At 36.3% G+C, this 60,948-nt stretch overlaps 1 protein-coding gene across 1 annotated transcript; it reads right to left on the bottom strand.

Moving 5' to 3' along the window:
* Positions 1 to 5,892: 5,892 nt before the first annotated feature.
* Positions 5,893 to 45,292, bottom strand: LOC133526907 (organic cation transporter protein-like). Its single transcript, XM_061863764.1, has 6 exons — positions 44,878 to 45,292; positions 20,986 to 21,190; positions 10,271 to 10,526; positions 9,127 to 9,756; positions 7,134 to 7,315; positions 5,893 to 6,220 (listed from the first exon to the last, which is right to left on the bottom strand). The coding sequence occupies exons 1-6, from the start codon at positions 45,036 to 45,038 to the stop codon at positions 6,059 to 6,061; spliced, it is 1,596 nt and encodes a 531-aa protein (XP_061719748.1). The 5' UTR covers positions 45,039 to 45,292; the 3' UTR covers positions 5,893 to 6,058.
* Positions 45,293 to 60,948: the final 15,656 nt, after the last annotated feature.

Below are 60,948 nucleotides of genomic sequence, written 5' to 3'. Positions count from 1 at the left end.
TACGTTGATCTCTGATCGTTTATTGACCACGCGTGAGCGTAGGTCTCCATTTCATCCTGGTCAAAAATGCTTTCGTACGTCGGGATGTTCAATTCTACAGGTCGCAATTCCCAACCAATTTTTATTGTACCTATACTTAGAAAATAATACTTGCAGACATTAAATAATAATGTTAAACGCCTATTTAACTTATGTGCCTAATTTTCTTTAAAGAAATTGTTTTATGTACCAACCTAATTTTGACATGTAAATGATGTAAAATACTATGTTTTATGAATAAAAAAAAAAAAAAAAACTTGTGAAATTTTGTGAGCAGGATCGATGATTGAATAAGAACTTTTTGTCTATTCAATTTTTTAATGGCGGAAGCGTTTATTGAATCTTAAGCAATACGTGAGGTCTACAACTCTACGGCTCACAGAGCCACTAGTAGGTCTAGTGCTTAACTATGGACGGGTTGAAAACTTGGTTGTATGAAGCTGAAAATTTAATAATTATATAGCTATATAAACCAGTTTCGGTCGCATAACTAAGCTACTTTTTCGTATAAATTCACCACGCAACTTTGTTTTATAATCCACTTGGGATAGTTTGTAAAATTATTTTACTATTAGTTCGATCATCGACGATGACGCGCAGATTTATCAAATCTAACCTTTAATAACATGGCACTACGAGTCAATGCTCGCGTTGTAATGAATGACACGATCTAACCTTTCTACCATCTGTCTGCGACTTCATCCGCGTAGAATGATGATTTTCGTGATAAATCTATGGTGTGCTCTTTCACTCGAAAGTATTTTTATATTCAATTTCATCTAAATCGATTCACAGGTTTGGTTTAGGGAAGAGTATTGCGGCTAAAACGAAGAGAGAGAGACAGAAACTTTCGCATTTATAATATTGGTAACTTAGTCAATTTGTGTTATGATGTCCTATTATATCTATTTATTTAAGTATTAACTAACTATAGGGCTAGAATGAAGTATCTTTTAATATCTATAATAGTTCATTTATATCCGATACTACCTACGTTAAATTGGATCCACTTTTTGGTTGGCTTGGTTTAAAATAATTTCTGCAACACAACATTCCAATGACATCGACTCAGGCTCGAAACATCATCTTAGGGAGATTGATAGATACGCAAAGCACAGGGGTATGGATGGAGTGTAGAACAAGGAGCAAAATCTCTATGTATGAAAAGTGTACATCAAAAAACATTAAATAGGTGGCGCCAAAATACACCGAAACGAAACGTGATTATTGGAGATTAGATATTAATAAAAAAATATAAATTATTATCCTTTGAAAATGTTAGTTCCTAAGTGGCCCTATAGGGACCGTGCGCGTTGGAGGGTCTGCCATCTTGTGGCCTGAATCAGAACCATAAGCATGTACATTTACACGTCACGTGTTTTCTTGTGCATAGTAGGTTCTGCCATCTTGTGGGCTACATCGGAACAACAAACATCACATTTACGCTTCCCGGCAAAAATCTGATGGCTCCTGTGCTGCCTCCTACAGTTCATGCACGCTCCCTATAGCAGGCAGCATACGATTAGTGCAATAGAGAAAAATAGCGCTGCGTTTCGTTTCGTTTCTTGCCGAACGATTGGCTAGGTCCCTTGGTAATGGGGGCCTTAAAAATGGGTTCTATTTTGACAGGCAACTTTTCTTTACCAACGCATATAGGTTTTACCTATATCCTTTTATGACTGCTTCCCTAAACATGCCCAAATCAATTGACTGACTCTCTTGACTGTGACGTGTGAAGTGCTTAATTGCTTTAACGTTTAGGATTTAACATTTTATTGCTCTATCTTGTCTTTCAACCCAATTTCAGCAAAATAAAGCTGTAGTTAAGTAATTGCCGTGATTTGAAGGCAAATTGTGCCAGCAACTTGGCCTTTTTTTCATTTTCAAAGTTTGTCCAGCAATTAGTTCATAGCGTTTGCCTCAGCAGTCTTCGCACTAGTTCAAAGAGAAAATTTAAGACGCCTGCAAAAAATCGATTAGCAATTCCTTTGAGATGGATGTTTGCTTTAATTTTGTACGTAAAGGAAATTAGAAGAATAATTAAGTAATTAGATTCCTGTTATCTTATTATCAGGGATCTCATAGTTATTGAAGTGTGAAAAAATGCTGCTAAATTTGAGAAAACCTTTTTTATTTCGGTTCTAGCTCGAGTCAAGATGGTATCTTATGCGTAAAAGAGAGAATGATTTGGTCCGCGTGGGGAGACCAGCAGAAAACGTTATTTATTTTTGTGATTACGATAAATATTTTATTCTTTATTTGTAGATAAACCTCATGGTTTATAATATAATACTAGTGACCCGCCCCGGGTTAACAAAATTATACATCTAAACCTTTCTCTAACTTTATTGATAGGTGAAAACAGCATAATTTCGTTCAGTAGTTTTTGAGTTTATCGCGAACATACAAGCAGAAAGACGCGGCGGGGGACTTTGTTTTATAAAGTGTAGTGATAATTGCTACCACATTGGCTGTGTCTTTTTTAAATACCAGGGTTCTAAACCTATGAAGAAATTGATGTCTGTAATTTATAACTGTTAAGAGGAAAGAATAGCTTTGCGATCCTAGTTCCATTTCGGGAGAAAACGTTTTCCTCGAACTAAATCACAAATCACTTTGATTTTGATGTCGATGACTTCAGCATAGTATATTCTAGGTTTATAGGTATCGCTTTTTGTTTTAAAAAAATATTGCAAATTTTGAATAAATAACCGGCCAAGAGCATGTCGGGCCACGCTCAGTGTAGGGTTCCGTAGTTACTCTTCCGTCACAATAAGCTAAACTGGAGCTTAAAGTATAGTAGATTAAAGATTATTAACGTCGATAGTACGTCTTTTTACTATGAAGGGAAAACTTTTTGCGATAACTCAAAAACAGCTAAACTGATCATGTCCGCTATAGTTTTCATTTAATGTCTTTCTTAAGCTCTACTTCCACGATTTTTTTCATATTTTTTGGACCTATGGTTCAAAAGTTAGAGGGGGGGGACACATTTTTTTTTCTTTCGGAGCGATTATCTCCGAATATATTCACTTTATCAAAAAATGTTTCCTGAAAACCCCTATTAGTTTTGAAAGACCTTTCCAACGATACCCCACACTCTAGGGTTGAAGCGAAAAAAAAATTTCACCCCCACTTTACGTGTAGGGGAGGTACCCTAAAAAAAATTAAATTTTTAGATTTTATTGTACGACTTTGTCGGCTTTATTGATTTATATATCCATGCCAAATTTCAGCTTTCTAGCACTAACGACCACGGAGCAAAGCCTCGGACAGACAGACAGACAGACAGACAGACGGACATGGCGAAACTATAAGGGTTCCTAGTTGACTACGGAACCCTAAAAAGGAAAACCTATAAACCTAGTTTTTCATTATGTCAATAAAGTAGTATGGACGATCACGGTGGTATACTTTCCTCTTAAAAAGCTGACAGGACGCTGCAATAATTATTATTTTTTTACGTAGTATTACTTTCCTCACTAGAACTAGTACACTCGCGGGCAAATAATACGGGTCAGTGACAAAAACCCTTATATTTTGCAAATTAATAGCGGTATGTGCAGGACTACTAACTGTGTATTATGTATTTGCCTAGGTATTTAACTCTTTATAGGCAGGCAGCGGTCTCAAAAAAGACCATCCTCATCGTTTCATCATCATATTTGTGGCATTATCTATGAAAAGGGACCTTATTGTCGATGGCGCTTACGCCGTACTGCGTCGCGCAGCGTTGTATTTATATCGGAGCATCGTTTATGACGGCGGAAGCGCCATCGACAATAAGGTCCCTTTTCATAGATAACATCACATTTTTGTATTTTTTACTTTACAGGATTTTTAAGAGTATAGATTGGCGATGAGGGTTGAATTGAAGATTTTTTAGAGCCATAACCTCCTCTTTTTTGATTCTACTGTCTCATACATAAGGTCGATATTTTAACGATAGATACAATAACAGCTTCGACAGGAAAATATGACTAAGTATGTAATAATAGTATTAAGCAAACGAGGATCGGATCGCGCGATCTCACCATCTATTGCATAAACCCTTGAGGTTTTCAATAGTGGCTTATTGTGTTAAACCTTGTTTTAAATATTAATAGTGAATAAATAAACTATTTTTTAAAGTATAATCAATTATTTGCTGTTGTATCGGTATAGTACATATAATCGTCTACGGTAACATCTCTCGACACAGCTTTTCGTATGTTCCAGTCCTCTAACCTTACGTTTTGTTAGATACCTCTTTCATCGAGGCTCAAACGTGGTCACGTTTTTTTACGGCGTAACGAAAAAAAAAGTTCCATTGGCGATGGCGTAACAGCCACTAAATCGTAAACTATCCATTTATGCCAAACTTTGAATATGGCAGTTGATAGAAATGAATAAGTTATATGTTATATCCGAATGATAAGTATTTTCGTTCATAAATACAGAAGTTATGATTTTTTTTCTCAAAATCGATTTTTTTTTTGGCTCTGGTGTAAAGTTTGCATTTTGGCTGTTACAGCAGTTCCACTTTTTGCCATCGATATAACAACAATGTTATGATTAGGTATATTATAATTTTTTTTAACAAAGACCTGAAAAGAATTTCAGTTACATTCATAATACACGTGTTTGACGACCGATCGGTTTGGCCTAGTGGGTAGTGACCCTGCCAAGGGCATTCATTCGTGTGATGAGCATGGATATTATTTGTTCCTGAGTCATGGGTGTTTTCTATGTATTTAAGTATTTATAAATATTTATATATTATATATATCGTTGTCTAAGTACCCTCAACACAAGCCTTATTGAGCTTACTGTGGGACTTAGTCAATTTGTGTAATAATGTCCTATGATATTTATTTATTTATTATTTATTATTATACACAATTACATGTTTTAAATCACTTTACAATAAAATTAAGCAGTATTTGGCACCCGGTCGTTTATTATAATTTTAAGATTAGAATATTTCATAACAATGAATTAAAGCATACATTATTCTACGTTAATCAATATGTATTTAACCTAATTATGAAATTATGTCTAATTATGAAAAAAAATTATGAACGTCAATAATTATTAATTTATAATTTGTCAATTACAATTATAATGTCAACAATGATAATCAAAGCGTTCAATAATATTGGTATAGTCACCTGCAATAATATGTTACTCTTCGAAGGCCGCAAAAATATGTGACGTTCTTATGGCTCTATAAATAAGATCGTGTCAGATATTTTTGCGGCCTTCGACGTCTTACCTAATTCTGATTTTTTAAATAAGAATCCTTAAAAATACCATAAAAAAAACCAACCCAACTATAGTCCAGTAGATACGTAGGTAGGTAGGTGGGTGATTAGGTAGGTAGGTAAGTAAATATTATTTATTCCTTCAATATCAACATATTTTACATGTAAAATTACAATGACGGACTATGCGTCAAAATAGTCCAAAAACCAACAAAGTTGAGAATTTGGTCATTAGATAGGTATTCCTATGTTGTTAGTATCTATATCAGTTAACTGAAGAGGTTGGCAAATGATTAATTATTACGAATATATTAATTGGAATCATACTTTATGTAGTGAGACGTAATTTTTCCGTCAATGGCATGACATGTACGGGCCCTGTATATAACATATCAATATCACTCATATCAGTCTGGGTACAGCCACGTCTGAAAATAATTAGTTGAAAGAATTAGTTACAGTATGAAATTTAAAGGCGCATGGCACACTTAATCTAATTCGCACGTCGCTTCGATATGTTTGAGCGAGACAACCCTATGCGCGTTTTATAGGGATATCCGAATGCGAATGAAGTTTCGGTTCAGTTAAAAAAAAAAAACAACTCTACCCCTACATTATTATAGGTTAAAACTTCAGTAGAAAATTTTGTATTTTACGTTTGTACGACTAGGCATTAAGAGGCTATGGTAATGTTTTATTATTATTATTATGCCCTACTATACTAATCATAAAACACTGTATCCCAGCACAGCCATTTTCACAGTGTAGCAAATCATTTACTGCCCACTGACAGTTTTCGGCCTCGCCAGCCGTTCGGCCTCCTCAATGGTGTCTGGTAGCGGCACGTTGAGGGTTTCCGGCAGAATGAGAACCATGGCGCTGGCTGTCAGCGCAAGACTGCCGAAGAAGATGGATGGCAGGTTGTCGTAGTACAGGGCCTGGAAAATGGAATTAGTTAATACATTCATCGCTGAGATACGGTCGAAGTCAATAACATGGATTTCCCGGTATGTAGCGGAAATGCTTCATAGAGGCAAAAATATACGTGTCGCGATTAGCGCTGAATGGGTTTTAAGACACACTTTTATATGGTAGCGGTGGTAAACAACAGCATTACCTGATAAGCTAATGCCTGCGGCTGTGTTGATTTATTTTGATGCAGATAAGTAGACTAAATATTTACTATGCGGGTCCGGTGACCCAAAGAGTTCCTTACGTTTATTTAGTAATAGACTGACATTATCAACACAGAAATATTTTCTGTAAAGATCATCAGTCGAATCGCTTACCGCTAAGACGATGACTGTCTCTCATTTGACGGAGACTATACATTTCGTACACATATACGGACCAGTAGATCTTGATACCAATCGTACCTGCAGAGGTGTGAGTGGAGCCAACTTAGAACCGACACGGCCCAGCGAGGAACATATGCCCAGTAGAGACTTCCGGACGCTCATCGAGAACTCTGACACGGAGATGCACAGTTACAGTAGGTCTTGACACTTACCAGGAGAGTGTGACGTGTGACTGGAGCCAACGTGGAACCTACATGACCCAGCGAGGAACATATCGCTAGTAGACACTGTCAGACGCTCGTCAAGAACTCTGACACTTGCTAGCAGAGATGTGAGTGGAGCCAACGCGGAACCGACACGGCCCAGCGAGGAACATATCGCTAGTAGAGATTGTTGGACACTCGTCGAGAACTTTGACATGTAGATGTACAATAGGCCTTGTCACTTACTAGCAGAGGTGTAAACGGAGCCAACGTAGAACCGACACGACCCAGTTGTTGGACGCTCGTCGAGAGCCTTGACACGTAGATGTACAGTAGACCTTGACACTTACTAGAAGGGGTGTAAGTGGTGCCAACGTGGAACCGATACGACCCAGTGAGGAACATATCGCCAGTAGAGACTGTCGGACGCTCGTCGGGAACACCTCGGACACGTAGATGTACACGGAGCTGTATGCCACCGTGATCGAGAATTTTCCAGAGAGATATACGATGAGAGACAGGAGTTTTAAGTCTGTGAACAAAATTTAATTAAGAATGTTTTCGATTTACGATATTTGCTATGTCATGCTATGCTATGAAAATGCAAAGATTAGTGACGTTAATTTAGTACCAACAGGCTTAAGGTTATCTTTCTCCGAGAACGTTAAAATAATCGTACAATGAAGAACAACAGCATAAGTAGTAATAATTATGTGCTTTAAAACCGCGAACACTAAAGTAAGTAAGTAAGTAAGTGTTTTATTTGTAAAAGTAAGAAAACATTTCATATTCAAATGATAAGTTTACGTCATAGCGCCAACTATTATTAAAGGTGCTATTTGGCGACCGATCTGGCCTAGTGGGTAGTGGGTAGTGGACCCTGCCTATGAAGCTGATGGTCCTGGGTTTGAATCTGGGTTTGTATGATGAGCACAGATATTTGTTCTTAAGTAATGGGTGTTTTATATGTAGTTAAGTATTTGTATACGATATATATGTCTGGGTACCCACAACACAAGCCTTCTTGAGCTTAGCGTGGGACTAAGTCAATCTGTGTAAGAATGTCATATAATATTTATTTATATATCTTATGCTTCTGATTTCCGATACAAGATATTGCACGTGAACGCATTCCTCACAACTCTCCACTCAATACCATCGAATCTCCAATAAACTCGATCCCCAAGCCCCTTCATTCATTTATTCATCCAATGTTTATTAAACAAGCTTTACTTCTATATACCAAGTTTGAAAAGCCACTTAAATTATTTATGTGTTATCTATTTCTCGTCCGAGCCACATCTAAACAGCCGTGGTACCGAAATCGGCTTAACTTGAATATTCCATTAATTCAGGCTCTTGAGCACACAGGGATCGCAGTGTAAACAGAGGGGAAAATTCTAAGTCAAAGGAAACTGTTTTGGAATAGACGAGATATGGCGACACCAACTATGGATGTTTGAATAAAGAACTATCGGTATTAACCTCTGGTGTGCCCCGACTATTTTATTTTTAATAGTTTCCTTTTACGTGGATCCGCGTTCCAGCATAAAATAACCGTTTAGTTGAATGAGTGATGTTCATCGCATTACTGCCGCGATTAGAGCGTTCAATCCGTAACTCATTCGTTCATTCTTTCAAAATCATGGCTTCAGTCCAATGGGACTTTTTCGCCAGTATCAAGGAATTAGGAGCTTTAAATACGACTAGATTTGTACGCCTAGTACAAGACAGTTTACGGTGATTTTATTAACTCTTGTAAAGCGATAGCTGGACTTTACAAGTAGTATGTGGACTACAGGCTGTTGACTCCAAAATTACACGCATTTCAAGATTAATTTCTCCGTTCACTGCACACTACCACATTAGTTTACTGTAAGCTATCGATATTACACTTTAAACAATATTAATGAGCAAAAAACAAAGTAATTAATCACGAGGCGTGACTATGAAGATGGCGCTCTAACCGGAAGACAAAATCCGTCAATCATTTTATCAAGGAAATTGACAGTGACAGTACGAGCATCAACGCCATAGAAGTAATGATATAACAGTAATGCAGTTGAAGTTGCCAACTAAATGTCCTTTTGAGGTTCGATTAATACTTTGGACCACTTACTATTGAATTGGTAGAAAACATTTGATTGAATTTTAATTTTACTATCAATTTGTTTTTCACAATCTCTATATATCTAATCATCATGCTTGATCAACCCGAATGTTACTTTTGATTACCTATTGTACTGCGCAAATATTATCAAGATCAAATGTAATGAATACCTAGTCAGCAATCATAAAACCTATTTAAACTCAGTTGAGTTTACAAAAGCTAAATAAACTCACCTTTTGGAATAAATGATAGACCGATGCAAAGGCACGCACTCAAAATGTACATTATTATCAAAATCTTCTTCCTCCCAAACCTGTCCAATACTAATAAACACGCAAAATTCGCTGGGATCTCCACAAACCCAACCAACATAAAGTTCACATACTTGTTACCCCCTAACCCCACTGAATTGATAGAAAGTCCGTAATACACAAAAGTACAGGTCATCCACAAAAATGAACACACGATCACTCTTGTCCTTATAATCCTAGATTTGAGCACTTTTGCAAAAGTAGACTTTCCATCGTTTTCTCCGTCTACTTTTTTAATATCTTCAGGTACTTTCATTTCGAATATTGGATTGAGTTCTTCGGAGATATCTACATTGTTCATTTTGGCAGCTTTTCTGAGGATTTCTACAGCTTCCTCATTACGTCCTTTGCTCAGCAACCATCGCACACTTTCATTCAGCAAATAGATATATGACAGAACCAACATGGCTGGGGCGTACATGATTCTTAGAAGCTGTCTCCAGTCTTGGAGACACCACGACAGGCCAGATAGAGACATCAAGCCTAATGTAAATATGAAGTTAATTAAAGTGTTGCCAAATACTCGGCCTTTAGGTCCTACTAGCTCCATTGCTGAAACAGAAAATAATTTAATGATTATATATACACACGAAGTAATAACAGCCTCTAATGCTTATTCTAGAGTCAGTATTAAGGACATTATTTCATCAATATTAGTAAGTAATGAATAAGAACAATAATTATTAATTTGTGTTGTAAATAGCAATAACAGTACAACAATAACAAAATGTTGGTAGCATAGTGGCGTAAGGGCGTGCGAATTTCAATTCGGAGGTCGCTGGTTCAAACTGTGGCTCGTAGCAATGATTTTTTTTAAACTTAAACACGAAATATTATTTGATAGCTACCAGTCTGTTCGGTGAAGGAAAACAATGTGTATACACCGGAATAATTTCAATAAGACTTGGTTTCGCCGTAATTATTGGGATTCGTAGCCAAGCGGACGCCTTCCCATGAGCTGTCAAAATGCCAGGACAACAGCTCGGAAAATGAAGAGATGATTGTAAAATACGAGTATATGTAAAAATATTTCATTAATCCTAACTAAATTTTTCCTTAAAATTACCTAAAACAAATGCAGTAGTATATGCTCCTGCTCCCAGCGCTGCTTCCAAAAACTCAAAGACGACTAACATAACATAATTGACAGAAAAAGATCTGGCGAATCCAAATATTCCATTCATGAGGGATGCGACGGCTAAAGCTTTTTTCCTTCCGAATCTGTCAGACATTATTCCCGTGAGTGGTAGGGACACAAATAGCCCTGAGTTGTGGATGGTCCCGATTAATGTTCTCTTCCAGTTTTGGCATCCTAGGTCAAACTGTAACAAAACTTCTTGGTAAATATAAATCGCACTTTGCCTACCTTAATGCAAGTTCGTTTGTCATAATTAAGTACGATTCCCACCGAACGGGCATAGTCGAAGTGCATTTCCGCAAGCCAGTCAGCCCCTCGCGGATGCGGACGGCTCCGGGCGGACTCCATCGTTTCTGCCATACATAATCTATAGGCACATTGAAAATGCGTTCCGCTCCAGCGCGGCCCGACTCCAGTCGGTCGGTAGGAATCGTACGTTAGCGTATTTGGTCAGCATCAATTACATAGTAACAGGCCAATTCAGCTTTCTGTAAGTGGAACGCATAAAATGTGAAATCCTCAATGTTAAATTTAAGAACGCCCATAGTATACGTCACAGAGGAATTTATTGCTAGTTAAGGCCACGTTATGCTACCTATCTGTTAAAGGCAAATTAAGTGTTTTTGCTAACCATTAATTTCAATGAACTGTACACGGTACGATTCATCTTTACAATCCGTCGTTACAGACCGATCAAAACGACGGATCGGTAGTGTATGTTAATATCGTTATCGATTTACTTAATCGAAGACGATATCGGAAATCACAACAAAAACCTGTGCAATCATGAATATTTCAACGATGAATCGTCAGCTCTTTGCGATAAACAATTTTATTTGTGTCTCATTCTTGACGCAAGTGCCGCAGGCGCTGCATCCCTCGATCGCGCACCGATCGTAACGACCAATTGCCCCGTGTATGGTTGCCAATTTCGAAGCGACTGATCGTGCACGATCCTCGTCAGATTGATCGAAGCGATTAATAGTACCGTGAGTGAACCCCCTAACATTGATAACACGGTTTGATAATCAACAAATAGCAACAAGGTAATTTACCTAATGACATTAGAATGTGTGTTAATGATAAACTTGTATGTAAATAATTGTCGACTCGAACTAAGCCGCGTTAATATTTATGTGTGACTAGACCTAGTTGACCTTTTCAGAAACAAACTTATGTATTTACTTTAATGTAATAGGCTTAGATAGCCATTAGATTATTTTATTTATAATTGATAAAGGATGACCAACACCTGCCATTTAGGACATGTCCTCACATCGGATTCTAGGCAAAATTTAATGTCAGGCATCTAAGGAGTTTTCTATACCGAAATTAAATGAGTTATCGATACCGTAATATTAGTGATCGTCCCCAGCTTCGTTTTTAAATGATTATTATTACTAAGTATTATCTACAGTCATAATGTGTGCCAAACCCGCTAGAGCGAATACTCGTCATTTGTCATACATATTCGCTAGTAGTTTGTCAATGATTTTATTGCATTTATAAAAAAGTATGTGTGAGCAGTAGGGCTAAGATGGTCGGCTCTATATCATTTGTCACCATGCCTGTCACGTTCTAAGTATGTAAGTGCGAAAGTGACGGACATAGTGAGAAGCGATAAAAATGGAACCATGCTGCCACTGCTGTGTGCCAAATGTGCATAATACTGTTGTATACAATCGCGATATATGCAGAGCTTTTCAGTCGAGTACCGTGTTTATGCAACGAAGCATGCTGAGTTAAGCTGATTGAAAATCTTGATCACAATTAAATAAATAAATAATAATAAATAAATACCGTAAAACCACCCAACTATAGTCCAAAGCTTCCAACTATGGTCCACAAATAAACTCAATTTTTCTCGTTCAGGTGTGTATCTTACTATATTTTTGTAGTTCTAAGGCAAAGTATGTTTATAAATGGAAGGTAAAACTATGAGTAAACCACAAGGAACATTGGTATAGATACGTATTTTCCTTTTGAACTTGTGGACCATAATTGCAGTATTGGACTATAGTTGGGTGGTTTTACGGTATTATAGGACATTATTACTAATGGGCGGCTGACGGATGCAAATTACGTCAAAATAATGTTGAACGATATACGTAATATGAATACGACTACAATCGATTTAAATAAAGACAACATAATTTCAAAAAAGTTATAGTGTTTTATTCTTGAAATAATTAATCATAATTTTTCTTTATTCGATTTTCAGTCCATTCCTTTTATAGTTCACTATACACTTATACAGGGGAAATGACCTCTCTACATCTACAGATGTAAGAGGTGCGTATTCGTAAAGTGATGTTGTTGTTGTTGTCCTAAAGCACCCCAGAGTAAAAGATAAGAGTAGAGTAAAGTGATACTTCATCATTATTTGGAACTTACTGATATAATAACAAAAAATGCATATATTTTATATAAGTCTTATCCATCTTATGCTTTCGTCACCATATTGCATCCATCGGCCGCCCTTTGATTATTACACAAATTGAGTAAGTCCCACAGTAAGCACAATAAGGCTTGTGTTCAAGGTACTTAGACAACGACATCTCTTCTCTTCTTCTTCCTCGCGTTGTCCCGGCATTTTGCCACGGCTCATGGGAGCCTGGGGTCCGCTTGACAACTAATCCCAAGATTTGGCGTAGGCACTAGTTTTTACGAAAGCGACTGCCATCTGACCTTCCAACCCAGAGGGTAAACTAGGCCTTGTTAGGATTAGTCCGGTTTCCTCAAGATGTTTTCCTTCACCGAAAAGCGAGTGGTAAATATCAAATGATATTTCGTACATAAGTTCTGAAAACTTAGACAACGACATATATAATGTATAAATATTTATGAATACTTAAATACATAGAAAACATCCATGAGTCAGGAAAAAATATCCATGCTCATCACACGAACAAATGCCCTTACCAGGATTTGAACCCGGGACCATCAGCTTCGTAGGCAGGGTCACTACCCACTAGGCCAAACCGGTCGTCAACCAATCAATCAATGATCAAACCCGGTACTCGACTGAAAAGCTCTCTATTATATCACGATTGTATAAAATAATGTTATATTTGACTACAGCGTATCGAAATGAATCTTATAGTTGAGTGGGAGCCAATACATGAAAAGTACGCAATTATAGTTTGGTATACTAAATCTCTTTCAACCATTACAGTCGACGAGTTCAAAAACAACCTGTCAGTAGATTGGTGAGAGTCGGGTCACGCTAAATTTTCATGCGATGGCCTAGGTATGGAGTAAAGGAATATGTATTATGTATTTAATTGTATACAAATTTACTGTCAAATTTGAGCAAAGTTAGCATTATCAGAGTCGAGTGTATTCGCAGTTATTTAGACAACAAATGACTGTGAAAGTAATAATTTTACAATGTACGGTCACGTCTGAAAATATCGATACGAAAAAAGTGCTAAAAATATGTATACACGACTTTATTGCCCATATACTAAGGTGATGTAGAGATATTTTTAGCACATTTTTCGTATCGATATTTTCAGACGTGACTGTACCTACCTAAGTAAACATAATATTCTATTATTGAAAAAAAAAAATACATGTAAACTCCAAACATATGCGTTACTTCAAAATATGTTGCGTTGACGTTTTGGACACAAGTGTTTTTACATCATATAACCAAGGTACTAAGCAGATATGCCTCTAATTTGATACATTTAATCAATGTAATCAAATCCCGGACGAAGTAATTAAGAAATTCCCCACCAATTCTAATTAAGATCGTAATTTGCAACAATGGCGAGATGTCAAAGCAATCAGACAATATTCATTGGTTCTGACTGTTCTGAGTATCGAATCAATTGTAATCAAACGGGGTTTAAGATGTGAAGCTTTTGTCTAATAAATTGACAAGGTAGCGGGGATACAGGTATTCAATACTAACTTATTGTTCCCTGGATTTACAGAACTGGATATTTAGTAAGGCATGACTCCTGCTTTACCGGGCTGGGGACGGGCCGGAGCTTCCGGCGCTTCGTTTTCTATGGAAAGCACCACGTGATCACCGATCAGCCGTCATAGAAAATGACGTGTCGGATGCCTCGGCCCGGGCACGGACCGGTCTAGCGTGTGTCATCCTTAACCCGAACGCCACGGAACGAAAGCTCCGAGAATGTATGTACGATACTGATTTCAACCGTTATTTTTTTCGTTATTTGCCATGTCCTAACGGACGTTGGCGACCATCTTCGCCATCTCTCTCCTGCTCATAGACATTCTTGCCTATATGGCTGCATTTTTCACGTTCGTCCATTTTATAATGTTATTAAGCCAGTTGATCCTCCTAATTCCCCTACCCCTCTTGCCTTCAATTTTTCCTTGCACGCGCAGGAGCGTGCGTTCGCTGGCCGAGCCGTATTCCGCCTTTGGGTCTTCCGAGACTTGCTTAAGCTAATGCAAAATTTTAGTTTTCATATTGTACCTAATTTTTATACGTTATAATTACTCGTTAAATGCTATGATAAAAATCACACGGAAACTAGATTATATTTTCAAGGGATTAAATCACGGAAAAATACCTAATTTTATTTATTTTCAGTTGTGTAACGTTACCCTGCTTACCATAAGAAGAATAATTTTAGTATCAAAAAGCGTGTGATGCAGCCGAGGGACCTAACGAGTAATAGTAGATTGTTACCCAAGGGATGGAAGACCTCACCCGAGTTAAACAGTCTACTAGAAACGTATCACTTTCTGCACTCTTTTTAGCACAACAAAATACCCCCTTTCCTGGCTTTCAGGAGAGTAGTGGAGCAACTATGAACGACGTCAAAGCTAGAAAAAAAATATCTAAAATGTTTATACTAATTGATAGAGCCAGGGCGGAGTCATGCTAATATGAATCAAACTTAATATTTCAATATCATTCGTGCTATATACATACATGTTATAATGTTACACATGTCTGTTGCCGATCAAAGTCCTCTACGAGATGATTTCATATCTTAATCATTGCTCAACAATGTGTTAATATTTGCATTAATTTAATACCTTGCTTACACGAATAAACATCTTATCAGTACAGTACGCTGTCTTTATCAATGAGATAGACTAGACGCAACATGCGATTATGAAACACAATAAAACATATCAGCCAATACTTTAACTATCTCTGTGTGTTAATTATTTTGTGTACAGTCAGCTGCAGAAATAGTTGACCCCCCTGCCCTGAAAACAAATTTCTATGGTAGGGATTTAGTTATCTTTGCAGCAGTCTGTACATCTCTGCAGAAAATATGAGAATTGTAGAAATCCGGAATAGATCTCATTTTATATGAGAGATAAAATTCAGGACATTTATGAGGGAAGAATACCTAGCTTTGCGACCGCAACGAAATTTCCATTTCGGGAGAAAACGATTTCCACTACTTAACTAAATATTAACTAATCACTTTGATTTTGATGTCGATCGCGTCAGCATAATATTATATTCTATGTTTATGGTTTCGCTTTAAAAAAAAACCTTTTTATTATTATTATGAAAATTATAAAAAAATTAAACTTTTGAAGCGCTGGTGGTCTATCGGTGAGAGCGTGCGACTTTCAATCCGGAGGTCGCGGGTTCAAACCCCGGCTCGTACCAAGAAGTTTATCGGAACTTATGTACGAAATATCATTTGATATTTACCAGTCGCTTTTTGGTGAAGGAAAACATCGTGAGGAAATCGGACTAATCCCAATAAGGCCTAGTTTACCCTCTGGGTTGGAAGGTCAGATGGCAGTCGCTTTCATAAAAACTAGTGCGTGCGCCAATTCTCGGGATTAGTTCCCCAGCGAACCCCAGGCTCCCATGAGCCGTGGCAAAATGCCGGGGCAACGCGAGGAAGAGGAAAATAAAATAAAACTTATAACCGTTTTTCATTGTGTCTATGTATAACATACTAAAGATCATGGAGAATGGAAAATATTTAGAAGTGGAAAGACAACTCATTTTGGTATGGACGAGTACTTCTTAAGGGGCTTTTCATCGATTTTTGATAAGTTTTGAGTCGTTACACCTACATTTGCACTACAGATAGAATTATAAGACAAACTTTGAACTCCATTTTTGTCTGCCGGATTTTGAAATAATTCTTATTTTTATCAACACTGTCTAAAAAAAACACTTTTTTTGTTACTAGATTGCTGTGAAGGATTTAACATACTCGTATACGAAATCTTCATAATTGGGTTCGTCTTGAGCGTCTCTAAAAAATTGTCAGAGATTTTAATTTTAAATTAATTAACACAAAGTTATGGCCAGAAAACCAGTTTTTTGGCCTAAAATTGTTTAACTTTGATTCCAAATATCTCGTAGACAATAAACCTTGAAGTAAATATTCTACTTAAAGACGGATACTATATTACTTAAGAACGTTGTTGTTAATATGATACGCAAAAAAAAAACATTTGAAAACTAAGGGATTCAGATCGAAGGTCATTGCCGCCGCCGGTCCCACACCGCGGGATATCAAGTCGGAATGGTAATACATATATGCCACTGAGCCAGCTATAGGTACCGATTAAACTGTTCGAATAAATGATATTTAAATTTGGGTAATATAATTATAAAGTATACGACATCAAATAAGCAGTTAACGAGGTCAGTCACCCTGAGTGGCATCCAAAACGCCGAAAATAATACATGTGTACCTATAACATTCAAGTACTGTCCGTGTAGCCAATATGTAGACGGCCCCTTCTCGATACAAACGTGGTACCCATTTTCCACCCTGAATTGCCCTTAGGTCGCGTGGTCCGATCGACTAGTCCGATCAATCGGAATACGAAGTTTTTTTTTTTCCTGTTGGCTCGATTGATCGGACTATAAAGACTTAGAAAATCCTGTCAGTCCTACTATCGGTGTAATGGGATTTTAAAAGTTCGTCTAGTTCGATCGATCGAACCACGAGGACGTTTTTTTTCCTGTTGCATCGACTGATCGGACGTAACCGTAGACTTACTATTTCGTGGTAGTAAAATTCCGCGTCGAAAAGCTAGCCATACACGGACGGTTTTGCCCGTCGGATCAGCCCGCCAGATGTACCGCCAGCGGGCACATCCGTGCGTGTGTGTCGAGAAATATAGATACGGATCTGCCCGCCGGGCACCCGTCCGCAGGCAAATCCGTCGGTGTGTGGTGAGATATAGCCACGGATGTGCCCGATCCGACGGGCAAAACCGTTCGTGTATGGCTAATTAAAGTGAGAAAACACTTTTGAGATGTTGGTAGATTACAAAAGTAACCATGAAAGTACCGGTCGGACAAACAGGAAAAATAAAAATTGTGTGATCGGATTAAGAGGATTTTTCAAGGTCTCGTGGTTCGATCGATCGAACTAGACGAACTTTTAAAATCCCATTACACCGATAGTAGGACTGACAGGATTTTCTAAGTCTTTATAGTCCGATCAATCGAGCCAACAGGAAAAAAAAAACTTCGTATTCCGATTGATCGGACTAGTCGATCGGACCACGCGACCTAAGGGGAATATTGACATTATGGAAAATATTTTTAAATTCCAACACATTGTGTCAAAATATTTTCAATAATGTGAATATCCACAGAGGAAAATGAGGACTACATTTGTATGAAAAGGCGATTTCGCACGGGTGCTTCACTTTCGTCCTAACGCTCCATAGCATAGCATAGTCATCTCTCTCTATTACTCTATCCTATTAGTACGACAGCGACGGTTGCGTTTCGTTCGCTACGGAGCGTCAACGATTGGCATGTGGGCTGCGCGGGCTGAACAGATGGATTCGACGACTTTCTATGGCTATAAATTGGGACATCTAGACATTTTACCCTTACTAGAAGTTAGTATGATTTCTGTGAATGATGCCAGCAAGAAAAAAAATGCTGGATAGGCACTGTAAGAACGTGGTTATCAATTCTAACACATTCACAGCCAAATATTTCATAGCACTACACTCGTAGCCGATTCCAGCATTTTCCCGCTTTGTAAACAGAGAACCCGCCGAGCGCGTTCCCGGTACCGTTTTAAATGAACCGGCTATTGGGAATCATATTTAGACCGCTCGCTTTTCCCAAAAGTACGTTTGCCTAAATGTCGTTATATCATTACTCTGTATCTTTAGGTATTTAAATAAAAGTAAACAAAATCTACCCTCAAATGGCTTCTTAATCCAGTTGAGGGTAGATGAAAACATTACATAATCAAATAATTAAAACAAAAAATATTACTTTATCTGATCCGCGAAAAGAAAACGTGCTAGTCAATCAGTGCTAACCCGTTATACTTGCGTATTTTTACATGCACGTTATCTCGTAATATTTTTTGTTTTAATTAGTATGTATTTCCGCAAAGTAACGCCAGATTCTATTCATTATAATCAAATAAGGTAGGTTAAAGTCGGGTCGTTCAGTGGCAGATCCAGGCAGTTTTGTATTTGGTTAGTTAATAATTAAATGTTGTAACTACCCGAAAATGTACGAATTGTTTGTTTACTTTTATTTAAATACCTAAATGTACAGAGTATAATTTAACCTATACTCAACATAAACAAACACAGCAAAAGTACTGACATGCTTTGTTTGTGTGCGTTACGTCTCAGACGATATGAATTGATGTTGAGCGTTTTACGCGGGTGTGATATTAAAGAAGCATTCTAAGCCACATTTCAACATTGGTAATTTTATCTATTGTAATTTCAGGGCGATGCTGTTAAAAAATAATTTGACATGGTGTTTTTGTTTAAAAATAACTTGACATTTGACACCGTGACGTGAGCATCAGCTCCTCACGCTGATTAGTGGTCACGGAATCGTTTGGGGAAAACGAAACGAAACGCTATTGTCTCTCTATCGCTCTTCCTTATTAGTCTGATAGAGACAGATAGCTTTTCGTTTCGTTTCTCTGCAAATTACTGTCATCTTGGTTAGGCCCATAGGAGTTATTTCTTAGATACCTAACATCTCCCGCGCACCTAAAGACGCCTGAAGGTTGATTCAAATTCAACAATTTTTAAAGGTTTTGATCTGGTTTTGATACTATTTACGACCTTGACGATCGTCTTGGCGATAATCTCAAGTACGATTTTCTATTCGCATGCACCAATCAGCGTGAGTGATTTTAAAAGTCGAATCAAACCCATTCGCCAATGATGATATTGTTCCCGGCCTCTAACTCTCATTTCGCATCTATCATTTGCATTTCGGCATTTTTCCGGATTCTCCAATACCGACATCTCTCTGAAGCCTAAGCCTGTCAGTAACTGGCAGGAACTTGCGCAGGATTGGGACAGGTGGCACGCTCTCGTTTCGGAGAACATGATTATTTTTGGATCACTGAGCCAAAATAGTTAGTTATCAAAGCCATTCAAAAACCATAACAAATTGAGAAAGCTGACTTGGGCTCCTGAAGACGACTTAAGGTAATCAAAACGAGATGAAAACTATATCAAATTGATAAAACCGAATCGGCCTGAATGATAACCTATTGACTAACGGGCGGCGATCGCGTGATGTTATAAAAGGTCACCACATTATTCATTTGATCTCTGACCCAAAACTGATTTGGTCTTATTAGGTTCGTCAAATTGTGGTGAAATGAAATTCATTATCAATGAATGTTGGTTTCGGTAGTAACAAGTGACTTCACACAATTTATGTGTTTATTTGAAACAAATGAATGTTTCCTATGATCTTCATAGCTGATTTAGTAGCAGTTTTTACAGTTTAGGTATGTCAATAGAGGGCGCTGCAATATTTTAGCTATTTTTTTTATTGTTAATTATAACTATCCTCTACCGTCAATTTTCTCGACGTGACTAGTGGTTTGTAAGCGTTCCAGAATTTAGCCACACAAAAATAACCCTAAATACTACATCTATGTGGTCTAAAATCCGCTTTACAAATGTGTCGCTATTCGGTATGCAGCCTCCTTGTGACGAATCACGCGGCCGAATTTGCAACGCGCGTGTAGCGTGGATTTACATGCTTCTTATCATAACCTGTTTCGACACGGGCTGAATATACAATGTGTGACATTATTAACCCTTTGAACGCCATGCCTATCGTGTGCGGCGTGAGTTCGTGAACCTAGTCAGAATGCACGAAGATTTATATTGGGTTGGAGCCAAGCTGGAGCAGAGGTAGAGGTAGAGGCAATTGATTTTTGGAAAGGATTCATCCCATAAGGGGGGCCGGGCCTCGTATTTTTAACTACATCAACTGAAATAATGTCGTATGTGGAGGTGTTCCTAATTATATTTCGACCAGTTTACCTTTTAAATGTGACCCTTGCTTGATTCTACATGCTCATAAAATAAATTTAGTTCTGGTTTATTGTCATGTCACAAAACGAATAACGGTCTCCGAAAGAAAACAAAATAGTGTCCCCTCCTTCTATCATTTGAACCATGGGTCCAAAAAATGCTTTCAATAAAATACAGCGAAAATGATCGGTCCAGCTATTTATGAGTTATTGCAAATTCTTCTCTTCTTAGTAAAGAGACGTACAAAGCGCTGCGAAAGGATACTTATTAATGAATAGCCCTAGTTTGGCCTGTTCTGATGGAATGGTAAGTACGAAACCCTACATCGAGCATGGCCCGAAATGCTTGGCCGATTTTTAATATTTCTTTTAATCCTTTAGTTTACTTACATCTCTCACTACTGAATCCTCGTCGCTGTACTGTATCGCATCGCATCCTAAGGTAATGTTCGTATTAAATGCTTCAGCACTGCAGGTCTCGTTGCCGTCTACAGCTGCATACCTCTTACATTTGGATAGTCGGTCACCCTCAAGAGGTATAGCGCTGGTTAGCCAGCTTGTGTCGTTGAGGCCTTCGCATGATTCTATTTTACATCTGAAACAATCAATAAACAAATTAATATTCTTGAAAAACTAATATAATTTTCTTAAAAAAATAATGATTGATTCGTTAGGGAGAAAACGTTTTCCACTGAATAAATCTTAACAAATCACTTTAATTTTGCTTAAAAAGCGAAACCTATAAACCTAGAATATATTATGCTGAAGCGATCGACATCAAAATCAAAGTGATTTGTTAAGATTTAGTTAGTGGAAACCGTTTTCTCCCGAAATGGAATTTCATCAAAAATCTACGTACGTTCGGTTAGCATCGCAAAGCTATTCTTCCCTCTTTAATATTTTCGTATAAAGGTTGCATACAATACATGTATTGAGAGTTCCAGGGCGTTAGCGTAAGGATGAAGACGTTGAATTCGGCCTCCACCTCGGGATTGTTAATTTTTCTATAGTATATGACATCTCTTTCAATTTGGTATAATGTTTCAAAAGGCTGAATACGCTCATCAAAATATCAGTTTACCACCGGCAGACCAGTGGTCTCGATCTAGATCTAGGTCATCACACGGAGGCTGCAGAAACGTGATTTGACGCACCAAATGCAGGAGCTTTATTCTTGAATGTACATTTGAAATGACAAAATTATATTAAAGTTGCATTAGTTGCATATGCTTGCACGTTCTTACATCTAGCCGCCCAGATGTCTATAAAAAGGTCTTCCATTCTATTGTGTTTACAATTTTTATTTTAATGAATCAAAATTGCGCTTATCTTGGCAAGTTTTGACATTAAGAACGGCTAAGGATAAATCATAACAGAATCTGCCCGAATACGATGTTTTGTATAATTTCGAAGGAGCAATGCTTCCCACTTGTAGATTGATTTGAGCAACAAGCAACAAAAGCCTAATTTTAGTTTTTTATTATCTGCATCGGTTCTGGTCTCATCATTTCTGATTTTTTAAAGTCTTAAAGTTTTCTAAACTATATATCATTCATCATCATCAACCTGACCTTTCAACCTGAGGGTTGATAGAGTCTGACCGAGCTAACTCTGCAAGGAATTTGCAAAGACAAAATGTGGCAATGATTAGTCCATTTTTATGACTATATGACGTTCGTAAAGACACTTTTGTTCTTTTCAAAACACTTGCAATTTTAGTTTAGACGACTCTTTATTTTTTGCAATTCAATTCTAGATTTAGAGCCTTGAAGTCTAGCGTTCGGATAAATGTCACTTTATATATTGTTATTTAACTGTCATAATTGGCTTTGATGACGCAAGAAAAATATAAAGATATTGAAATTTTTAAAACCAAAACTTTGCTGATCTGATACGATTGTAAAAATGAAATGGCATGGCGCTGATATTGAGTTTTCGTTTCCGAACACATGCTCTAGGGCCTGCGTACGAATTACGTGTCCTAGTTGCTGAAGCGCATTGTTTATATTTGCTGGGGCGGTTAAAATTATTTAGCTGGGCCCAGTTCTCGTACTATTCGGGAATGGTTTATGTGGGCCCAGTTCTCATACTATCCGGGAATGGTTTATGTACTGACTATAGGGCGGGCGGCGGCGAGTTCAAACTCAAAAATTGACTTATCGAGCGGCCGTTTTATAGTGTCGAAGAATATTTGACCTCAAAATATGTATAAATAAATAGTGTAATAAAACAAATAATGTTGTTTTTTTTTAATAAATAATTTATAACAATGGATGAATTAATAATGTTGTAAATAATAATTAATGTTAATTATAATAATTGATTTGGTAATTTGTTTATTGAATCCAGTTATTTTATATGTAAGCCTGTAATTTATATTATTAATAAAGTATGAGTTCTCAATAAAACTAGAAGCGACTTCAGGATTCACAACAACATTGAACTTTGCATCCATTCTGGTTATTGTAATTACGAAAGTTTAACCGGTTTTTAAATATTTCCGAGCGGATATTACAGCCATGAAGCCAGAAAAAAACAAAAGATATGTCGCGACGCGCGTATTTTGCGAAGGCACGGGTTTTGACCGTTAATCTAAATGACTCTGAAAAGCCCTATCCTCTTAAATGGGCAGGCCGGAGATCAAGTTCTAATACGCCGCTACAATTGGAAACACTCCCTTGTGCAAACAGCCACATATTACAAACCTGTCAGCTCATATCACATGTGATATCACTTACACTCGGTCTAACCCGTGCAATCAATCACGCTGTACGGAACGATATTAATTGTGTTATGTGATGATTAATTCAACTGCCACGCTTTTTTATTCGTATCGATCCTATCTTACGTTATCTGGGGACCGAGCTTAACTCAGTTGGCTGAATGATACCTACGTTTTTATATTTACAATAGTACATTGTGCGAGGGGAGGTAAGAGAAATATTGCAATCGAGGTGTTCACAACCCATAACTCCCCTGGGATTAATATATGCCTTTGTCCTTCAGCACAACTGCATGAAATAAGACCTTTTTACTCAAAATATTTAAATAAATAATATAGGACATTGTTACACAAATTTAAGCTCGTCAAGACAAAGTTAGTCAATGATTCCCTTCACAGTTATTCAGTACATTGACTCAAATTACTATATCAATCTTTGAAATTACATTAGTCTGAATTTAATTTCAAGGATTGATATTAAGAGATCTACCTATTAATTTATTACCATTATCGAGCCAAAATGACACGCAAGAAGAAATTACGTATTTACCTACATGGATATCCGATTATGCGGATATAAAAGATAAATGTGATAATTTATTTTGCAAAACCGGTAAAACCAATATTTTCCGTAAAAAGACATATCACAAGCCAAATAAACCTATCACATGTATAATTATGATCATAGACCGAAGAGCTGGCGGCTTCCTCGCACAACGTATCAGTATTGCGATACAACGAGGAAATGCCGCCAGCATCCTTGGTACAATGCCTCAAGGGCCTATTTTAGATATAAGCTAGTTATAGTAATCATCTGTATATATCCATTATGTATATTGTTATTGTCAATAAATAGAATTAAAAAAAAAAAAAAAAATTATGATCATTCAAAATTTGCTTCATATGGATGTCAATCAACCCTCATACTATTTCTCAAAGATTTCAGCGAAACACAAGTAAGATGAATGTGTAGTACAGGTTGCATTTTCCACATTCAAGCGTAGTGAAAATAGTTCAATCAGCGAAACGCTTCCACGAGAAATATCGAGCGGAAGTCGACAAATCACGGTGACGAGTTAAACAGGAAATGTTATATTCCCCGCCTTATTCATAAAAAGAAATACTACGCGCTCGCTTATTGGAACTCAGTTCCTTATCGGACGGTACGCACTTGGCGGAAAGTGTAAGATTATTCCGTCACAACCCATACGATTGAGAAAGAATGAGAATGAGGATAATGGACACGGACACGGGCATGGACATGGACACGGACGCGGACACTGACACGCAGACGGACACGAACACAAAAAATAAGTGAGCATGAAATTTTTTTTCTCATATGTAATGTGAAAAGCAGTGTGTGTCAGCGGATTTATTAGTATCGCTACTTAACACTAGATGTCACGAGTGTCGCGACACTCGTGACTGACGAAAGTGTATTGCTCTACAATTTACAACTAATATTACAAGCAGAAGGAGTTGAAAATAGAGTTCTGGATTATCCGGTTATAATATTTGCTAAAACTTGTTGAGCATTAGACTTTTCGTTCGTCGCGACATCTATTGACAAGTAGCAGTACTGATATTTAACTAAATGACGCTAGATGGACTACGAAAATAAAAAGCGTTTTGGCATAATTTTGGTAAGAAAACTGATGTATGGATATATCATATCATATATGTATATAAATAATCGATTCGATAATTACTGTAGGCGACAGGCTAGTTTAATGCTTCATGCAAATTTGTTTTTATATTGTTAAACCAGACTTACAGTGTAACGAATAATTACTTGAACTTACGTAAAAATTTACTGGCAGAGATGTGTATAGCTAGTCGCGTAGCTAACGCGCATTTCGATAACGCTCCATAGCGTATCGTAGTCATCTCTCTCTATCACTCTTCCACATTAGTACGACAGCGATAGAGAGAGATGGCTACGATACACTATGAAGCGTTAACGATATGCACGTTGGCTACGCAGCCTGGACAGCGGCAATATCGTTTAACGCAGCGTACCGAATGTTGGTGCTTTCCGCACGGAGAATAATAAAACAAATAATCTGGCGTCTTGTCAAAAATTTGTCATATATTCGTGGTCATTAATCGTTTAAATATAAAATACTTTTGCGTACGATAGAACTTTTGCTGAAAGATGAAATAGTTTTCTTTCAATTTTGTACAAATTATAATTTAATTTAAAAAAAAAATGTTTCGTTTGTTTTTTATAGTTTTTTGTTTCTAGATATAACAGCCGATAACTTATTAGAGAGGTATTTTTATTGAATACAATCCATTATCTTTAAAAGAAACTTAAAAATGAAATGTAAACAGAGGACGGTTTCTCATCGGAGTTATTGAATGTTAAAAATATGTTAATTTAACTCTATCTAATCTAATATCTCATATCTACAGGTCTTTCGTTTTTAGGGGCTTTTATAAGTAAATTTTATTTGAAAGCGCTTTTAATTTCTGCATAGTTCATTGACCACAATATTTTTTTATAGAAGATGCGTTATTCTCTTTAAGCTTTTAGTTTAATCAAATATTTAAGCAAGTATTTTTGAAAATGAAGGCCTTAAAGAGAGATCTCGCTAATCTAATGGCACAAAAATCCAAAAACTGAGTTGACGAAAATCATATAATTATCTAACCCGCTCAACAAAATTCCATGACAATCGGAAACAGAATAATTGCGACCTGTAGAGAAGAACATCCGTCCGGTCCGGATAAACGAACGCATTATTGCCCAAGCTGATTCGGAGACCTTCGCATCGCTCAATCAAATAGGTATTGTTTTTCTAATTTAAACTGTTGCGAGACATGCAAACATTAAACTAATTTTACGGTTAACACGACGCGCGACTCATTAAAAATAAAAACTCATTAAAATGTCTCTGTTTGACCCAATGGTTGACTGGTAGAGAATGCCATTTGGCATTAAGTTCGCCTTTTGTACATTTTTCTTTATGTGTGCAATAAAGTTTAAATAAATAAATAAAAATAAGCGAGTTAAACTAATAACTAAAACTAATTTTAAAGTATAATTATAGTTAAAATTAGATACAAATACTATTTGTTGTAATATATCACGATTTTGATTTTAAGCTAGTGTATTCTTTAAAAGCTGTAGGTGTTTAACACCTTAGCTTTTCGCACGTCACGTTCTGCATAACCTAGCTTACCCTAAATACGTCAGTCCCTCAGGCCGCGCCACTGAAGGCAACAACTACCGATAAACTTTAACGTTTTCACGATATACTACTAACATTATCGACAAGACAGCAACAATGAAAAATTTGCTACAAAAAATACTCACAGGCATTAGATTCTTTTTTTATAGTTTATGCAGCGGTTACCGCTACTCACTGAATGGGGACTAACTCGTTTTTTTTAACCGTCGAATTATATGGCTCCAATTCATGTAACACTGATGTGACTGACAGCTCATTCTGTTATCTGACAGGCCACACACAGGCGACCGATCGTCCTACATTACCCAAACTCGTTATCTCAGAATGAGCTGTTACATAAATTTAAACCTTATCAAATAATTAGATAACGTTTTTTGAGAATGAAGGCCTTTCCAATCCAAAACAATCACGATAGTTGCTTTTTAACGACATGGTTGGTAAGTAGGGCAGTAGGGCTGCCATCCGTCCGGGTTTTCCCGGATTTGTCCTAGTTTGGAGGCCGTCCGGGGGGGGGGGGGGGTGTCAAGCAGTGTCCGGGGAAAACCCGGACACTTTTCATGTAAGGAAGCACATTAAAACTACATGTAAAATTAAAGGTCTTGTTTTTTTAAAATATTATTTTCGGACTCGTCCGGGGAAAAAATGCGATTTACGCCAAATGTCCGGGTTTTTTTAAATCTTTGTCCGGGTTTGGCGAAATTCGAGATGGCAGACCTATTAGTAAGGCACACGTTTAAGGCTCCATAAAAGAAACAAAGGCTTTTACACTTTTACACATTTCAGTTTAACAGAATAGGGGCTGAGTATAAAATCATATAAAAAATCAACTGTAACTGTTGTTTACGAGAGGTGCATTTAGGAACATGAAACATAATTTTACCACATAATTCTGACGTTTAAACCAGACATCAAAAAAATAACTAAAACAGATATTGACCACAATGAGCCAGTTATAAAGGAAAAAAATTATTCTCAATATATTTTCCTCTTGATAATAAGACAGCTGGTACGAATTGTTATTATTCACAAATAATCATGAACACTGTTTTTATTACAGTTCGTTTTGGACACCGAGACAACAATCCTTTATAATGCATTTGTTAGATCGCATTTGGAATATGCATCTGCAGCATGGAGCCCTTTCTTCTCAGTCCATATAAATTCAGTAGAAAGAATTCAAAAAAAGTTCCTTAATCGTCTTAAATATAAATTCAATTCCTTCGTCTGTGAGAATATAGAAAGTCTTCAGATGCGTAGAGAAAAAAGGGATATCACGTTTTTATATAAGATTTTGAATAATATTGTTGACTCCCAATATTTGGTAAACAAATTATCGTTTAGATGTCCAACCTCAGGGGCGGATTAAGAAGGCGCGGGGCCCTTAGCACAATAACTCGCGGGGCCCCCCTGGTTAAAAAAAAACGGCTACTTGCGAGTCAGGCTCGCACCCCGAGGATTCAGTACCATCACAACATTTTTACAATGTTTAAATTTGCTGGAACTATTTTTAATCATGTTAATTATGCAGTGTATTTTTCTTTATTATCACACCAAGTTCGAGGTCTGTATTTTATAACCGTAATAGAGATAGAAAAAAAACATATAAGTAAGCTCAACCGTTATAATAAATGATAAATACGAAACGATGATGTAATCCTGTTATCTCTCATTAGGGATATAGGGCTCGCAGAAGAATTTGCCATTAGTCGCGACCCTGAGAGGCTACTTCTCAACTGATCGCCCAAGTCCAAGCAGGGTCCAGGCGGCCTCGTACCTTGAAATGTATATCTCTATTGTCGTTATACCTACTACCTATATGGAAATCGTAATTATTTGGTTTTTGTTCCAATACCGGTACTCTATACAAAAATCGTGTTCATTAAATCTGTCGTTCAGTGTGCTCTATCATATGACCCATAACAGTTAGACAGTCGACATTTACACCAAGTGTGTATTTCTATTGCAGCTATAACAAATAATAAATATTAAATAATTTAATAGTTTTTTTAAACGAAACATCTGTATATCGTCTTTTAAAATCGGGATATTTTCCATATTTATTTATTTTCATGAATTCCTGATATTGTATTATTTTTTATTTACATTTAGGCATTTTAAAAGAGCCTAATCTTAGTAAAGTTGCTTAACTTAAAAAAACTTGTTATTTTATCAGAGTACCTTTCCTTCTATAGTAAACATCCCTATAATGGAACAGGCACCAGTAATGGGATGGTATAGACAAATCCTGTAAAACAAGTATTTACCGTCAGTTTTTAATCGCGCTGGCAACATTTTACCATAAGCAAGAGCTAAAGAGCTGCTTAAATTTAATTTTTCATTGATATTTGTTAGTTCAAAAATGAATGGCGCCATACATCCCATGACTGGAGCAAAAAACCAGTTTTAATTGGTTAATAATATTGAAACCAATTGCCGTAGCTTTAAAATCTCATTAAATACATAGAAAACATAAAGGCCAAATTCGACATATAACTTTTAAAGCGTAAAGCGGTAGAAATTTTACAAAACAACGCACATAGGTCGAAAATGACGATTTAGGCGGCCAAAAATATTTTATTACATTTTTGCATTTTAAACACGATTTTGATGTAAGAAAATGTAGTTTTATATAATTAATATTATTATTATTATTTATATTATGGCCATTTTTCAGTTATTTCAGTTTTTTTCACATTTCAGGGCTCCTCTTAGCTTAAATATTTTATATATTTATGAATAATACAATGTTAAGTTGGGTATTGATATATTTTATTATCTTCCATTATATGTAAATAATATAATATCTACTATATATATTTAGGTATACAAGTAACACATTACAGAAAGTCATAGAAGTACACATAGGTTCGCATCTAATACTGCTACCCTAAGGTTGTCTGGAAGAGATCGCTTACAGCGATAAGACCGGCTGTTGCTACCTTTCTTTACATTGTAAATCTGTTTTTTAAATTTGTCTTCTTTGTGGTGCAATAAAGAATATTTACTTTTACTTAATACTATTACGTTTATATGTATACAAAGGTTCATACAAAACAATATTAATCATCATCGTATCTTAAAGAAAAATCATCTTTATTGCTTTGGAAGCATTCCTCGCTCTGCGCTGCGGCAGCTCTCGCTATATGTGGCTCAGCAGAAATCAATAGCTGCATAGTTTCTTGCAGAAATGATTTAACGCGAATTTTCTTTCTCGTACTGCTAAGTCAGTGCTTGTTGAGGAGTAAGGCGATCTGTTTCATTCGAATCCGCTTTATTAACTTTAGATCTATAACTTCTTTATTTACAGTGGAGCAAGTTATCAGTTTTCCTGTGTTTTGTTCTTTCACTAGACTCACTGAACGATTTGGACGGCCGACCGCGCCTGCAATGAGTTTTAATCGATATTTCAAATGTTCCTTCCAACCAAGATCCATTAGTTGTCAGAAATTTTTCCACTATACGACGTGATTTAGTCCATTTTTTTTTAAATTCTGATTTAAAATGTGAAAATCTATGCTTCATAGCCTGTTTTTCTTTGTCTGCGTCACTTGGGCATATAAGGAGATAATTTTCCAAGGAGTCAATTTTTTTTGTTATTGACTGGAATTTTGGTTCATTCATCTTGTCAAACAGATATTTTCGAGTCACAACTTTTACACCCGCGGTATTTGATGAACCTATAACAACAGAAAAGCCATTTAAACAGTATTGAAAAAAACAACGTAATAATTTGTTATATCGTGTTTTTTTTTTTAAACTCGATATTTTAAAAAGTGCTCAAAAGTGCTCCCCAATTTTTTCAGGATATATAAATAAAGACTTGTTTTATAGAATGCCATAAAAAAAAATACTCGGACGAGCTCGGAAGTATAGTATATTCACTATTGAATACAAAAAATACTCAAAATTTTAATTACGAAAAGGGTAATGTTTAGTGGGTTATATATGTATCATTAAATAAATATTTATAATTCAAAATAGATTAAAATAAAAGAAACTTACCTGTATTTTTGATATCCATCACTTTCACTCGCAAAAAAACTCCACAAAAATAAATAATGACTTAGAAATGTTTGCTTCGGATAAGAGTGCTATGAACTGCGTGTGCAACGAGTGTGATGACCGAGTTTCGAGAACCTCGTATATGACCTGCGAAACTGATAGGGGTAGTAATGGGGTGGGATTAAATCCGTGATAGTGTGGTGTTTTTCGAGAGCCAATTAGTTTTGCGATAAGCCTACTTTTAGAAAGTTGACTTTTGGCCGCCTAAATCGGGATTTCCGACGTATGTGCAACGTACGTAAATCGCAAGTTAAATTCAAGCATGTTGGGATACTGTTTAACAACATTCAATAATAATAAGTTAAATAAAAGCTTGTATAAACAGGTGAAACGTGAGTCGGACTTAAGAACAAAGCGGGTAGGATGTATCAGGGACGCAGTGAGAACTGGAAACCAATTGTCAAGTGTGTCAAAAAACAAGCTCAAAAGCTGAGTCTCTCCTATTTCGCCGCGTTCCCGTGCGAAACTGATAGCAAAGCTGTAAGAATAAAATCGATGCCCTAGTGTGATCGAGTCTGTAGCTTCGTATAAGGACGGAAGCCCGTAGCGTTCTATCACGGCGCGCATCCATGCAAAGGCTGAATTGTAGTAGAACAGAGTTTGGAATGGAACCAGTGTGAACTCGGCTTGCCTGCTGCTCGGCCTTCATTCTCGCTCGAAAGTACGACTCATGGGATCATTTGGTTTTCCGGCCCTGATGGGATGGGATGGGATTCCGGCCCGGATGCAGGGCTTAAAATTTGGCCTACGCGGAGCCCCGCTGTTTTCTTTTTATAATACTTTGACAATTAGGTTGGTTCGATCACGATCACGGCTTTGGAGCAACTCCGCATATTTTGGACTCCCGGCCGGCCGGAAGAACGCGCCCTTTGGCCTCCCACTGCCGCAAAGCTGGCCATCATCCTTCCTTGCTTTCCACCAGTTTGTTATTTAACACAACTTCTTTTGTTCTTCTCCGAGCTCTGCTCTTTCCTGCAGCTTAGCCATGCACAAAAGCTTTGAGACACTGCACCTTCGGTTTATGTGAAACTCTGCTTCCGGTCTTTGCATAAGTCGTAAAACTCCATGCATTCCTCAACCTTACAAACTTGGTACCGTAATAAATAAATTATGTCAAAATTGCAACCGACTTACCAAAAAAATACATTGTAAAAAAATTGTGATGGTACAGGATCCTCGGAGCGCGAGTTCGACATAACTTGGTCGGTTTCGTCGGTCGGTCGGTCGTGCCGAAATCGCATGGATGGTCAGGGTCGGAGCGCGGGGCCCCCCCTAGGCGCGGGGCCCTTAGCATATGCTTTTTCTGCTGTTCGGTTAATCCGCCACTGTCCAACCTTTCGTACCGGGTCCACTTATTCGTTTTCTATTCCGTTTAGTCGAAAAAAATATGCAAATAATAATTATTTAGTAAGAGCATGTAATACTTATAATAAAAAATATTTACATATAGACATGTTTCAATTAAATCTCCGTAAATTTGTATCTGCAATGAAAGCAACAACGAACTAATAACAATAAATAAATAAATATAAAAAAATCAATTACTAATCAATGAGCACTAACTTTTTATATGGTAATTCTGTCTAAAATGCATCTTCTTTCTCTTTCTTGAAATGTATTAAATTAAATTAAATTGTTCATAAATTTTATATCAGTAATTGTATAAACTTCATATTTCTTAAATGTTATCATTAATTAAGTACTTAACTTATTTATAATCTTCATTTTAGCTTTTAATTGCCTTGTTAATTGTTTAATACGTGCATTTTGTTTTTCTCAGAACAATAATTGTGTTACCTATAAGTGGAAACTGTTCTGGCTGTTGTATTAACTTAATTTGTTAAACTGTATGTGTAATGATATGCTGTTTGTTTCCCTTTGCAATAAAAAAAAAAAAACAAACAATTTTATATGCATGTATGCCCCATTGTCAACGGCGATAAAATTGAAAAGTGGATATCGCCATGAAACCCCGTAAACGATATCTGGCGCTCCGTTGGTGGATTGAGGAATGGCAGCCCAAAACATGTTAAAAAAAATACTTACATCAAAAATTGATCATTCCATCACCAACTGTACGAATTATCGTCTAGGAGGAGCTGACTGACGCATTTGTATACCTACTTAATAATAGTAAAATATTGACATACCTAGGGAAGTCAAGTAAGAAATATCTCAGATCACATCGAAATGTCGGCCGACGTGAAGCCGAGGCCGACAAACATGTCGCTATCCGCTGTACGGAGAACAAAAAAATATAATTCGCAACTATTTTAGGGACAGCTTGAATAGCGACCGAGTGCAAACTATATTATTTAGTCAACTATATTTCGGCCGGGGTCTATATGTGTTTGCGCATAATTAAATTTCCAACTTTATTTGTTCGTCATCTACCATATTTATACAAGACACACGAAAACAATTTCGTGGCCCAAATATGCCAAGCGATGCGTCGCATAACGCGTCGAGCGCAGAACTCGAGTCAGATGCAAATATATGGAAATTACTTAGGGCTATGAGACGAGCAGTCTGATTTGTAGGCGAGATGTACTGCAGTTCATTTGCAAATCTGCATGTGCTATGCGTGAACTGTAGTTTTTGAGTACTTTTGTAAAAAATGTTACCGTCAACTGGGGTGAATAGGAACACAATTAAAAATTTAATTTACCTGACAATTTCGTAAAAGTACATTTTTTAGGGTTCCGTAGCCAAATGCCAAAAAACGGAACCCTTATGGATTCGTCATGTCTGTCTATCTGTCTGTCTGTCCGTCCGTATGTCACAGCCACTTTTTTCCGAAACTATAAGAACTATAGTTGAAACTAGCTAAGTAGATGTATTCTGTGAACCGCATTAAGATTTTCACACAAAAATAGAAAAAAAAACAAAAAATTTTGGGGGTTCCCGGGTTCCCCATACCTACTTAGAACTGAAACTCAATTTTTTTTTCATCCAACCCATACCTTTGTGGGGTATCTGTGGATAGTTCTTCAACAATGATATTGAGACTTCTAATATCAGTTTTTTCTAAACTGAATAGTTTGCACGAGAGACACTTCCAAAGTGGTAAAATGTGTCCCCCCCCCCTGTAACTTCTAAAATGAGAGAATGATAAAACTAAAAAAATATATGATGTACATTACCATGCAAACTTCCACCGAAAATTGGTTTGAACGAGATCTAGTAAGTAGTTTTTTTTAATACGTCATAAATACGGAACCCTTCATGGGCGAGTCCGACTCGCACTTGGCCACTTTTTTAACACTACGTCGGTGGCAAACAAGCATACGGCCCGCCTGATAGTAAGCAGTCTCCGTAGCCTATATACGCCTGCAATTCCGGAGGACACTCATTCCGCACCCTCGTTGAGCTCTGGCTACCTTACTCACCCGCAGGAACTCAACACTATGACCAAATTGTATCATACAAAATCTACTATTATTTTCAATCGAAAGGTACAATTTGTGATGGTATTTTTTTAAGAAATTGATAGGGATATCACATTTTAATTTGTGTCCCTATTCATCCCAGCCGTCTCTATTCACCCCAGTTACTTATATTACAGCTTCCACTCATTTATTTACCGTATTTTTGTACAATAAATTCATCTCTAACTTAAGTTTAAGACTTTGAGGCTGCAATGAATGGTACAAAAAACTAATTAGTTTAGCTAGACCATTTAGCCAGATAATTTTTCAAATTTGGGTATTTTTATGTTATTTGTTCCCAGAATCACGAACTTTGTCGATCCCAAAGAATGACTCACGCTAGACCGGCCCGGGTCCGGGCCGAGGCAATTGACACTTAATTTTCCATGACCGATGACCGGCCCGTTCCAAAATTTCCATTTTTATTTATTTTATTTTTCATTCCTTCCATTCTGTTACTGTCTTACAAAGTGTAGGTATGAAAAGTGGTAACAGAATAGAAATTGGGACACTTTATTTATCCTATTAGGATCGAAGGAGCTCGTGATTTTGACAAGAAATAATACAATACAATACAAATATTCTTTTCAACACACTTGCTCAATTTTTTCCGTTCTCGTTTTTATTCCACCGATTTTTGGCTCATATTAAGCACGCGTGCTTTTTCAGTATATTATTAGCACTCGTGCTTTTTCATTATATTATCCGACTGAGTTAAGAAGATTGCTAATAATATGCTTGGAAACGGAGACTTCTTAATTTGGTCGAGTAATACTTTTTTTTAACCAACTAGGTTTCAAATGTTAGTTCAAAGAGGTTTTATCACAATAAACATAATTTATAGATTAAATTATCTTGTAAATTATATTAATGACTAAACAAGACATTTTATCAATTTGATATCCATCCGTCGAATAGAAATACGAAAATATTAGCTTTTTTACATTTTTTTAATTGGCTTTTTGTCGATTTTGTTCGCGCCTTTGCCTTACGCGCGCATTGGAATCGTGCGTAAAAAAAATAACGCGCCAGCCATTTTCCGTAATTGTCATAAATGTCATAATATTTGAATAGTTTTGCATGTTTTTAGCTTATAATATTGACGAAAATGTCATTTTCAAGCATTGAAAATGAAGAACACATAAAATTGACGCTGCCAGTAATACTAATCGAGGCAAGAGCCGAGAAAGATAGCCTTTTTCCATCAAAATCGGGTGATAAATAATTGGCGGCATATGAAACTTTTATTCAATGGAAAATCAGCAAATACGCCCAGTGTTTCTTGGAAAACGTAGCTTACTTCAATGAACTGGTGAAAAAGTGCCTACAAGCCCAGCACACTTTGGTGAAATTATTCGATGTTAAAACTGTAAGCTACCATTTTGAAAATTGTACTTTTACTGTTTTAACAAAAAATGTTTTGTTTTTTCCTCGCAAGTGTGTTGAAAAACGTCGTATGAAACTCGTGTGCATTGGTCATTACCCACATCGGCTTTATTATTGCGCGCTCGCTTACAGCTCGCGCGCACAATATCGCCTCGTGTGTAATGACACTAATGACCAACTTAGCTCACTTGTATCATAATGTACTATTATTGCACACCTCAATACAGAAACAGTACAAATAATACAACACATAAAGAAGAGGTAAACAACAAGCAGGCAGGGTAATAATATTAGAAATTCTTTATTAAAAAAAGTGAGGTTGCACAACATTATAAAAGAACCCTATTATCATATCAGTTTATCAGCTGAAAGATGTTCACTACTGGACAAAGCCCCAAGGATCTCAATAACAACCCATTACGCGCCACTCTAACCCTGCAATCTTGACCAGAACATTAATTTACCTTGTTTGGTGGCCTTTTTTGCCATTATCCTTTTGGTATTACGATTTGAATATTTTTTTCCATATTTTAGGAGCTAAACGACTTTGACATGAGACGTTTAATATTTTTGGTGTTTTCGGAACATAAGTACCTACTTCTACTTATTTAATACCGTAAGAAGAAACAGAAAAAACATTTCGTTACCATTTGATTTATGAAGATGAATATCCTTTAAAAGTATATGCTTTTGTCGTGTAAAAATAATAAATCTAGGTACTTATTTTCGTAAATATTGGCTTAGAATCTTAGGGGATTTTTACCAGCAAACAATAGTTTGTATTGAAAATACCTGGTGATTACCGCTGGTTACTTTTGGGATCCAGCATTAGAAGAATACATACAAGGAAGGAACATGTCTAATCACTTTAGTAACATTTTGAGTAATCGCGTTATTAAAGTTTGGAAAGATATAAGCGATGTAAAAAGGACTTTTTTTTTTCAAGTAAAAAAAAAGGATGAGTTACTATATGTATTATACGGCGGTAACACTCGTAACAGAAGATATATGTAATAGTTCATTAAGAGCTCTGCATTTTGAGATTGAAAACTCATTAAAACAAAATTACTAGATTATGTTACTTTTTATATACAAAAATTAAACTGCAACATCATTAAAAAATACCACTTTCATTAAATTTGTATTTTTTATAAATTTTGTGTTATTTCTACTCATGTCGAATCACGAGCTCTTTCGATTCTTATTGGATAAAAAAATGTCCTGTCCTAAAAGACTTTTCCTATTGTGTTACCATTTCCTCATATAATTTGTATGGCGGTAACAAAAAGGAAAGTTTGAAAAATGTATGGAAAGGGACACTTTTTTTCTTCCATAAGGATGAAAAGGGCTTGCCAAAAGTGGCAAAAGTCACACAAAAAATGGCAAAAAAGAAACGCTAAACTAAGTACATAAACTTCCAACATGTATTCCTAAGTATTATTGTATAATCCTATACAAATATTACCCACAATAAACAGACAGTTTAATTCACTAGATCATATTTTCCCAGACAACTTATCACAACAAAATAAACTTTAAGTTAATGAAATAGGGATTAATTTTGTACAGAAAAGTGAATATCATTAATTCCACGATCTTGTAAGAGCGTGCCTGCAATGTCAGTATGATAGACGGGAAATAAAGTATGCAGTTCATTGTAAAGGTTGCAGGAAGGAAATTGTAGATGATAGCGATTCCAAGTATTCTTCTTGCCTCTAATAAAAAACTTGGATATCAAAATAATCTGATGCTGCCTTCCGATTTAATAATTTATTAATAATCAAGTAACATAGTATATAACTTAAAAAAGGAACAAAATAAGTAAAATTATCATTAAAATTAAAACTAAAATAGAATAGAACTTAAAATAAACTTATAAATAAAAATGCTTCCCAGGTCACCTTTATGCATTATGGTACCCAGAAGGCTGCAGCGTTACCTTTTTGGATGGCCAGGCTTATCCTAAGGCTGAGTTAGCTGCCAGCCCTCCGGTCACCTGAGGTCTGTTAGGCGCTGGGAAATTTCCTTGAAAATTATTTTAGCGCTAGGCCCGTACGGTCTCAGATTGTCTACGCCAAAAGGCGCAAATATGTGTCCTCACCGAGGACAGCATATTTGTGCCTCGTTTGTTCAAAATTATGAATATAGATTTTATGGCCCAGTGAAGCCGCCGCGCCATAAAACTTTCCGTTATATCCGGTTTTTGATCTGACTCGTACGGGTTTTTAAAGACGCTTTTCTCATTTATCTTAAAATAAAACTCACGTTTTACGTCAAAAAATAAACAACATCGATATTTTTTATTTTTAGATATTTTAGATCTGCTTCTCGGGGTTCGATACAAAAGTACCAAAAATGTTACGAACGTATTTTTATATTAACTTAATTTACACACCGTTTAGGGGCTCAATTGTCTGTATTTATTACAGTTATTAAATAAAAATTTAAATTTAATAGATTTCCGGTTTTAACAAAAGTAAGACTATGTTAATATTTTATTGATTTTTGTAAAATTGCGACCTTCAAGCAAAGAAAATGTGCTTTCAATTTAAAGGCTCTTGGGGTAGTACAAGGTACATGACTATCAGAAAATAAGTCTGATATTATTTATTATATGTAGGCCACTTTTGTATATCCATTTTTTTCTTTCATACTACCAACAATATGTATGGACTAACATTTATTTTATTTTATAAATGGACCTTTGATGGTGTAATACTCCCAAAAATAAGAATATGTAACATATTATGGATTTATTTTCGGAAAATCATTTATCTTTTACTGCCTCAAGAGCCTCAAAGTTAATTTTATTATTATTACTGGTTACATTTTTAATGCAATAAAAGCAATCAAACAATGTAATTGTATGAAATAATGTTATCTTGGTAATGCATAATCAAATAACAATAAAACATCCAAATACTAGATTTATATTAAAAAAATATGAAATATAGAGCAAACCTTTGGGAACTATGGAGTACTAATTATTTAAATATGAAATAAAGGTCATAATATTTTTTGTTCCTTTTACTATCAAATCTTGAGTAGCCCGTTATAAAAATTATCAATAAAAAAATCGATCTACGGAACCTTTGGAACGCGAGTCCGATCTGCATTTAGCCGGTTTTTTACATTGTATATTTCCTTACGATGTCGTATGAGTAACACGTACAAAAATATCGTGTTTTGCCTTAGTAGGTACTTTATTTATATTTAATCTCCAACAAGATAGCGGTTGAGGAAGTTGCATTTTATTAATAACAGTGGCAAAGTATTTAAATGATAATTTTGAATGATAAATAATAATAACACTCATTAATAACACTTAAGTTACCTGTATCTTATTTAAAATCAAAAAGCGCTGGTGGCTTAGCGGTAAGAGCGTGCGACTTGCAATCCGGAGGTCGCAGGTTCAAACCCCGGCTCGTACCAATGAGTTGTTCGGAACTTATGTACAAAATATCATTTGTTATTTATCAGTCGCTTTGCGGTGAGGGAAAACATCATGAGGAAACCGGACTAATTCCAACAAAGCCTAGTTTACCCTCTGGGTTGGAAAGTCAGATGGCAGTTGCTTTTGTAAAAACTAGTGCCTACGCCAAATCTTGGGATTAGTTGTCAAGCGGACCCCAGGCTTCCATGAGCCGTGGCAAAATGCCGGGACAACGCGAGGAAGAAAATACCTTATTTAAAATCACCTCGTATACTCTGTAGTACTTACTTTAACATAATTATTTATGTGCAAATTTAGGATGTAAATAACTAACTTCTGGATTGATAAGGAATCTCTTTCATATTATTATTATTAATTCTTTATTTCAAATAAAGTTTATCCATAAATTGTTAGTGTGGCTTATGGCTACGTACTGTCATACATACTCGTACTGTCATATGTACTTACTATTAAATATTAAAGATTTAACTAACCTATCAAATAAGTATGCATGCTTGCTTACTGCTAATATGTTATAAGTATAGTTTATTGTTGTCTTATAAGTGAAATTTTGTATTTTTTTTTACAATAAATACTCTTTAAAATTTAAATTCGCTATCGGCACCGCATATAGACCAGAATCCGTGTCCGTTGACAATGCCATTGAAGCCTTAAACGAGTCGCTTGATATGTTTGCCACCTGTAAAAATATGTTTCTTTTGACTGATTTTAATGTAGATATGCAACTACAAGATAGACCTAACGTAAAAAAGTTAAAAACATTCTTAACTCAACGAAGTCTGGAACAACTCGTGAATGAACCCACCAGAATCACAAAGGACAGCTCTTCTTTATTAGATTTATTCATCACAGACAGTACTAATGTGTGTAAGGCAATATATGTGCGCCACAATCCCCAACTCAGCGACCACGCAATGATTCTGGCAGAATTGCTTATCGCCAAGCCAAAACAAGCACCTAAATACATTTACAAACGACTGTTAGCTAAGATCGATCTGACAAATTTCCAGACAGATCTAGAATACGTACCTTGGTCAGAAATCAAGGATATTCTTGACCTGGACGGGAAAATAAACAGATTCAATGACTTACTCACAAGTTTATTTGACAGGCATGCGCCCATTCGTAAACTGCGTACCGACTGCAAATCACATCCCTGGATCACCGATAATATTAAAAGTATGATGCACCTACGTGATAACGCCTTGAAGAAAGCACAGAAAACAAAAAACGAACATCACCAAAAATATTATAGAGAATTGCGTAACTATACGTCAGGGGCATTGCAACGGGAAAAAGCTGCATATTTTACATTCTATGTAAATAACAATATATCTCACCCGAAACAAATGTGGAAACACCTTAAGAACTCGTGTTGTCTGGATGACGGAAATTATTCAGCGATCCCCCAACAATTACGCAATCCTGACGAAATAAACAACTTTTTTCTAGCAGTACCTGGAAACTCAGACACCAATCGCGAAATGCAGGCATCTTTCTACGGCAAAACGATTGATAAAGAGTTCAATATTGAGGTATGTACAGAGAGTCAAGTACGTGAAATAATAAAGTCCATAGAGACGAATGCAAGCGGACACGATGGTACGACGATAGACATGATTCGCCTAACGCTGGACGTCACTCTGCCTATAATAACGCATATTATTAATACATCTATCGCAACCAATACCTTCCCAGAGTCTTGGAAACTTGCCAGAGTTAGGCCGATTCCAAAATCAAATAGGATTGAAGTGTATAAAGATCTCCGACCGATAAGTATTCTCCCGGTACTCTCTAAAGTTATAGAAAGAATTGTGTGCGAGCAACTATCCAAGTACCTGGAGGAGAATAACCTACTACCACATATACAATCAGGTTTTCGCAGTAAACATGGAACGGCTACAGCAGTGGCAAAAGTCACAGATGACATTATTGCTGCATCTGATAAGGGAATGGGTTCTATTCTGGTGTTATTGGACTTCTCGCGAGCTTTCGACTGCCTCAACCCAACATTACTAATATCTAAGTTGGCTTATTATGGCGTATCTCCACCGTCCTGCAAATGGTTCCAATCATTTCTCACGGACCGTAAGCAATACACTGAAATAGAGGGGGATCAAGGCGAGGTGGTGAGATCAAAAACGCGCGTCATCGGCCGCGGCACACCCCAGGGATCAATTTTAAGTCCATTGCTTTTTATTTTGTATACTGCCGATTTAATCAAAAATCTTAAGTACTGCAACGCACACCTATATGCGGACGATACCCAAATCTATCACTCATTTTCGCCAAGCAACGTTGAGAATTCTGTGGATAAAATTAATGAAGACTTGGAAATAGTGGCGGACTGGTCGCGAAAAAACAATCTCGTTTTAAACCCAACTAAATCGCAGTTTCTAGTAGTGGGGAACAAATGGCAATGTTTAAAAATTAAGGAGCAATGTCCAAAAATTGCAATCGGAGCCGAAACAGTACCCCAAGTAGAGAAAGCACAGAATTTGGGTATAATAATGGATGGACAGCTTCGATACATAGAGCACGTTAACTTAAAAATTAGAAATGCCTTCTATCGGCTTAAAGTACTATACGGGATTCGTAAGTATCTTTCGATAAAAGTCAGAGAAATTCTGGTTGAATCTCTAATACTTTCCCAATTCAATTACGCGGACATAGTATATGGGCCGAGACTCCTGGTACAAACGAAAAAGTCCATACAGCGTGTACAAAATGCGTGTGTTCGATTCTGCTACGACGTCCCCAAACGAACGCATATCACGCCATTCTTAAACGAAAGAAAGCAGCTCAATATGGACAACAGGAGAAAACTGCATCTAGCCTGCGCGGTTCGGAAAGTATTGGAGTTTCAAAGACCTTGCTACCTGTTTGAAAAACTAAAATGGGTCAATGATACACGCAGCAAATCGCTAAGGAGATGCACGAAACTTGCGATACCTACGCACAAGACGGCATTCTTTAGAGGGAGCTTTAAATTTGCTGCTGCAAAGATCTGGAATGACCTGCCACCACCCATACGGGAACCGATGGGACTATTAAAATACAGGCGGTTAGTCAAAATGTATCTACTTGATATGCAGAGCAGATTTTTTTCTCCCTCCTGAAGGCACGAAATTTGGCAGTTGCATACATAACCCATAAATACAAAATACCACACCCACACAGACATACACACGCACACACGCACACACGCACACACACACACACACACACACACACATACACACACGCGCGCACATACAGGAGCACACATTTTTTTTATTTTTTTTTTCACTTATATATATTTTACTTTTGTTTTGATTTTATATTTGTAGAGCCTAGCAAAGCACAGAAATTTGTTAACCTGCGACCGACCGATCTCAAGGGTCCAGTCTGAAAACCAGCGCTAGGCCCTCTGCTTGGCATATGCTGAGATTGGAGCCCATTGCCCAATCATCAGGTATTAAATGTCGAAGTACCTATCTTTCTAATTAATTTGTATTTAGTATTTAAGGTTATTATATTGTACTTTGTTGATAAGGTTTTTTTTTGTGGCAATAAATATTTTCTTATTCTTATTCTTATTCTTATTCTTATTCTTAAACCGAAATATTTGATAGCGTTCATTTGGATTTGACTTGTAATGTTTTACGGTTAGTATTTTCCTCGAGTTGGTGTTGTGAAAAAATGTTGTGTTTCACTCGCTCGGTGCCAAAGTTGTTGTACCCTTTATATGGCAATATCAATATCATCTTTTTGTTTTCTTGTGTAGTATTTTTAGTAGTGTAGATTGGCGATGAGACTAGAATTGAGGATTTTTTCAGCCTTGCCCGTTAAAGGGTTAAGCGTCGTGCCTTGAAGCACTCGCAACGCTCAATATTACGGAGAGAATACGTTTTGTACCATACGCCACTTACATTGGTTTCCAAGAGAGCGAAAAGAAGCAAAAGAAAATTATTTTCAACTTTTTTATCATTTAGGTACATTTTGAAAATAGTGGGAATCATGAAAGAAAAGCATTTGTGTCGAAATTTAGTCAAAGGTCCCACTTCGTCACTTACCATAAGGATGAGGTTTTATTGTATCTTTACACGAATAATCTGTTCAAGCTTCCTTAAGGCAAGCGACAAAGTGGGACTTTTTGCTTGGAAACGGCTCATTTTATAACTACCATATGCGTTTTGGATGAGTAAATGTTAAACGTATAATGTATAAACGTATACGTAAATGACACAAAGTTTTAGCTATGTCACAATTTTTGTGATAATTTTCTGTTAACAGAGTGTCATATCCTATAGTAAAATATGGCACAACATTTTTGAAAAATATATTTTTTTAACTGATTATTGTCAATTACAGCTTATTTTTTGTTATTTTTGGAATCAATAAAAACCGATTTTGCTCAAAAATACATATGGCACAAACGTATTCTCAGCCGATGATTAGCTCGTATAATATTATTAGCACGAGGGGTGAAGCAACAAGATTGCTCTGCTGCTATTATATTATTTTTAACTTAGGGGTACCCTGACTCTAACTTATGCGAGATTATTTTTTCTAATCAGTATTTAGGATATTCAGTGGGGACAATGCGTTTATTTCGGATATTTTAACTGCGTATTATGTTAACGGTACCAGTCATGGGACATTTAAGAGAAAATTTAGAGTTTTTTGATGTTTTCTCGGCACCTGTAAAATGTCTACCACTTTATGCGATAAAAGTTGAATGTCCTATTCGTTCATTATTTATTTATTTTATTTATTTATTTATTTATACAAGGAATTCCAACAGCTTTAAAAAATACATTAAACTTTTTTGATAGTAGTACAGAGCCAATTACAGGAACTCACAAATAGAAACTGTATATATAATTACAAAGTACACACTAGATACAAAAGCACATTATTTTTTCAATGTATTTAATAAAAGATACTGCAAATGGTTTCAATATTATTACCAAATAAAAACTATGTTTTTTTGCTCCAGTTATGGGAAGTATGGCGCCATTAGATAGATAGATATCATTTATTGGTAAAAAATAATATTTTACATGTCAAGTAGCAAAAAAATACATTAGTTTTATTTAAAAGTAATTACATTACTAAAAATTACATTTTATAAGTATTTACGTTTTCAGGTAAACCCATTGCACATATAATAATAATATATTTAAGTATGTACCTACTTTAATCAAAAAGTCATATACTTGTAGACATGGAAAAAATTAACAAAAAATATATCATTTTATATAATTGTGGTACAGTATTAATTTATATCGTTACAAATAGGTACAAATGCAATTACAATTGAAAAAATCAGTCTACATGTTCATTAATTTTAAAATAAATAAAAACCAATGAAAAATCAAAGGCTCTTGTATATGGTAAAATATTGCCAGTGTTTAAAACCTGATGATAAACACTTATTTTACAGGATTTGTCTATACCATCTCATTACTGGTATACAGGAAATCGAAAAAAAAAATAGACTCAATAACTAAAATAATAGGTAAATAGGTATATATAATACGAGTATGTGTTTTAGTAAACCGGATCTTACTAACCATTTTTGATCGTGTTTGACTGATAGGAGACAGTTACTTCAATGCAAATCAGGGGTGAAAACTAGGCCAAGGGCATTGACAAACTTATCAATACCATTGGCCAAAATTGGTACACATAATCCTCAATACTATTTTCATATACATTACCGACATGAGTGACGCGAGTAGTCGCAAAAATAACTGTGTCAGACCCTTGGCTGAGGGTCTTTCGATGTTCCACGCATGCGCTCTTGGTCGCCGGTGTGGCGTGGTTTGATAAAATATAACCTAAATTTACGATATTTTATACTCAAAAAGGTCGTACGAAAGAGTTTTATGAATGAAACTGATATTATTTTTAGAAAAAAATATTATTTCAATATTCAGAATTAGAAATTATATACGGAAAGTGGCATTTATGATGAAACATTTACTTCCTATTAAATAATGTAGTTTAAACTTATGGTTTCTATTAATTTTCTATTTATAATAATCATACCTGTAATTTATATCGCTGGCCTCGAAAACAAACACAGAACCGTACATTCCCGCCAAATAAATCGGGAACAATAACAACGCATAGTTTACAATATTGTACTTTCCGAACGGGCCCAACTGCTTCAAAATCCGGTCCAAATCTATTGCAGACTCTTTACTCATCTTGAACACAAAATTAGTCTTTATTTATTTTAATTAAAATGAAGTAAAATACACGCGCTAGCTAACATGTTGCCGACTGCCAGTATGCATATTGACATCTGCAACGCACATGCGTACAACCGTTCCTCAACACACAGTGTTTTTTTTAATAAACGATATTTTTTTCCGATCAAAACACGTAACTAAAACAAAAATACACACGCGTTATCGGAACAAAACGTGAAACAGTAGTGCAGCGTTAAGAATAACTAATAACCTACTCGCTTCGAAAGTCGTACGATTTCTGTTTGAGACAAAGATAGGGAATGTCTTTAATGTGATTTAGGGAGCGTTTGAGCGGGACGACTCTATTTTTATCTGCTGTGCTGTAGATAACTGCTATTTGATTTTAATTGTCAGTTACTAATATTGATATGGATTAGATTATCAGTAGGGATGTAAGTATTTGTTTTTATTGTACATATTTACAGGGTAAATATAACCTGTCACGTATTGAACATTATTTTACTAGAACGTTTAGTTAAACTGATATGTAATTAAAAATCTAATAAATGTTTTTTTTTTAATTTAAACAATTTTAAAAATTAAATATCGTGATTCATTTTATCGTAGTCATTTTTAACTCTTTCCACTCTATCACTGATTTCGAGCTGTAACGGTTTAGTTAATGGCGTTAGAGCGTAATTAATAGCGTAAAATTGACATTATGAACGTCAAACAATGTAGTTTAATGAGGGCTACCGTTTTTGTACTCATCAGATGGCGCCACTGTAGATGGTGGTAGAGAAAAACAGCTCCCCGAAATTCAGCTATGCTTATTTAAAAAAAAGTTTTTGGCAAAAAAATTATTTTTGTTACAAGCTTTTATCGCTGACTGTACTTTTTTTAGACAGGAGACTAATACTCATCGAGCTCATTCTAAAAACCCCAAACACAATTAGGTTACGTTGTTTTATCACAGAGTTCCTATGGCCACCTCCTGTCTCCATTATCAGATCAGCTCGATGGTACCATAATATTGCATTGTCACCTGACTTACATATGCATGCAAAATTTCAGATCAATCGGAAACCGGGAAGTGGATCAAATTTAACTTGCAAGATTTGATTAACGGGAAGGTGAAACTACCTAGTTGGTTACTAAGTTCTGTTATTCGATGTGCAACGTCTTTATTTCCGTTAAAACAAATGCTACCGAAAAAATAAAATGACATATTGTGGTGGATTTGTGAGCTATAATTATATACTACACATAACGCTTATCTCGTCGTATCTATAATGAATTGGGGCCTAAAAGAGAATCGTATCGCAGTAATTGCGTTGCACAAATGTGGGCACCCGCCAAACATGATTTTGAAGTTGCTTGAAAACCTAAAAATCAACAAACAATTTGATTATCGCTCAATTAATAGATACAATAGTACTCAGCGGTTCGATGACCGCAACAGGTCTGGAAGACCACGCACCGTTCGGACCCAAGCTCTAATAAAGGCAGTGAAGGCGAGAATTGCAAGAAACCCCGTCCGGAAGCAAAAGTTGTTGGCAATACAGATGTCTGTGAAGAGAAGCTCCCTAAAAAAAGTTATCAATGAAGACCTTGGACTACACGGTTACCGCAGATAAAAGCTTGCAAAAAAAGTTCTAAGCTACACAAAAGTATTTTAATGTCTAAATTTGCCGTTTTTTAAACCTGTTTAATGTTGCATTTATTTTAGTAGGCACTTTTTTTAAACTACTAATATTCATTGAACTGACTAATGTTTACCATGAATAATCAAAAATAAAAAAAGATTTACTTATACCAATTACGAATAAGGAGTGAAAATTAGTTATAATAAAGCTTGTAATCCTCAAACATTTTGAAAGACCTCCGTCTACACTAGCGCCCCTAGCGGCAAAAATGCGTTAAAAATATAGATGTTTACCTCTCAATTGCGTCCTAATGAAGATGGTTAAATTTCTTAAAATGTAAAATCTGTATGTATGTCCTAAAAATCTTCTTCTAAGTTACTAAAACGTATGGTTACATACATACACGGAAAAATGGGTACATACATACATTTTTTGTTACTTCAAACCAGACAAATTTTATCCAAATCTAATAAATGAAAATCGATAGTAATAGAAATAATAGAAATCGGCCCAATAGCACTCCCAGCGTAGTTTTGGTCTGTTGCAATATCCTTAGCAAATCTGGCTGAATCATTGAGTAGACCATAATATAATACCTACTTATTTTATTGGTCCACATTTTCAAATAAAGGGATAGGAAGCATGCCAGTAATTTAGTACTTAGTCCATAAATTAAAGTACAAATGGACAAGTCTTTCATGTGAGTCAGCTAATTGTTAAATTGGATGATTGCTCAGACATTTTACATCTTACTTATTTAGTACATTTACATTATACAGTGGAACCACGATAACTAGATCCTCGATAAGGTCAAACCTTCGTTAACACGAAAAAAAAACGCTCCACCCTTCCCACCCTTTACAGCTCAAAACATTTAACCTCATTAAGACGATGTAGATAACGATGATTTACTACAATTTTTAACTACTCAACTATACGTATTCTATTATTCTCTCGTCACCTTGTATATCACGAACTTACAACTAACGAATCTCTGTAACTCGAAAAAAATAAAAAAATCTAGTAGTACACCTTTATGTAATATACGATATTTTATTGGTATTATCTTCGTAAATTAAAACTGTAATAAATAAACCATAGATACCTTTTTAATACGAAGAAAAACCTAAAAAAAATTCTCTAAGTTGATACCCTCTCAGGCCTAGCGGCGGAGGCAGCGGCTGAAACCCTAAAGCGTCGCCAATATCCTGAGGGCCTACCGTGAACCACGTTCGATGTATTGCCTTCCTGTCACACTTACGTATGAATTTACAAGTGCGACAGAGGGGCAACACGTCGAACGTGGTTCTCGGTAGGCCCTCTGTTCTAACAAACAACCACGCGTACGTAGTAGAGACTCTAGGGCCAACGCTCATAAAATCTTCCAGGACCTGAAAGAAGACTGACTGAGACGACAGATGACCAGAGACAGGAACCGTTTACCATTATAAGGGTTTTTAAGCGGGGTTTTATAACACTGGCTTTGAGAAACCATGTCATTCATGTTTAGCTTATCAACGGCTTATTGCTTAAACAACTAACCGAATATTGAAATTAATTCGAGTTAACTCAATACCCAATCAGAACCCTGTTTAGGGTTATTGGCGGTAAGCGGTTACATACTCAACGCAAAGTATATTGATCCCTATTAACATAGCTCCTCGATTCATTCTTATTTGAAAAACCCGAACTTCGTTCCTATGAGTTAATCAAGTTAAGTCAAAACCCTATCCTATAGGGTCAATAAGTTATTCAGCATTGAATGCAAACAATATTGGGCAAAATTTTAATACGGATACGCCTTATTTTTGATTGGAGTTCTACGAATAATATTTTGCTGCACAGGTTTGCTCCGGACACGTGCCGGCCGGCAGACCAATAAGTGGTTAAATTAAGTCAATAGAAACCGCTTCATAACCCTTTAAAAAACCCTATTGAAACCCTAACCCAATCACATTTGGTTTATTAGGCTTAACTCAGTTGAAACGGTTACCCCGTAACAATTTAAGTCGAACAAACCCTAATCCAAATAAATGGTTAATTTTCGATCGGCTTAAGCCCCAAAAGCTATAAAATAAAGAATGATGCGAAGAAAAAAGTGGGTATAAGTATTATTTATTCGATTAGTTTTAAATCATTTAGTTGATCGATATTTTAAAATAACCTTTATAACTTTCTTAATGCGGGGGTAGAAAGTTTAAGTGATTTAAAAGGAGGGCCAGAATAGCAGCAAAAGTGTATGCATTTTTATTTGCGATTATCGTGGGCCAATGCCAAATTATTTTATAGGATCGGCGTCGGGCCGTACTTTGGCCACCACTCATTTATACTACAATACGACACCTCGAAACAAAATTTTGGCATTTTCTTTGAGATTCATGTTATCGAGGTTCTACTGATGGTTTTTAAAAGCAAATAAGGGATATCCGTTAACCTTGATTCCTATTACCTATGTGTCAATGTGTACCTATTACAATTTCGTATTTAATATGTGAAGAGTCCCACGTTGACCAGACTTGATTTTTATTTTTTTCATTATGATAGATGACATTTAATACATTTATAGATTGTACTCGTAAACTGGTGTGCGTGTGCGTGTGTGTGTGTGTGTGTGTGTGTGTGTGTGTGTGTGTGTGTGTGTGTGTGTGTGTGTGTGTGTGTGCGTGCGTGCGTGTGCGTGTGTGTGTGTGTGTGTGTGCGTGTGTGTGTGTGTGCGCGCGCGCGCGCGCGTGTGTGTGTGTGTGGACTGTGCAGTGTTGAGCATGCATAGATAGTAGAGAATGGAACAACGTACCTACCTCCCTAAAGTATCTGCCACCTTCAAAATAGCATAAATATCTTCACAATTACGGTTTCAACGCACAAAGTACCTATCAAGGCACATATCTGTTACAATATAATCGTTCTTCATGTAGAAATAATCATGTATTGTTGATGCGTAGCCGTCTACTTTAGATGCCGAATGTACATCTCGCAATGAATAGAAAAAAGCGGCCAAGTGCGAGTCGGACTCGCGCATGAAGGGTTCCGTACCATTTAAGACGTATTAAAAAAAAATCTACTTGCTAGATCTTGTTCAACATTTTACCACTTTGGACACACATTTTACCACTTTGGAACTGTCTCTCGCGCAAACTATTCAGTTTAGAAAAAAATGATGTTAGGAACCTAAATATCATTTTTGAAGACCTATCCATAGATACCCCACACGTATGGGTTTGATGAAAAAATTTTTTTTTTAATTTATTGACGTATTAAAAAAAAACTATTCACTAGATCTCGTTCAAACCAATTTTCGGTGGAAGTTTGCATGGCAATGTATATCATATATTTTTTTTAGATTTTTCATTCTGTTATTTTAGAAGTTACAGGGGGGGGGGACACACATTTTTTCACTTTGGAAGTGTCTCTCGCGCAAACTATTCAGTTTAGAAAAAAATGATATTAGAAACCTAAATATCATTTTTGAAGACCTATCCATAGATACCCCACACGTATGGGTTTGATGAAAAAAATTTTTATTTTAAATTTTTATGACGTATTAAAAAAAAACTACTTACTAGATCTCGTTCGAACCAATTTTCGGTGGAAGTTTGCATGGCAATGTATATCATATATTTTTTTTAGATTTTTCATTCTGTTATTTTAGAAGTTACGGGGGGGGGGGGACACACTTTTTACCACTTTGGAAGTGTCTCTCGCGCAAACTTTTCAGTTTAGAAAAAAATGATATTAGAAACCTCAATATCATTTTTAAAGACCTATCCATAGATACCCCACACGTATGAGTTTGATGAAAAAAGATTTTTTGAGTTTCAGTTCTAAGTATGGGGAACCCCCAAAATTTATTGTTTTTTTTCTATTTTTGTGTGAACATCATAATGCGGTTCATAGAATACATCTACTTACCAAGTTTGAACAGTATAGCTTTTATAGTTTCGGAAAAAAGTGGCTGTGACAGAATCGGACAGACAGACGGACATGACGAATCTATAAGGGTTCCGTTTTTTGCCATTTGGCTACGGAACCCTAAAAAATACGTTAGTATGTATTGATTTATTAACAGTAAACGAATTCCAAGTTCAAAAGAATATTCCAATGTCAAGGTACGCGCGACAAAACTAACTAAAACGTTTTCTATCAGTCCCACCATCAATTTTCAACCCGCACAAGATCCAACTTTACCCAAACTGAGACGCCATTTAATTCCCAACTACGGAGGTCACAGGAATTATAAGGGTACCGTCGTGGTTTACCTACGGAACCCGCGCTACTTGTTAACTCGGCCCAACTTTGCACCTTTATATGTCGAAGTTTGCGGTAATAAATCACAGATCAACCCTTACATTTTCGTTGACCTTTTAGTCGTAAAAAACCCGAGTCGGTCTTACCCACCATTTTAGGGGGTTCCTTTTTAATATTTGCTGTTATAGCTGCAACAGAAATACATCATTTGTGAAAATTTCAACTGTTTAGCTATCACGGTTCATTAGATACAGCCTGGTGACACACGGACAGAGAGACAGACAGACGGACGGACAGCGGAGTCTTAGTAATAGGGTCCTTTTTACCTTTTGGGTACGGAACCCTTCAAAGTGTTAGACTGGCACTGTAATACAGTAGGCATCATAAGTAGCGGATCAGACTATGCGTCAAAAGTATCTACCATTCTCTGATAGCTTTACAATAAGAGATAAGATCGCCTTTTAGTTCGTGTAGCTACCGTTGGCGCTAGATGTATACGAGTATGCAGCTGTAATGTTCAGCCAAGGTATGGTTGGACCAGACTGATGCAGCGTTGCGTGAACGATGCTTCATTTTAATTATGTGATTTTAATTTAACTTAGTATTTATGTTTCATCTTCTTGTTGTGTTGAACGTCTTCTTATGTCTGTTACTGTTGTGTTAGACCAAAGTTTAGGATCGGACTGAAAATGAAACCTGCGAAAAGAATTCCAAGAAAGATTTGAATTTGAAAAGGGAATTTAGAATTTGTATGTTCCAAAAAGAATACAGAAGTTGATAGGGTAACGTTCCGTTATACGCACCATTATAATAATTTATTACATGTAATACAGACGCTGTAAGGCAGAGCAATTTAGTGTGGTGTGTTAGTTGCAATTTACATCAGGCTACATATTATGCGGGTTCAAATAGGGTTCAATATGATAATGTGCCCATGGACATTTAAAAAAATTATATCAGGTTTCGATGAAGACTATCGCAAACTGCCCAAAGGCACAAAATAAAACTTAAACTGCAAGCGCAGTCGATGCCCGAAAACGCGTGAGATCCGGTTCCCACTGGTTTTTAACAGATTCCAAATCCGAAAATAGCCGCAATTCGGCCGTTGGCCTAACGAACCTCTTTGTTATACCTGGGTTAAAACTCGCCATTGTTTTAGGCTTCGCTGACAATTGCTTTGCTGTGAAGTGGCGATTTTGAAATCAGGGTAGTTGTAAAAAGTACGGCTGCGCTTTTTATATTAGTATTTCACGTAGGGCCTAATACAAAACTTTCCTATTATTAGTTTGAACCTTGTTGTTGAATGTTGAAACTAATTCAGAATGAATTTTATTTGTTTGAGAAAGTATAAGAGAAGAGTCGTGAAATGTATGGGATCCAATACACTACGACTCTTCTCTTTCCGCACAGACTCTATCGAGAAAGTTTCTAATCAGATTAAAACGGAGTGTATACTCCAACTGATACTCGTTTATTGGTAAAATATAAGAATTTTACATGTCAGCAATTAAAATAGTTTGTACAAGAACAGTGTTAAGTCAGACTACTACAAATGTGTATTCTAATTGTAATACACATTTGGTCCTACTACGTTATTATATAAGTACCTACTTATATACCAGCCTGAGATTTAGTCAATGTAGAAGTCGTCAATAGTTAAAATCATTTTAAACTTTTAATCCTAAGGGTTGAATTTATAGAACTACATTTGAAGAATATTAATTTCGAATTTCAACGTCTTTGGAGCTTCAAAGTGATAATTTATTTATTTACATACCTCTATATGAAAATAAAAAGATAACATATTTATAATAGCCAGCAAGTGTAAGATTTTATCAAAATGTTTTTTTTTCTAGAGTCGAGTTTATACTCGTAAATGTATACATTTATTCAACTCAATCCATTGCAATAAAGTGAAATGAATTTATTGAACTCAACTGTACAACGTCTGTGGCAAGTACATGTCCCGACTGATAATAAGCGGTCACCGTAGCATATGAACGCCTGCAACTCCAGAAGTGTTATATGCGCGTTGCCGACCATTTAAACACCTGTACACTTCTTTTTTTGAAGAACCCTATACTTGTAGTACCTCGAGAAAATCTCGGCAGGGACCTCATTCCACAGCCGGAGCGTTCGTGAGAGGAAATTATTTTTGAACCGCACAAGTCAAGAAACTACCTTTTCGGCCTGATTCGATACCTCACTTTTGACACTAAGATATCCGATCCAAATCGTATCTAGACCTAATATTTGACATATCTTAATAGTTCAAATCGGGCCATATGTCGTTTATCTTAGGTTATTTTCTCCTTTGTTACACCAATAATTTGTCACTACAAGTCTGTCAATTCCCATAAGATCCAAATGCGTCACGTACCTCTCCTGGGAGGATCGCGATTTGTCCCCGAGCTCGCCGTGAACTTAACGGGACCCCTACCAATGGTAGGTCGTAATATAAAATTAAAATTTTATTTTTAGTCACTTTAAAAACTTGGAAAATGGCGGAATACTATTATTGATATACAAGCGATAAAATTGGAAATCTAGTGGTATTGATCACTCGCTTTCAATTCTATTAGTTGAATTTAAATGCCTAATAGTGGAAATAGAATTGAACGAAATACACGAAATCGAGCAGTTGGAATTAAAAAATTGGCCCGTATTAATTTAAACATAAAGATAGTTTTATGTTTAAATTAAACCGAACAGGCTCAAAAATCAAATTCTTTGGTATTGGGATTTTCAGTTGAACTTCAAAATGAGAAGTTATCTCGAGGATATTATTTTTTATCGGTTTTGCCCATTGATATTGTTTTAAAATGTAAATAATATATTGATAGCTTACCTACTATGCAGTGAACTAACGTAAACGTGTTAGGCTTATGAATAATTAATCATAAAACGTGTTAATTATTAATTGATTATTTTAGTCAACACCGGGTATTTTATCGTGGCTAAAGTCCAGCTATCATTTTACTAAAAGCAACTACCGAACAACGTCATGACGTTCATGAGAGCATGCTCTGCGAGCACAGTTTTGACAATGGTGAAATCATCATAAATGTAATGGAAGGCATTTTTAACAGAAGAAGAAGAAGACTGTATGGCTAAGATGGTCGGCTCTTTATCATTTGTCACCATGCCTGTCACGTTCTAACAAGTATGTAAGCGCGAAAGTGGCGGGCATAGTAACAAGTGATAAAAATGGAACCATAGTGCCACCGCTGGAGTTGGTTAGGCAACGTTAAAAAAAATTGTTTTACTAAAACATGATGAAAATGTTCTACTTGAGAATGCCATCAGCCATGACTAGTGTGATATATTTATAATGCGCAGGTGTGAAGTGGTGTAGTTTCGTAGTCATACTGGTCTCATAAGTAGGTTGTAGTTTTCAAGAGTTATTTCAAGTTTGCTGGGTTGTGGATTCTGTTGAATTTTGATATGTTGCCAGTTCGCTGGAAAAAATGGGCTTTAAAAAACTATGAATAAAATGAAAAAATTGCATTTTTTTATTAATATCAGTAAAAGCAAGAGCGTGAAACGTAAACGTAGTATTGGTAAATGAATCAAATCATCAAATTTGTTACTTGATGGGTCACACAACCGCCAAACCAGCACTTCTGTTGCACACGCAGCCAATAAATACATCATGGTAAGGGCTCAAACAAAACTTCCAAACTCAATCCAGAACTAACTTCCCGAATAAATGTAGCAGAAACCTTTGAAGGTCTAATCAAAATTCGCGTGCCCGAGTCCGCCCAGAGATAAAGATGGAAATTTAAACAAGTACAGGAATATGATTATCTCTTCCAAAGTACGGATTATTGGTTTAACAAGTTTGGCTTAAAGATGTTTCGAGTTGACGAGGCATGGCATTAGAATTTCAAAATTCTGATGTTGGTTTGATAACGGACCGATTTTATTTTGTTGTTGATTTTTTTCGTTAGATTTGGATACAATTTGGTTGGTTTGAAGAGTTTCTTATTCTGAACGGAATCAATAAGGGTACGGAATCAATACAGGCAGTTTTTCGTCGTCGTCGACTAAAAACTCAATTTATTTTTTAGGATTTTTTTAGGTAAGTATAATAAATGTCAAGCCATTAAATGTCAGTATTAAGAGAGGTATGGGCATTGAAAAATGTCATCTCGCTCTGTGTGGTAGGGCACAGCACAGCGGATGTCATTCCAAATCTAGAGCAGAGCCCGACTGTGGAAGTACCTCCACCTTACAGAAAATCGCAGCCAAATAACACTAGACCCTACTCATAGTGTTGTGTTCCTGCCGGTGAGTAAGGTTGCCAGAGCTCAACGAGGGGCGGGAGGGGGTTAGGGTCGGCAACGCGCATGTAACTCTTCTGGAGTTGCAAGCGTACATAGGCTACGGATGCTGCTTACCATCAGGCGGGCCGTATGCTTGTTTTCCACCGACGTAGTATAAAAAAAAAAGTGTGAACATCAAACGCCAGGCTTCTATATATATCGGTCATATATCGGTTTCGATATGCCAAGAGATATTGTTCACGCGATTAGTTTATAAGATGGTTTCTTAATAATTCCTTTTTTTCACTACATTATATTTAGTACAAATATCTAACACAACAAAGGGCACACTACATATATTTGAGGCATCTTGTTTGTAGAACCTTATGATGCTGTCATATTATTTTTGCGCGCTTCGTTGTGCAAGTTATTACTGCGAGTGAACGATCATAGACATCTAATATCTACCCAATACTCAAAGAAATAATGCCCTCAGAAACTAAAAGCAACGTTCTATATAATAAACAAACTTCTACCGAGTAAATCCACAGGGATTTGAACTACATCAGCAAAGTTGATTTTAATGACTGGCTAACTTTAGTATGATGGCCACGTCCTTTTGGGAGGACCCTATTTTCTACTTATCGATATTCTCTAGCCGCGTTTCGACATCACTATCTCTTTTATTCCCTAACTTTAGTAAAGGATAGCGAAACGTTATTAGTTTTACTTCGGAGTAGGAAGGCCCAGGGGTTGGACAAGTGAAAAAAATGTTTGGTGGGAAAAGATTTATGTTCTTAACGGTTCAGGGAAGTAAAAAGGGGGTAAGTTAGGAAGGCAGTTGATTGGCAGATGTGCGTTGTAACTTACAATGAAGTTTTATAGTTTAATTCAAATAATATTGCAGAATCGGTATTTACTGGGAAAATAATGAATACAGAATCAACCTGCTTATTTAAACTAAAACTCTTTAAGACGATACTCCACTTGACTTTTAGACTGTAAAATGTGGCTTAAATCTAACTAAAGTTAGGCACGTTAGATACGATACGTGACGTGAGTTTCGATTTATAAGCCAAGACCTATCATATAACACGAAATGTTATTTAAGGCGCATCAACTCGCCTATTATAACAGCAACACTGTCCAATGTAATTTTTTATAACCTCTATTTTCTTGACTTTACTTTCGCGAAAATGATTTTCCTAGAATGGCAATATACCATCGCTAGGTAAAAAATAGAATTGCCTCTAAAGATGACGTTCGCGTGGCAACTGTAGCTTCTTTACTGTTGCGACATTACTGCAACGGTCTTGATACAGGTGATGTATCTGTCAATTTACACACTCAAACTGCTGTGGCGTGACGACCCGAAGTGACTCCTGTACCCCTAGTGTAAATTTATTCGATAGCGAAACGTGACGTACGCGTTTGCGTTAAGTCTCATTTTGTATGGGATTTTGTGTTTCCAAAACTTCCCGCTTGGCGCGCTGTTTCTAAATCCCGTACGTCACGTTGGGCTATCGAATAAATTATACTAAGGGCTCTGGTCTCCGATACCAAAAACCATGCTTCGTTGTCCGTTTCTGTCTATCGATGGCGCCGCGTTTGCTGAAGTAATTTTGCACTTCGTTTCCCCAGCAGTCTATCTGTTGATTTGCTTTATTAAATGAGTGACCTTTGCCGTCACATTACGATTTGATGTTCAATCCGTCACTTATTCTATCAATGAAATCAACAGCGGCGCAGCTGTAATGTCGCAACAGAAATGCAGCTGTAGTGGACATCCAAATGTCACCTTTAGTGTCCAATTACAGCCGTCTGTGAGTGTCAGATAAGCAGTGAAACATGACGTCACGCCGTTATGCACAGATCACACCTATAGATTCGGAACCATAAAATACATAGGTACTATTTGTGTATGGTATAAACAAAATAAAATAAATATTAAAGGGACATACTTACACAATTTGACTAAGTCCCACGAGACAACGATACATATAATATACAAATACATAGAATACATCATGACTAGGGATTGCAAACCGGATTGATTTCGGCCGGATCCGGCCGGACCGGATCCGGTTTGGTATAGGGCAGTTAAATGGCATATTTTTCTAGTTTTTTGCATAATACGTATTCCTAAATCTATAATTTAAGTTAATAAATAACTTCTTAACAATAAAATAGAACTTAGTAGTAAAAAGTGAGACACTGTCAATATAACTTTAAAAACAAAATATGAAATCGGTCATTTATTATATTTAACCATTCACAAGTGCTCAAATTTTCGTTTACAATTGTAAATTTGATTAGTTTCCAAAGCCCGGTAATGGGATGTGGGGTGGGAATTGGAACTCCTTGAAAGGACAAGTTTTCGTAACTGTTGTTTGATTGAATTCTTTGTTACGTTGACATCCATTCCAGTAAGAAAATAAGATATTTTACTATTAACCAAAATGATATTAAATTTGCGCTCATTTTTTTTCCTAGAAAGTACGAGACTATATGATTTAATAAAATTAACTTTTTCTTAATTTACAGATAAAGATAGTTTATTATTCAAGTAGGCATATTACAATGCGCTTATGAAACAGAAAACTATATTGTTCAAATTATAGGGAATGGAGCACGACACGACGATCTCATGCGAAAAATAATAGTGTAGGATTGAAATCCATCGCGGAAAGAGACTCTCTAAGAATAGTTACATGGATCAAATAAAGAACTGGCTAGACGTAGAGTAGCATGTACCAGGAGATGAAGGAAATTGCATAAGATTGGATGAAATTATAAATACAAAAGATTCTCTCGTAAATTTGAATAGATAATAACCAATATTATATATATATATGTATAAATATCTGAGCAAAATATCTGAAAAAAAAATCTGAGCAAACTAAAGATTATCAATGTTATCATATATTCATTCACACATATAACACATATTGATTAGCCCAACTCTAGTCGGTTGAGTACCGCCGACTTAATCCTGCTCATTTGTTTACTTTTAATCTCCTATCACAACATTAACCATCTCTTTAGAATAAATTACAAATGCCATCCATAGCATCTCCATTCTTTAATTTTTCCTTCTATAACAGTATTTATGTAATCGTCATATCGTGCCACCAACATGAAAGGCAACTTCTGTTCCCAGTCATCGTCATATATTTTTATGTAACTAAATTTAAAGTTTTTAATTCGTTCAACTTCAACTTCATACCTCTCATCCGTTGCCTTTTCCTTATCTAAAACGCACAGTGCGTGCTGTATTTAGGCGTTATTTTTTTTTTCCGGATCCGGTCCGGATCCAGCGATTTTTACCGGATCCGGTAGCTCCTGAAAAGTGCCGGATCCGGCCGGATTACCGGATCCGCCGGACCGGATTGCAATCTCTAATCATGACGCAGGAACAAATATCTGTTCTCATCACATAAATAAATGCCCCTACCGGGATTCGAACCCGGGATCAACGGCTTCATAGGCAGGGTCATTAGCTACTAGGCCAGACCGGTCGTCAAAATGATGATGATTGAGAAAAAGGAGCATTCCATGAAATTGTGGCTATCGTTGTCCCGTGCAAACGTGAAATTCTTAAGATATGCATGTACATAGTCTGTCCGTTTTTCTAAGTACGCCATAGTAAATGTATGGCGAACTTGATCTTAGAAATCGGAGAGGCTAAACAAGAGTTCCCTTTTCTGTAACTAGTGGTCAAAAATACGCACAGAAAAATAATCGCCTGCTTTAAACGTCGAAAAAAGGTGCAACTCAGGAAATAAAATGCGTGCGTACGAGACAGCCCATGGAATGCTCCAAAAACGGAATCACAAAACCATTATATAACGACTTTATCTGCGTTGGATGATGATTATGATGAATGATAAAAACTTTTTTATCAATCCTTAGACCTATTCAACCACATAGCATCAGTAAATAATTATGTATATGCGAACATTGTCACTAACATTAACACAAAATGATACAATTTGGTCGTGAATAAATTAATTTATTATTTATTTATTGACTACCTCCAATACGAACTTTTGTCTAAATGTGATCAACAGACGCACAAAATTATTTTCGCCCTTATAGTATGATATAGTAGGGACTTATTATATAGTATAAACACATACAGTAGGGATTTATTAAACCTTTATTCACTATCACCACCTATTACTATCACCCGTCCCGTCGTATATTTGCTTCAAGTTATATTTCACCGTATTTCTCGGCCGCAGATTTAACGTCGGTCTTTATTTAGTAACGATACGATATTATAGAACCATCATAATGATCTGATGATAGAGAACGACGAAAATTTGCAATATGCCGAATGTATTGTAGGTATGTCGAAGGTTCGGTGGCCACAGGAGCTCTGTAGAAAGCGGTGATACTTACATACGGTCTTATGCGTAAGACCCTTTTCCTGGGTACAAATGTTCCTCCTAAATTCATGTTTTATCACAATTATGCGCCGTCTAGTAGGTAATCTCTGTAATTTAATACCGTGACGTCATCAATCAATAGGCGTTAACGTTAACCGTTTCTAATTAGTAATGGTCGAATTAATATCAAAGGACGCTATTGCACATTGGTTTTGACAGCTTATATCGAAAATCTGGTGACATGGCTGTCTTATTACTCGAAATTAACTGACACAATACATTACGAAATTCAATAATTCTCCTTTCGTGAGTTTTTTTACAGGGCCTGCAACAGGTAATCATTGAAGGGGGCATATTTTTCCACCAGAATTCTTTTTTACCTTCGAAGTGAATTTTCGCAAAAGCTAGTGAATAATTCGTGGTAAAAAAAATATATGATGTACATTACCATGCAAACTTCCACCGAAAATTGGTTAGAACGAGATTTTGGGGGTTCCCCAAACTTAGAATTGAAACTCAAAAAATTTTTTTTCATTGTATCCATACATGTGTGGGGTATCTATGGATAGGTCTTCAAAAATGATATTGAGGTTTCTAATATAATTTTTTTCTAAACTGCATACTTTGCGCGAGAGACACTTCCAAATTGGTAAAATGTGTGTACCATAAATGGTACGGAACTCTTCATGGGCGAGTCCGACTCGCACTTGGCCGCTTTTTTATTTTTTCCTTCGCAATTAATCTGTGGGCGTATAGGCAATTATCCAAACTCATTTCCTTTTAGAAACTAAACTTATTTTACTTGAAAATAGCATAAAGATCGACGCTAAATAACATCGTTGAATTTTTTAACTAGTCATATAAAATTCGTGCGTAGTCGTAGAGTTCTGTCGTTTTTTTATAAAAGCAATTTTGGGTCATTATCTGACCTTTCTAAGTCTCGATTAAAGGTTGTTGCTCTTTTAGCGTATCATTTTATTTTTTTACAACCATGTAAAGCGAGAGTGATATATTACAAGATAGAAAAAAATCGTCCACCGCACTGGAGAAACTGACTGAAGATTTTTATTCTATAAAAATGTGTTCTCGAAAATATTATTAGAAATCAACGCCCAACTTAGTTGGCGTCTTAACTAATCAAAATCAGCCTAGAGCATTTTGGGTCATGCTTAATATAGGGTAGGGCAGCTGTTAGCAGCCGCATTACTTTGTATTGCTTAAGGTGACAGTCCATTTCTGACCGCAGCTGCACTACTGCTCCGACATTACTGCAGCGGCTTGAACGTGTTGGTGTTATTGTCAATTTCCATAGTAAAATCAATGACAATACCGACTGCACATAATATGGTAACTTTAACGTATTTCCGACCGCAGCTGC

Source organism: Cydia pomonella, chromosome 17, assembly GCF_033807575.1.
Source record: "Cydia pomonella isolate Wapato2018A chromosome 17, ilCydPomo1, whole genome shotgun sequence".
NCBI classification, from domain to species: domain Eukaryota; kingdom Metazoa; phylum Arthropoda; class Insecta; order Lepidoptera; family Tortricidae; genus Cydia; species Cydia pomonella.
This window is presented reverse-complemented; position numbering and strand designations above follow the sequence as displayed.

Excerpts from the sequence above, each read along its gene's own strand:
- LOC133526907 (XM_061863764.1), bottom strand. The coding sequence starts at position 45,038 with ATGAGTAAAGAGTCTGCAATAGATTTGGACCGGATTTTGAAGCAGTTG. Across the intron at positions 9,757-10,270 it reads TACTACTGCATTTGTTTTAG|CAATGGAGCTAGTAGGACCT; the intron begins GTAATTTTAAGG and ends TTTCTGTTTCAG. Across the intron at positions 6,221-7,133 it reads CACCACTTACACCCCTTCTA|GCCCTGTACTACGACAACCT; the intron begins GTAAGTGTCAAG and ends TCCATTTTCCAG.